Source organism: Aythya marila (genome assembly GCF_965140915.1).
Source record: "Aythya marila genome assembly, chromosome: W".
NCBI lineage: Eukaryota > Metazoa > Chordata > Aves > Anseriformes > Anatidae > Aythya > Aythya marila.
In genome coordinates, this window is record NC_139081.1 from 247118 (window position 1) to 314266 (window position 67149).

A 67149-nucleotide genomic window follows, 5' to 3' on the forward strand; every position below is an offset into this window, starting at 1 on the left:
GCAATACGCAGCATGAAGCCAAATGGCTGACAGGAGAATGATCTCTGTTGTTGTTTGTAGGTAGTGCTTTAATTCACAAAACATTCACAAAGCACAAAAAATATTGTTGCCTGTTGTGAATTAGGAATGCATGAATTCTTGCGTTTAAGGACAAGCTATCTAGCAAGGAAATGGCAGCATCTTAGAGGAAATAAATGCCCAGAGACTGGGCAGTGTTAGAATGGTTCTTTGCAGTCATTCTCGGTGAAGAAAATAAAAAAGGAAATTCATGTGGTAAATTCTAATTTGGCAACAAGTAGAAAGACAAAGCAGAGCTAGTCTCTGGAGAATTAAGAAAAGAAAATGCACCTTTGAGTGACCCAGGAGGACTGAAGCCCCTTAGTTGTTGTTGTTTGTTTGTCTGTTTTTTGTTTGTCACAGAAGATGCTACATTCTTTTCTCTAAAGCACAAATCTACACTTAATTCTGAGACCAGAGTACATTTGACAGTACCTTTGGGAAACAACTTGCCGTTGCTTAGCCTTCCAAAGCTCAGAAGACACTTTTGGGCACCCATTGTTCTCAATGAGTCAAGGGAACCATCTCAGGATCACACTTTTCCACAGATGCTAGGATTCACCCACACTTCTGCTGGTGGCTTTGTTATTTTACTGTCTGAATGGTTTTGATTATCAAAGGTTACACGTGTTTTTGAATCTTTCCATTCTCCAGATGTTTGACTTCAATATTTGTACAGCAGATCTTCTGAAGCTCAGCGGCTAGAAAATTATGCTAATTTTTTTAGTCCACAGAAAAATGTAGCTCTTGACATTCTGTCTGTTTTGCCAGACCTTTTCAAACATCCAGGCATTAGTGCTACCTATATATATATATGTATAATATTTGAGTTACAGCTCTTTGTTTTCAAAGAGATTGTTCATGGGCAAATAACTAGCACCTTGCACCTGAGCTGAAAAATGTAGGTTAATAGAGAAAGCTGCAGAAGTCCATTTGCAGCCACTCAGGGTAAAGCACACACACAAAAAAGCAATAACTGACTGCCTGAGTGAGCTCTTTTTTTGTTGTTTTTTTTCAGCATACATTTGGACTTGCCTCCTTTCTGTTCCTCTCACTCAACAGGCTATTAGAGCAGCCAGTAATGCACGCAGAGCTGTCCAAAAGCAACGGGATGCCACTCACACCAGTCTCTTCTGGTTCACACTCTCTTCTGGCTCCTCTCTGGCTCCTCATCCTTGGAGCACTAAGTTGCCCAGAGCAGTAGCAGCATCGCAGTGCAATTAAGTGGAAAGCCACCTTTGCTATGAAAGAAGCTTCCGCTATATCTGCCCAGGAACAACTCTGAAAGGGAAAAGATGCATACCAGAGAAAGGCTGTATTTCAGAAGGAAGGGATTGAACTGTGAACGTCAACAAGCAGCTTGTGTATGCGCTAAACAAATCTCCCTTGAACCTGTGCTTTGGAAGTAACACTAGCTCGTGTTTATGCTGCAGACAATACTGTTCATCACCTGCTTGGCCAGCCTCAGTTTGATTTTCTTTTGCTATGTCCATAAGCAGGACCATGATTACTTTTACCCATTACCTTTGGTTTGCTGTCAGAGGAGCTACACAAGACCAGGTGTCTCTGTGTTCAGATCTTTTCATCCAACTTTACATACTTGAGCCAAGCCCTGGAGGATTCCACATCAGCCCCAGTGTGTACTTCTCTTCAGCTTCTCAGTACAATCAGTCACTGGTCACTGTACCATTCTCTGAGGCACAAAGCCGAGGTGATGACAGGGGATGGGCTGGACAGGTTGCTGGAATGTAAGCGTGCCTCAGGTGCCTCCATCTGCATAAAAACACATTTCTGACAAAGACAGGGATGCTACCTGCTCCCCTGCGTCAGCATCCAGGAGCCTTCGGTACCCATTGCTGCTGGCGTGTGGTTTATTGGCTTTGTTATCTTTCATTCATTTTCACATGCACAATATCCATGGACACGCTGAAGGGCTGTTTTTCTGTATATGAGAAATGGTACAGTATAATATGACTCCACGTATACATCTTTACTTTCAGAGGTGATTTTGAAGTCATTTCAGATGCCACATCAAGTAGTCTCAGGAAATGCTGCATGTCTTTCCTTTGAAATCCCATTAAAGTTCCTTAAAATTGGACACCTGACAGGCAAGACGTGCAAAATGACCTGTCATTGTTGGAAATGTAGACCTTCATGTTTCGGTTATTAATGGGCCTTTCCGGATTAAGTCTCACTCTTCTGAGAGGGTTTTCTTTCAGTGGCTGAAAATCTAAGTATAGACATTTCCCTGGGGCTTGGTGTAGGTCCTGATTTTCTATTATTTTCAGTGCATGCCTCCGAGGGGCATTCTTATTTTGCCATAGAGTCTTATTTTGGTTTTGTATTGCATTTAAATTTATCTGCCCTTTATCTCAATAAAATTCCTTTCTTTGCTTTTAGAATAAATGCTAGGTGGGCAGCAACTTTTTTTTTTTTTTTTTTTTTTAATTTAAAATATCTCAGCAACAATTCCTTTTTAAATAGTCTTTGAGAACTCCTCTCCTCTCCTCTGTTCTCCTCTGTTCTCCTCTCCTCTGTTCTCCTCTCCTCTGTTCTCCCCTGAACCCCAATGGATTCTTGTGTGCACCTTGCTTTGGAGCCTGCCTGCTTCAGAGCACATACGGCATCTGGCTTGTGTACCTTCTGTCATGAATCTTGCTATCTGTCTCGATAGTTGTCAAGGATCTACTGATAAGCACAGTTTTCAAGCAAAACGTCACTTTGCAAGGTTGTATTTCTAAATGTATAAGTCAACATTTTCATTCTGCTCTGCAACCCATTATCTGGATAGCTAATGTGGTTACAGCTGTGTGGATGTGTTTCAGATTGTTTTGTTTTTGCTGGGTGGGGGGGGAGGCAGAGAATAGCGAGGAATCAAACTATCTGAACATTTGATTGAATTTAGCAGATAATAATACCCTCTTTTCCTTCCCCTTCCTCCAAGAACTAGACAAAAATCAGGAATAACTTGAAAAAATTGTTTAGAATTTTTCAGGTGAAAAGAGTTATTAATTGTTAAAACTACCCAAGAGTAAATAAGGGGGCAGTAACAAAGTTCCAAAACAAAACACAACAAAACAAAAACAAAACAAACAAACAAACAAAAAACAACAACAACAACAACAAAATGAGGTATTTCATCCTTTTCCATTTTCCAGCAGCAATCTCCTGGTGAGCCTGAGATGTGTGCAACGTGTTAGGTTTCATTTTACTGCTGGGGAAGGGGATGGTGCTGAGCTGGCTTATGGGATTTTTTGTTTCTTTTTCTCAAAAAAGAAAGCATTAGCAATAAAGCAGTAGCAGTAAGGATTGATGTTTTTGGGGTGCCGTGTGCCCAGGCACTGATGCTCTGACGTCCCTGCGTGTCAGGGATGTGATGAGAGTGGCCGGTGCAGGCGCTTGCAGCCGCTGCCCAGGCCCCGGGCAGCTGGGTGCGGGGCTGAGGGCAGCTGGAGGCGTGGGGGCACCTCAAAGCCCCTCTGCTGCCGGGGAGATGCGGCTCTGGTGTGCTGTGAGCCGCAGCTGGGGGCTGCTGCAGAGCTGGGAGGCTGACGGCAGCGTTTGTGTGGAGCAAAGTTCGTGGCACTTCTGGGCCGTCACAGTGCATTTTCATTCCTAAATGGTTTTGACTTCTTTGGCGAATCTCATTTGCAGCTCTTAATTTCTTGTCACCACGTCTTGAACTATCAGTGCCTCTTCCATGATCTCTTCTCCCTTCTGTAACTGTTGTAAAACAGTTGGGAAGATCAGCAGTGTTTCAGGCTGATAATGATACCCATTTACTTTGCTATTTGCTTAACCTGTGCTGAAGGACAGAGGCTAAAGCACTGTCCAAGAAAACAGAAAAGAAATTATACGTGTGATGGCTCCTGGAGGCCTCAGTCATAGCAGCACATAAACTGATCTGATCCATGGTAACTGACTTCACTGGAGATGAATTTGGCCTCCGGCCACAGAGCCTGATATTTGATTTTGCCTTGACTTTTATGAGCATTTAGAAAGCACTTGACATTACATGACTGGAGCACAGCATGTGTGGGAAACATCTCGGTGAGGTAAACCATCTAGTGCTGGAGCTGCCTGATGAAGAGACATTTCTCTGCACATAAAGGGCCCTGCTCGTTTTGCTAACAGCAACAGTATGTAAATGTAATGGTCAAGTGGTATTTTGAGCAAGCAGCTCCTCCAGTTGCAGTCTGATTCCATCAAGAACTGCTCTGCATTTTAACTGGGAAAGTGACAGTCACTTAAAGTAGGAAATATCGTTGTCCTTGACCTCAAATATCAATCTGGCTCACAGTGCTGTGGTGGCATTAGCAGGCACACTCGGGGCACTGCTTACAATGCAGCGCGTTCATATCACCACTATCACATTAGAATCTGTGGATACAAAACGGCAGAATTTGAGAATATAAAATAAACAAACTGGATAAAGGCTTCTGTCAAATCACATTACAGGACACATCTGTGAGGGAGACAACATTCAGATTATTTTGCTAATAGTCACTTTACTGTTCCAAATACATTTTTTCCCTTCAGTGAAGGAACCAGCGTGTCAGAAAAGACAACAGTAGTGCCTCCAGTTCATCTTCCAGAGGAATCCAAGTCATTTCCAGCACCCTGCTCTCCCTGGGCCTTTCACGTGCCCTGTCGCAGCAGAGGCAAGTGCGGTGCTTCGCACAGGCAGCGCCTTCACCCTGCTGCAGAGCTCCCTGCGCCGCTGTGGGTGTGCTCACTGTGCCCAGCATCCTCCGCACGTCTCCCTGCCTGCTGGTGGCCTGCAAAGCTCAAAAATTAATACTGATGAAACAGCTTTTGTGTGGCCGCTGTTGTGGAAACCAAACCGTTGTGGAAATGCAACCATTTCAGAGGACGGAGACGCATGGCTTCACGTGCACCCGTGCCCAGCCCCAGCTGCAGCACCCCACTGCGGGTCGGGTGCTGCCCGCTTGCTGTTTGCCGCCTTCTGGCCTCGTTTCTCTTTTCACTCCATTACTCAGTCTTTGCCCTTCTGGGAGCCTGGACGGGTAACCTTTTGGTGATAATCTGAAATTCAAATATGAGGAGTTTGCTCCTGAACTGCCCTAATATTTGAGAAAGGTTTTAAAATAAAATAGGCTTTTCTGTGTCCCATTATTAGCCTGGCAGCTGTGCGTGCATGCCAGGCGCACTGAGAAAGGTAATATTAACAGAATGAAAAGGTCAGAGTTATATAAAAATCCTTTAAAAACTAAATAGGCCTGGCATGCTGGATTCCCTGTGGATAAGCAGCGGTTAAGAACTGAGAGCATCTGGGCCTTCGGCAGCTTGAGTTCTGCGTCTGCAAATATCCCCCAGAGGCAGGAAGCAGCCAAGCCTGGCACCACAGCAGGAGGAGGTCGTGACAGCATCACAGCCTCCAAGAGAAAACTACAGCTAGGATCGGAAGGAGTCTAAAGCCAACCTGCCCAGATCAGAGCGGAGGTTTGTCCAGCTCCAGCCTTGTCTCTGACAAAGCCTAGACCACCGTCTGCCTGGAGGAGGCTCTAAGGACAGGTGCTGCCCAAGTCAGAGAAGCTCTCTTTGCATTTGAAGATCACTGATTGGGTCTTTCTTCCAGAAATTTGTCTAATTACTTTTTGGTGCATATGAACTGTCAAGATCTGCAACATCCTGTTGCAGTTTCCCAGCTTCACTATGCACAGGATGTAGCACTCCTGTAGGAACTCCACGCCTCGTTTAGATGCCACTGCATCTTATGAAGGGAGATGTCATTCCCTGTTCATTATCACTGTGGCTTTGGTAACCTCTGTCACACCTGCTTTGCCCATCCCTTACCCCATTGTGATGTCCCCTGTACAGAAGTCCATCTTGTGTCCATCCCCTCTTCCAGCCCTTCCCTGTGCTGCATGGGTCTGCTCTGTCTTTTGAGTGCTGCTGGGGAATTTAAGCTGTATAAGGCTTGAATTCCCTGGACAGGTGTTCATGGATTTATTCAATGGCACAACTATGTTTTATAATTATGTCTGTATTCCTGTGCTACTAACCTGTTTGCTTTCTTAATCGTTACTGAGTGCCAGGAGGACAACCTCATAGCATTATTAGTCCCTGCTCCAAGTCTTCTCTCCTGATTAGCAACTGCTGGTTCAGGATCTGTCACTTGGTACATAAAGTTGGTCCTGTTTGTTCACTTCTGAATCATGTCACTTTTTTTTTTCCACACTGACTCTCCACTGCCACTTTTTCACCTTTTTCATTACTGTGATATTCTTATGCAATGCTTTGCTTTGCAATCATTCTTCATTTATAAGATCCTACGTAACTTTGTCTCATTAGCAATCTTGTGACTTTGCTATTGCTCCCTTTTTCAGACTGTTTATGAACAGGACAGCCTTCAACCCAGATGCCTCTGGGGACTAATTCACAACTAACCTGCATGGATAGAAGTGTCATTGCTGTGTGATACTTTGGATATAAGCAGGCGTGCCTTGACACTGAAGAGCTTTGTTCTCTTCTTGTGTTTTTATGACTAAGTCAAATCTTGTTTCAGTTGAGCAACTAAGCAGTGCCAACAGTCCAGCCAAACCTTGTTTGAGGCCCAGCAGAAAAATTAAACTTTGTGACTCTGTATGTGTGCAGCTGAAAAGCAGGTTTCCACCTGCATGGAAATCAAAGGCTTCAAAGGCTTAGATCAGCTGGATTAAATTAGTAGATCAGTTACCCCTAGTGTAGAAACTGCTACCAGACCCCACCCCATCTGTCTCCAGGTTGTGTTAGTCCATGTTCTTGCAATGTGAATGAAGAAAACCTACAGGGCAGACATGCAGTAATCTGGTTTCTTGGAAAGGCATAATTATATCAGAATAAGAGATTGAGGATTCCTTCCAAAATGTTTGTATTTCATATAAATACATTTTTGAACCTTGCTAAACTTTTTTTTTTTTTTTTTTTTTTTTTTTTTTTTTTTTTTCCCTGTAGCATTGAGTTCCACACTTTTACTGTTTAACAGAGTTAGAAATACAGCTTTTATTAGTTTTGGCTGTTCTGCTTTTTGCGGGCCATGGTTCCCCTTGTCGCATCCTGAGGTGTCCTCTGCACCGCGCACTGAGCTGTGCTTTCAGCCCGCTCTTTCTCACTGCGCTGCCTCTGTCGGTCTCAGCCCATACCGGTGCTGCACGCAAGCAGGGTGGCTGGGCAGAGAAGCCATCACCAGCTGGAGGCTTCATCGCCTCCTCACACCATTCGCACGCCCGCAGTGCCCATGGTGCCCTGAAGCACGGGGCCCACCGTGGCTGTTATCCAGCACGGGGTGTTGCTTCCAGTGGGGGCTGATTGCCCTGGATGTGGTGGCTCTGGCTGACCCAGTGTCCCACTTCCCATTGCCCATTGTTCTGTCCTGCCTTTCTCACAGCCTTTCTCAAGGGCATTTTGTTGCTGGAAAATTGAACATTTTGATGTCTCAGTGTGGCCCCATGCACAATGTGAAGGGCCAGCTCCACGCTGTGCTATTGTAAACTCACATGCTGTCATTTTCTATCACTTTCCCACTGGTAACTGGATGAGCGTCCCCATGAAGCTGTTTGCATTCAAAACTTCCCCTGATCTTTCTTTTCGCTTAATGTGTACTATATCCTTGCTGGCCTGCTTCTGTGCTGTTGCCCGAAGACCTGCTGGGCACTGCCCACACACCCACGGCCCTGGGAAAGCCTCGTGCCCATTCAAACCTGCAAACCAGGCATCAAAGTGTGTACGTACTATGAACTGCAAGAGCGGGGGAGAGTTTCACTTTTGAAAGCTTTGCTTTTGACCACTGAAGCATGGTTTGGTGGGCCAAAGGGGTGTGAGGTGGAGAATGAGTTTGACCACTGCTCAGCAGAGCCCGCTTGGACAGGGCAGCCCTGGGGCATTGCAGCACCTGGGCCCTGCCCTGTGTCCACGTGCAGCCCCTGGCTCTCACTTTTGCCATGGATCCTGCGATTTCTTTATTGAAATGGACAATGACAACAGCATCACATTTCTTGTGATTCAAAATGTAATGCTCACAGTGTTTTAGGGTGGAGGCTTTTGTTTTGTTTTGTTTTGTTTTTCCTTTTTTTTTTTTTTTTTTTTTCTTTAGCATGCTGTGCTGCATGATGTTACAGTCTGAGGGAAAATGAAGGAACTGGTGAATGGACCAGAGATCCAGAGCTCCCAAAATAGCTTGACAACAACAACATATTTGTGCTGATTTTTCTTAACCAACACAGTTGCTAATGTTAGCATAAAAACAATTCTCTTAACATCTTTCATGAACTCTGTCATGCTCCCTTGGAGTCTCTACTACTGACTCTGAGCCTCGGTTGGAAAATTTTGGGGGCTGAGATAAATGTTCAGGAGGCAGAAGAAGCCAGTGGCTGGACAGGATGGGGACTTCCCAGCCTTGGCAGAGGCACCCCAGAAGCTTTGCTGCCTTTTGAGTGGTGCAGTGTGATAAGCTGAACTTCATCGTTTCTATCTTACCCTTGAGGGAAATACGTGTTTTTCCTACTAAATACCACCAATGCTGTAACAAGTTCATCATAGGAATCAGGAGCACTTGCACCAACACTGTAACGAGACTTTCCCTAGCCCAAAACACACCAGCTTCTCCAGTCCTTGCTCCAATTGTTTGCCAGTGGGTTTGGCCGTTCATCACACAGAGAGCGCTGAGCCAGGACATCACCTTCTTTGGCACTCCACGGCCAGTGGCGTAGGACAGACCTGCCCAAGGGACGGCCTGCAGTGGCCCACTGCTGGGACTGGAGGCACCAGCTCCGGCCATGCCTGCGTGCCTCTGCCAAGGCTGGGCGGTGGGCATATGGCTGCTGCCCTGCTCTGAACCTGAATGGAAGAGGTGGAACAGGCGCACACTGCTGGGCCACAGCTCCAGTTGGTGGTGGATACGTAGGAAGAGGTCCTAGTGAAATTCCTACCTTGCTGAAGAGCAGAAGGGATTGACTGGGAATGCACATAGCAAGTGGGAGGATACAGCCCCACACACACCCCACCACCCTACCCACCCCTGGACAGGCACTGCCCCTGCTGAAATCGGAAATTCCTGCCTTTTTACTAGATTAATTGAGTGAATCAGCCAAATGCTAACCCCCGACCTGACACTAACCCTTTGTTCTGCCTGCCTAAATGCTCCCTGAAGCCTTAATTAGTATTTCCATTCTAATTTGCTTGGAGAGTTGATGCACAATGCTAAGTACCTTTGTGTTCAACCAAAAGAGTGGCTGCAAAACACTGGAAGCTAAATGATCCCTTTCGTACCTCACAGAGAGGCTCTAGGAGGTTTTATTCATTACTGTTAAGTCCTCAGAGGGAAGCAGATGTAGCAAAGAGGTGTACTAATGTCATCATTATAATTGACTGTCAGTGTCACAACATTAATTAAAAACAAACAATTCAGATGTCAGAACTCAAGTAAAAATATGTTTAAATATCTTCTGTATAGTTTACAAGAGTAAATTATTCTCCTAGCCATGCAAAATTAGTTTTTTTTACCATTCCATTTATGCCTCACGTTGCTCTAGGAAGTATTGTTCACTGCCTGGTCTCATGAAATCATCTTCCCTAGGAAGACCTGGCAGGGCTCTGGGGCTCCGTTTGCATGCTGCTGGGGCCTGGCTTCTGCACCCGAGGCTCACTGCAGGGCCGCAGGCCTGAGGGCTGCTTGACCACCCCAGGGGACTGGCTGCAACGAGTTGCCCTCGGCGGGGCCCCCCTGCGTGCTCTGAAAGACGCCTTGCCACTCCTGTCCATCCTGGCGTTCCCATGTTTTCTCTATGGAGAAGTTGTAACTTGGGATTTGCTTCCTTGTCTTGAGGGAAGCACCATAAACTCACAACACACATACACCAGGCCAAGTGACTTCAATTTGAACCCCCAGTGCATGTCATTGCTCGGTTTGCACGCCAGCAGAAGCCTTGGAGGCTAGTCCATGCTTTTCAAAGTACCAACTGGACAACCAAACAGAGAGTACAGAAGAGGGGAAGAGGGCACAAAGTCATTTCCTTTCTTTTCACCCCCTTCCCTTACCATAGCCCTCCAGCAGCTCTCCCCAGGTTCCCAGAGTGCTGTGGCTGCACCTAGCTGATTGCTACTGGTTCCTTGGCATGGAAATGCGGACACCTTCTCTTATGCATTTTCTTCCTTGTGCTGTCCTTGCTGGCTACATAGCGCCATTGTCCCTTAAAATGCTTTCTGTTTGAAAGCCACACACCACAGCAAGGATGGCGGCACTGTCCCCTGCTCTGCAGCAGGGCTCTGCTCAGCCTCTCATCCAGCAGAGAGAGTGAAACCTTCACCCAAGCAGCTGCTGGTAGGGGACAGGGGACCAGCCACACTCCAACTCAGTAAAAACATATTTCATTAATAAGCCACTTTGCTTCCAATGTGCCTGCATTTTGGACACTATTTGGGCACTACTTGCTTTTGCTTTTCCCTCTGTAAGCAAGCGTGACTCCTGAGGGCTGGAGCAAAGATGAGACCAGCATGCACAGGACCGTGACAATCTTGTATTGTGTGGTTTCAACAGCAGAGGAGCCATAACTTTTGAAAAGGGTCAGGCCAAATAAAACATGAAAATTTGCTTTGCCCAAGATCAAGCTAAATACGAAACAGGTTGGTCTTTACCAGGAAATCTCCCCTTGGACAAGATCAACTTCCAGGCAGTAGAGTCACAACAGGAACAGACAGAAACTGTCTTGAGAAGTGTTGGAAATGGGATTGGATTTCCATCTACCCTGGAAAGAGAGAGAAGTACCTAACAGGCCTTTTTCATTACTAATACCTATGAATCTTGATGAATCTTGAATTACTCAGAAGATAGAGACTGAAAATTCCCAGACTCTGTGGGACTAGGTAAGAAATACAGGTGATCAACATCATGAAATTAGTTGTCCTGCTAAACCTTTTATTTCCTTTATTTTTAAATCATTATTATTATTTAGGTCTTTTTTACTGTTTGTTTAAAGAAGCAACATTTCTCTAAGGAACTCCTATCCCCTTATCTAGCTGAGAGGATTTCTGTCTGTCAAAAGGAGACAGTTAGAAGAGTGGACTGCTGGCCTGGAGGAAAAAGCTGTACTTTCCCGGTGTACCCAAGTGGGTAAAAACTCTGACACAGAAGAAACATGCCTAGAGATTATCAAGCAGTTCAAAACCTACCTTCCATTGAACCTTTCACAAGATTACTTAGAGTTAAATCCTTCTTCCACTTAGAAAGGATTGAACAGAGCCCACTGCCAAGAAGCTGAACTCCACTCAACTGCCCAGGCAAAAAGAAATCCCACGTGCCCATTTGGTGCCAATTACAAGGAGCAGGCAGCGTGGGACCTTACACCACACGTCTGACCCAGGAAGAGGCCTGTGACCACTGAATGGTTTCACATAGTCCCCAACAACTTTCAGATGGCTCGAGCACTACTGGCTTGTCAGTGACTTTTGCTTCTCACAGTGACAATGACATAAGTTACTGGTTCACAGCATCCCGTGGAGGTGCAGCACTATGATGTGGTAAAACAAACAGAAGTATTAATAATGGCTGTGAAAATTTAACTTTTATTATCTGTTCACTGTGTACAAAACACCATTCTGCATAGTGATAACTCATTTGTTGTACAGTTGACAGTGCACATCAACAAACAAGTATTAAAGAGGTATACACTTAATGAGAAGGGCAGTGATGGCCAGTGTACATTACACACTAAGATCCTGCATTGCCAGCTGTTTTAGGATGGAGTGCCTCATAACCACTCAATGGGTGAGTCATATAAATGGGATAAGCATTTACCAACGAATCAATTTAAGAATGAGGATGAAGAGACAAAGCAGAATTAACGTATCTGATACACAATTTCCAGAATGATTAAGAAGGTTTACAGAGGTGGCTGAGAAGGATCCGTATTTTTTCAAACACTTCAATCTTTAAAATTGTTAAAATTGTTAAAATTTAATGATAAATAACAGAATCTCACAAATCTTTAGGGGCAAAATGCTCCACATTTATTTACATATGAAATGTGTTTAATACAGTTGTAATGGACATAGTGTATAGTAACATCTGACAGCAGCAAGACTTTTAAGGAACCAAACAATTACTACCATATATCATGCAGCTATCTATATATACATGATTTGTTTTAAAAAAAAGTACAAAAAATTTTATAGGGATACATACAAGGTATAAAATGCAAAAACAAACCAAAAATATAACTCTCACAGAGACCAATATATGAAAGGGACAGTATGGTACCTCTTTGTACTTTGTGAAAGCATAACTAGTGATATTAGATACACTTTTGAAATGGCTGAACTAGCATCGTAAGATCTGTGCTAAAGTTGAAAGCCCCAGTAATACTTACATAGGCTGGTGTGTTAGCTTCTTGACAGTTGTGGCTGTATGTAACACTGAGCACCAGAACATTTGGCATTAGCATACAGAGCTGGGAAACACCAACCCCTGCAGCAAGGGTTAACTATTTTATTTTGATAACCAGAAATTAAGGAAAATACATAATGCTGTGTACTCGCTTCTATATGTTTAATAAATTACATGACAAAAAACATCATAATTATAAACCTATTCCTCTAATTACACCTTATTTATTTAATCCAGAGCAGCCCAGCCCTTTTATAACTATTTTAGCTTTGATCACAAGCACCTGATGGTCTAAAAATTACTTCATGATACATATATAGTTGTGCAATTATACTTTTCAGAAGTACTTTATCATTCTAGGGGGTCTGCACCTGTTTTGGTGTTGACACCTAAAACCAGCACTGCACTTTACACACGCAGTGATAATTTTTTTTCTTTTTCTTTTTTCTTTTTTTTTTCTTTTTTTTTTTTTTATTTTTTTCTTTCCTTTGTAGAGAGAAGGTTTAAAAGCTTCCTTACTCATTTAGAAACACTAGTCCTGTAGAATTTAAAATCTCTCCTTGGCTTGTTTTCTTTCTTCATTTTTTCCCCTCCAAGCACTGCCTTCTGATGCACTCCCATTAGCTAAACTTTCTTTCAGAAGCATTCATTTAAGAAACCCGAGAAACTGCCCCAGCATTAAGAACTCTGTTTTAGAGAAACTTACTACAAAAAACAGAAACAAAACAAAAAACAATTTTCCACTAGATACCAATACAAACACGTAACAAAGAGTATAAAAGTTATTAGTTTAAATATATACAAACTCTTTTCAACTCAAATACTGCTTCAATGGTTTTGAGGGTATAGACAATGAGGTGAAGGGGACATTTTTATGCAGAATATATTGCAACAGCCTGAACAGTACTGTTAACACTATTATACCTTGAACTTTCTGTAACAAAAATGTCATTAGTATTCCAATGTGGAGAGAAATTTCTGTGTCCCAAATAATCTGATCATTTTTCTGCTGAACTCATTCTTTTTGACTTAATGAAGGCCATGCCATGTGTTCTCATGTGAGTATTTAAGGCCGCTTCAGTTTCAAAAGTCTTTGCACACACTTTGCATCTTCTGTCTGATACCGTATTGTCAGATGACTCGTCCTCATGATTGGGCTTGTTTTCTTGCTGATTATCTTCCCCAGACCCATTTTGTTTTGACACTGGCTGAGGCTCCTTCAGCTTATGTACAATGAAGAGATGTCTGGAGAGAGACACGTGAGATGTGTAGCAGAGTCCGCATTCCCTGCATTGGTATGAAGAGCCATCAGATTTATGCTGAGGAATATGTTCATGAAACTGGAGAAGATTTTCTGTTGTAAAGCCACAGACAGCACACTTGTGAACCTTAAAAACATTTATTTTTAGCTTCTTCAGTGGTTGTGTGATTGCACCTCGTGGAGGCCTGAATTCCAGTATAGGTTCTTCCAATTTACGCTTTGGACTAGGAACCTAAAAAAAAGCCATAAACAGCATTTTGTGTAAGCATAAATATGCAGTGACTTCCATGACTGTGACTGCAAACTGCAAAAACTTTCCAGTGGTAGATTCCTGTACAACTTTGAAAAATACGGTATTTGAAATAATACATGCAAATATATGTTGCACATGTTAGAAAAGTAAGGGTTTTCTTTACTATAAATTTCACGTAGATTTTGTCAGCTCTGATAAAGCAACAGTATCTAATGCACTGTGTTAACATGATTAAATACTTGCCAGTGTAACTGCATCCAAGTACACATCAATGTGACTACAGTTGTGCATGGAGTATCAGTCTAAGAACTTTTTAGCACCACCTTCTGAAACTGTATTTTAATTGCACTTAATATTTCATAACTGAAATTTGACAGGATGGATTATCTACTGGCTGTTAGTAGCCAAAAGAACACAATGGCAAAGGATGAACTAATATTGCAAGGTTTTGTTTTTTTTTTAAAACTATTTAAACATATCTTTTTTTTTTTTTTTTAATTCTTGTTGTTACTTTTCTGACATGAATATTTCTTTACAATCCTCTACATCCTACGTAGCTTGGATACACTCCATGATATTTCAGAAGACAATGTATATAGCTGCCACATTTTTAACACTTAAATAAAAAGGCAGTATGTTGGGCTGAAAAAGAGTCATGTAAAAGACAAGAATAAATTTAAAAAAACATGTATGTTTGTGTATCTACTATCAGCTCTGGTTGTGCTATCACATGTGAAATTCTTCATCATACAGCGCCCCTAACACTTAAAAAAATATATATTTATAAAGCTGTTAAACTCTGCACGTAACAAGTCTTTTGACAGTGCTGTCTTCTTATTTTTGCTTTCCTCCTAACGCTCATCATCAGACTGAAAGCAGTTTCACTCTAAAATTTATGTCAAATAAGCTCAAGGCTGGGTACCTGGAATAAGCTCATAATGCTTCTATGCAACCTTTAGCTTTTCTACAGCTATGAGAGGACTTAGTTGCAGAAGTTTTGAAAGGTGCTCATGAAACAAACCACCAAAAGTAGAGTTACATTCTCTATGATTTAGTGATTAAATTAGACTGAAAGTCTTTCAAAAAACATGTTATAGCTTAAGCAGGATAGAATTTGTTGCAGTAACCGTTGAGACATTTTGGGGGCTCTACTTCACAGATCAAAATCTTATGGGATCAAAATATCTGCATCTATTTAAAGATCCTGAATGTATACTCACAAAAAAATCTCACTTTCAGTGAAATCCAAGAAATTACCTTTGTATCTTCTTTCACTTCCCTTTCTTCCATATTGGTCGATTCAGTCATTTCTTTTACATCAGGGTCTTTAATGCCATGCATCAACTGAATATGTTTTTCCAACATCAACCGCTTGGTAAAAGTACGCCTTGAATCTGGGCAGTGTCTATACAAACACAAAGCAGACATGCAGAGATTCAAATATCATGTTTAAAAAAAAAGATGTAATATTCTGAAGAATGAGAACAGAACTAGTAAATAAATCCAGACAACAGGACAATCTATTACAGTGACAATACTTTTCCAATCAATCATATGGGTAAGTATTATAAGAAAAGGAGAACAACTACAAAATAAAACTACAAATGTTTGAGCAACTTGTATTCACAGAAAATGAGAAAGAAGTTCTCTGAAGATAATATCCAAAATGGTAGGAAGCATGGGTCAGAATAAAACTTGTGAGCATATCATCCTTATCATAACATCGAATTTAGCTCCACAGTATGCAAATACAAATATATGTATACATACACATAAAGATAGAGCAGAAAGTTTCTTATTATATGTTTTATCTGATTGACATGGATCTTTTTATTACATTATGTGTTCTCTCTCCAGCCACTTAAATATCACTGAGGACTTTTTGACATTACACACTGTTTTATGCATGAGAAAAATACTACTAATATTGACTTTTGCAGATTAGAAGAGTGGTTTGTATATTTCAGAGACTACTAAACACCAAATTCACCACTGTAAAACTATCAGCCACGGAAACTCTCAGCTCAGTAGAACTCCTGACTTGCTTGCTAAAGCTCCTGAAAAGCTGCATACTTTACGTACATGTGTTCTGAGTAGTTTGTTATGTTTCATGCAGGCAGAACAGCTCAAATAGTTTGGACTGTTTTTAAATATTTACATATTTAATATAGTATTTAATATAATGCAATTAAAATGTATTTAAATAAATGATTCATTTTAATGAACAAGACACTTGCTTTTATACAGTTAAGAAGATAAATTCAATTAACAATGCTTTTGTTGGCTTATAGTCTGTCTCTAGTATGTTTAATAAATAAATAGAACTTACGAGCATGTATAAACCTTCCTAATGCCTTTGTGCTTGATACGATTGTGACGACATAAACTATGGGATGAACTGAAAGATTTGTCACATTGTCGACAAGGGTGTTTCTTCATTTGCTTTAAAAGAAGAAAAATGCATTAACTAAATAAAGCTAAGTAAAAGTAGTGCATGCATTAAATCCTTTAACAATAGGAAAGAAACATACTTACTAGTGTCTGGCACTGCATCTTCAACTATACACCATTCCTACAGCAACACTGTAGGAGTCAGAGGAATTAAAGCTCTTTCAAAACAATGTGACCAGCATGAATTACACATGCACCTACCAAAATTGTAAACTGGTACCACAAACTGTGGGTGAAGTGAAGTTCTTCCATCAAAGAAGCACAGAAAATCAGTGGATTATTTCTGGACCAGTAAAGGTAGCATGGTCAAAGATCTGCTTTCACTATAAAGTAATCTCACCCTTCCCGTCACCAAATTGCTTCTGCAGCTGCTGACAGGGAGAGATTACCAATCACCCACAAGAAAAGAGGCGAAGGGCACATACTAAATAGTGACCATAGCAAAACGTCATGAATACTGATGTGATAATAGGGCTCAAAAAAGTCATGAGGAGAGATGGTCTGATGTCAGCTTGAGGAACATTTACTTGGGGAGTTCTATGGATCTTATATTACTATTAGTTTAGTGTAAGGAGAAAGAAAAGTTAAAAATGATGGAGTGGTCTCCACCCATGTCATTGCAGCTGAACACAGCCACAGGAGCTATAGTATCTGAAGAAATAACATCTCCAAAACTGTCAGCTATAAAAGATCCAAGAACGAATGACATGGTCCTATCCTTTAAATTTACTAGCACATCGTCAATCCTAGAACTCAGTCCAAATGGCCTGTCTTACCAGCCCAAGTAGTTGTAGCAAGGAAACTGAAATATTCCCAAACAAATTAATTAAATGCATTAATCAGTACATTCTGCAGTATGGTTTTGCAGTATGCTTTTGACTGCAGTACTCTGAGAAGAATTTACGGATGCTTAAAGCAGAATGTGAAGGCATATTAAGGATTCAATCAAAAAATAGCCCTGGCCTATACTGTAGAAACTGTAATTAATTGAACAAGCATTATCTATATGGTACTAATATTTTTTTACTTGCCTTCTGTCACTCTGAGGTAGCTTTGATTAGACTGGATGTGATTCCCCAGCTCATTCAGAAGTGACAGTATTATGGGGAGGTGTGTTGCTTTGTGTTGTTTTAAAGAATTGTATCAGTGTAAAATGTAAGTGTATCTGAGCTTGAACCTACTTCTGTTTGCCACTAAAAGCATTGATGAGTTAGTATTTGCACTAATGGGCAAAACGTTTTACATGCTGCTAAAGGGGCTGATTTTGAAAGAAAACTAAACTATGATTGTATGAGTGTTACAGGATCAGGAGTAAGTAATTAGTTCAGTCATACTACAGGGACTGTAACATATTTTATGGAGTTTCTTTATAGACGCTCCGTAGCATAAGTGTCACAAATATACTTGCTAGGCTTGAAACTGATGCAATTAACACTAATTCCTTAGTGACTTCAACAGACAGAAATGCAAAAATGGGCTTCTAAAGCAACAGGAGAAACCAAACAGAGATGTTTGTCCAACTTTCACGCCCTCAAACTGTAAAAGGAGAACCAGGTAAAAGAAAATGTAGTTCTGTGAATCATAATCATTTGTTTTTGTGTGTTTTGTTCCAAGGGTTACTGGAAATGTAGCTATGCAGCCTGAATACGGCATTCTTTACAGCAGGAAGGCAATATCTCTCAGACGTGGCTGAAAGAACAGAGTGGGAGTTACCGAAGGCAAGGATGAGCATGAAAATGGTCTTTCAGTCAGGCTTGGGAGCTATTTGCTTGAAGTTGTCATAAGAAAATTAGAGATGACACTCAGCAGTCTGGCATTTTCAGCCTTTCCATAAAATGTTTAGAAACAGAATAAAACAATTTGCACAACACAGCTTCAGAGATAAGCACTGAAATTTGAAGAGACACAGAAACCTCTGAAAATGTGCTATCATTTATTGTAGCATATCAGCATCCTGAAAACTACAGATTTTTCCACTCTGGATGATTCTTCATCACTTAGACAAAATAAATCTGCTGTCCCTTCCAGCCCTGCTCTCTCTCTTCAGTGCAGCACAGTACTTTAGTTTAATTCCTTGCTTCTCTGTTGAGGGAAGAATCAGGCCATTGCTCCTGGCACACAGCAAAGGCCAGGACTGGACAGCAGGCGACCGCGGTGCTGCAGTATCGGGCTGCACCTTGCCCTGGCCAGTCCCACCCACAGCTACGCAGGGTCCAGCAGAGGACCCCGGCAGAGCGCCCAGCCCGCTGGGGGGTGAGGAACTGCACTGCTCCCGGCACCACCGCTCCTGGCTGTTCATGACACTGGGTTAATGCTGCCCTGCTACTCCTTGCTCCTTTGTCCAGACTCTGTGGAACTGGCCTTTAATTCCTACTCGCCTGGTTTTCCTTCAGTTCCATGCTCTCCTTGCCCTGAATCCTGCCTACAAGCCCAGCTCCCTGGCATCTTTTCCTCCCATGCAGCCCCTGCTCATTTTTGATGTTTGGGTCAGTGTAATCTTCAGCTTTTGTGTCTCCCAGTCTTGGCTCACTTTGACTTTGATAACCGCCTTCTGGTTTCAACCCTTGCTATAGGTGGGTACAACAGTTTTAGTACCATCAGGAGAGCTAATGCAGGCAAGGCAACAGGGGACACAGACACTATTGCAGCAAAACAACAACAACAAAAAACAACAAACCAAACCAATAAAGGAACCGAAATTTACTTTTCCCCTTTTGGTTCTGTGCTTGACAATTAGCACTTTGACCTCACTTCTGTAAATACTCATGCACTTCAGTAACCTCATACAAATCATAAGTGCTACATATACGAATCACTCACTACTTATGTGTTTGCTACAAGCAGTAGCACAGGGTCTGATTCAAACTGAATCAACCCAAAGAATTTCACTGACTTCACTGAGCTTGGTAGCCAAATCCACAATGTGATACTATGTGGAAGAATGAAGTCTGAACTGAAAATGGAAAATTCATCTTAAATAACAAAACTTTTTGCTTTTTTGCTTTACTCTAGCTTGCAGCACTGCAATGTATGAAGATAGACTCCTCAAACTGCACTGTGAAGTTATGTTTTTCACTATTCTTTTCCTTTTTAAGCTAAATTTAAAAAGTCAGTTTTGTTGCTCTCTTCCCTGAAAGCAGTAGCAGAAGAAAGTTGTTCAGTTTCACCACTGTCCACCTGCCAGTCCTTTTAATTTAAGTGGAAACGTTATAGAATGCATCAAGGACATCAGCCTGTCTTTCTGCTGACTTGAGACTACAGCGTTTCCATATTTCACTTTCAGTCAGTTTTAAGTAAGCTATCTCACATCTAGCTGCCTTAAATAAAAAATGCCACCTTGCTCAACTCTGCTGACTTGTTGCCTGAGCCCGTAAGTGTAAGATTAGAGCAATGATTTGATGTTAGAGTGAGTCTAGCTTTAAAATGAAATGCTGTTTGGTGCTCATTGGACCAGCAAATTGAGATTCCATTCCCTAAGTTTAACAGCTAATGAATTTTCAAGACAGAAGGAACTGTGAAATCACAAAGGAAAAAATAATCTGGATCAGATTAGAAGACTTGGATGAAATAGTGGAACATCTTTCATTCTTTCCATCTTCAAGAAATGTTGGTACTGGATGAACAAGCCTACAATTAACTAAGCATGTGTAGATTTTCTCAAAAGAACTATGTAGAAAATGACAAAAACCAAGAAGCAAAAGAGAGAAAGATGACATACATGTAAGAACAGAGGAAAATAATGATGGAACTTAAAGGAATTAATTACAAAACCACAACAATTTGAAAAAAAAAAAAAAAGACAATATTTCAGGTTTAACTCACTTTTTGTAATTAGGTATTATTCATTTACCTTTCCATGTTCTTTCCTCATGTGGGAAATGTAAACATCCCTCTGAGTGAAGAACCTATCACATTCCCAACATGTCCAGCCACGACTAGTGACTTTTTTAGGCTCTCCCTTCTTTATAGGAGAAGGAGATTTCTTCTCTAACTTTTCTGTTCCGTTGACAGATTTTGTGTCCTCTTTGTTGTGACTGGTTGAGTTCTGATTTGTAGGTTTCGTACTGAGAGGCAAATTTATCCCCAGGTTTGGTGGCCCTTCCACACTTTTCAAAGTTCCATGCATTGACTACAATAAAATAAAAATATATATATATATAAGCAAACAACTAACACAGTTTTGTACAATTGTACTGACAAAATGCAGAAGACCTACTGAAACATGAGTCTCCATTTACTTCTTTGTCATACTTCATCAGATCACATTTTTAACTTAAAGAAACAATGATTAAATATAGACAATGTCTAGCACAGGCAGAAACTAGCCAACAACACTGACACCAGCCATAGCTAAAGTAGTAATTTTCATTCAGTGGCTGGATATTTTCACAAAAAATGAGACTATGTAGGTTAAGTATAAATTGCTGTTGAATAAAGAGAAAAAAAGGGCTCAAGAAGTACATTAGGTTAAGTTCAGTTTCTTGCTTTACTTACCTAATGTAGTTTATTGAACATCCTCATTTCAAACTGTGTGTCTAAAGAGAGATTTCCAAGAAGGCAGGGTTTTTACTGACAAGTTTTGACTTGGAGCATCGGTAAATAAGACAAGAAAAGGTAACTCTGGAAAGATCAGGCAATTATGTTTTTTAGGATATATTAATGTTTTATGTTAAGCCTGTGCTAAGCCCCGTCTTACTGCATGCTCAGGTTATAACTGCTTAGGGCTACACACTGCTATCGGTTCTTGGAATCAAAGGTGTGCAGGACTGGCGGGAACAGCTAAGTGCCTTACAAGCTGTTCAGCACCCTGCAGCTCTTAGGTAGTGATCCTTCCTCACTGATGTATTTCTAGCCTTTAAGATTAGGTAATTGATTAGTATGATGGGAAAACTTCTGCAGCTCCCCTGTTTATGGAGCCAGTGTCGCATGGTGGCATGATACCTCAGCCCACAGAGAAGATGACTGTTTCAGGAAGACCTGGACCTCAGCTGTGTGTCTGTTTCATATATGACCATGGACTCAACAGGAATGAATCAGCAGGGTTCTGGGCCAACAAAGATGAGTGCAAACCAGGCTTAACGTATTGTTGAACATGGATCCACTGTCAAGGTCTCTTTCACATCCAAAAGACTTGCCCTTTACATTGACAGCATTCTAATCATCTCATATATTGATCTGCATTATAGCTATTGTGGACAATGTGTCTGGCCACCCTAAACATGCAGGTAACTTCAGAAACAAAAAGCATCTAATATATTCTTGATTTGGACAATGTAAGTATACCAATCTGCTTCTCCAGTGTAACACTATAGTACCAAGTTCTTTGTGAATCGTGTGGCTTTTGGGACTACCTGCATGTTGTACTGCAAATATCAACCTGATCTGTAGAACACGTTCTATTTGAATAGTCGACTGGAAAAGAAAGCCAGTACTTTTAAAAGCTAAGACATTATTAAAAAGCAAAGTGCACAGGATTGACTGACAGCTTCTAAGAATAAATTAAAATTGTGTAGTAAAGGAAAAAGTTTTCTGGGGTATCTCACTGCACTAGGAGATGAAGTACAAGCATTGAGTGCGGGGAAGGAGGGTCCTCTAGTTTCAGGCAACTGGAGATCGATCTGGAGATTCCATCCCATCTTAACTTATCAGCATGTAAGGCATTAGTGCTCAACTTTCTTTATGTCTTTTAAATGTAGTATCTGAAATTCAGTTTCTTAAAAATAATCCCAAAGCATTAAAGCGTAACCTGAAGTCACAGTGACAGTATATACCACCACTAGACTTAAGTGTTATGCCTCCAGTCCAGACCTTCACTATCTGTTATCACTGGCTGTTCCTTTTTTTTTTTTTTTTTTTGTAGCAAGCCATTAGAGGAAAATAAGACATACATTTTGCCAACAAGATACCTTCCCATCTGCAGGAATTACTCTAGGTTATTTTTGTAGCTTTAAATAACCTCCTTCTGAGCCTCTTTCTAACCCTTTCTGTTCTATTTTCATCCAAGTCTTCTCTGCCTTGCTGCTTTATGTCTAGCCATATCAAACAATTATGTTTGTTGCAGCTGGGATGAGCTCTGCCCTTGTTGAGCACTCTTCCTCTCCCTGTGTCCTTTTCTGCTTTTATCTATACCCTGTTACTGTCTTTTTCTTTCCCCCTAGAGTCAAGTCCAATTTACACTTTTCTGCTGTTGTTCCTAATACCATACACACATCCTAAATGTAAAAGCACTAGCAATTCTGAACAAAAGCTGTAATGCTGTTACTGAAAGCCCGTGTTCTAATTCACTAGTTTTGTTCTCAGAATTGTCTGCATCATTTGTAGTGTAACATGCTAAGAATATACTGGACAAAAGTACAAATACTGGCATGGAAAACTACAGCCAAAATCTAAAAAAGTATCCAAAACATAGGTAACTAAGTGTAACTTTATGAGAGATGCTGAGCAACCCTAACATATAAGAATAGCTCCTATCTCTAACTACAGTAACATCATGTCCCAAAGTGGTTTTCAGATCTTAAAGAAATACGTATGTAACATCACTTCCACAAAAATACCTGATTCAAGAAAAACTAATTATGTACATAAGACATACACTCCAATGTATGGAATTTGCCTAACTAGTTAGAAAAGAAGCGATACATGTAGATTGAAGGAATTAGAAAATATGACTTTGCATTGCTGCATTAGAGGACCATTTAAGGTATCTGACATAAGTCTAAAATGATTCTTACTGTTTATATTTATAAACTAGTTCAGAAACAAAGAAAATACATTGTCCTTGCATTTCTGAACATCTTGGGACATTTCCCTATCTCCAACTCATGTTTAAAACTGGCTTTAAAACCAGCTGTTTTTGCAAGAATTCTGATCTTGTTTTCAATGCAACTTTAGTGATTTCTAAGGTTATAAGTACCATAGTTGAGGCTAAAATGCAAAATGATAGTTTTAGCAGGCAAGAAAGATAACTGATTTTTCACTACTCTGTATATAAATTTTACTATTTAAATCACTTCAACAGTTGCCAGGCACCAGATAATGATAATAATGTATAAGAAATTTCAGCACTGCTAACAGACTTGGTGTATTTAAAACAAGGTAACGGAGTACTTAAAGTGTATAGCTAGCAAGTTAGAGCCAGGGGACTGCTGATTCTTAATAACATGATTTGCAAGGATGGCAATAAGTCTTTTCTAGTCAAATTCTTCAAGCAGTTATAAGGATATTGATGAAAAATCCACTTCAGGTTCTTTTTTTTGAAGTGTGCATGTGTTCATGTGCACACACACACACACAGACACCACACACAAAATTTCTACATTTGAGAAACGTACGGGTTCCCCCCAGTTAGTTCTGAATATTAAAGGTTCCATTTTGTGACGTGCTCAGCATTCACAACTACTAACAACGGGAATAATACTTTAAATACTGTAAATAAGGCTCAACAGTTATTAGGATTGGATCAATGTACTCTAATATTATTATTATACATTATTATCTCCTCATTTAATTTTCATAAAATAACATATTGAATGCAATGTACTAAGATATTCCTAGCATATCAAAATAAACAATCACGTAGAAATAGTAAGTGGTTACATCACAGATGCTGAAAACCATATGAAATATAAGACTAACATCTGAAAACAATATTCACAATTTAATCTTTTGGAATTATTAACATCTCTTTCTTCCAGCAGCTTTCTTGTTATTTTGAGCCTTTTTTACAGCATTTTCTCAAAACACATATCGCATGATAAATAGTATCTAAGAATAAAACAAGAGATGCCTACACACCTTGATATGATCCATCATAAGCTGTTTCTGTGCATACAGAAGAGAGCAGTCTGGACACTTGAAAACAGACACCTTCTGGTTTTCAATATGCTGATCAAAGTGGCGATAGAGCAAAGGTTGTAGAGTAAACACAGTGTCACACATAGAGCATTTATATATTATTCTAAAAACAGAAGTACAATAAACAGTGTCAGTCATGTTTATGATCTATCAGCAAGAATCATGATGTTAACTTTTTTCTCAGCAGATACAAGATCTGACACGTTTAAGCAATTATTTTGCACTGCCTGAAAAAAGGTAAAATGAAACTAATTCAGAACATCTTCCAAAATCAAAATAAAGGAGCAGTAGAAAAAGCAGAAAAATAGAAAAAAATGACTAAGCCAGAAAACAATAGCATATGCCAGTTACATATATAACACCAACATCTGCTTACAGTACTCTGAAGTAACAGGTCTTCAGCTCCTGAACCCATGTTGTAACTGAAGGACAAAGAATACACCTGTTTCAGGTTGCAAAGGCAATGTATTTTAAGGGAGTTACTGATTTGATCATAATCAGTACTACACTTCAAGATGCACTTATTTTTGTCAATGTATATGGCTTTCAACCTCTTGAATGACAAATCTAGACTCTGTTAATGTCCTGAAACTGAGACTTCACAGGGTGATATTTCCCTGTTTTGCAATTACAGGCCTTTAAGAATCTGTCTATCACAGCAATGTAGAGATACCACCAAAACCGCAACTTCCTCTCTCAAAGCATATGCATTTTTTAACTTGGAAAATGAATGAAAGGAAATGACATGTGAAAGAAAAGGAATACAGAAATTTGCCATAGATCATCAGATGAGAGATAAATCAAATCCATTATCCATCTGTAGTGGTACTTCAGAGAAACTTCAGATAAGATAAAGGAAACTCAAGCACAAGTGCTGAGTACCAAGACAGGCACTTCCTCTGTGAAAGCAGTCTTCCTAATCCCATCACTTAGAGGTTGATCTCTGTCCTAAAAAATGGATTTCCATTAAAAAACAATCAAACAAACAAAACCCCTGCTTGTTAGCATGCTAAGTTTTCTCATTGCCCACGTAAGTTCCTGTAAGGAAGGTGTTAAAGAGCTTGCCAGGAATAGAAAATGTTTCTTGATATTAATTGGTAAGGAAAAAAAAAGGTTTCTAAAATGCAGTTTCACCTCATATATCTCACATCAATAAAACCTCACTTATCTTACTAACAGTTTAAACTGAGATTATAAGAGACAACTCCTGGGGAAATAAATCAGCAGATTACCACCCTGGCAGACAAACTGAAGTGAATGCAGACTGAAATGGAGAGAACGTGAATCTGCCCAGGCACAGGGCACTAATACAGACACCCACTCGCTATGGGATGCACTGTTTAAGGGAAACAGAAAAGCAAGAGCGTAAAGATTTACTATGCAATAGATCATCTCCCTCAGCACACAGCTGCTGAGTATCTCAGCACGCTAAACCAACATCTTGGTCTTTTCTCATCGGAACAGTTCAAGATAATCTGAAGCAAAAATTTTACTGCCAGCTGCCTTCGCTACACCCAAGAAAAAATGTAATTTCCTCAGAGAAGTACTTGCTACAATTCTGTAGATAATATCTCAGACCACAAGCTGAGAGCAGATACTAACTGCCTGATGATATTTCCTGGTTCTGGGGTACCAAATACTTTTATTCCATCCTTTAAGTCCTGTCTTCTATAATACTGTTTTACATCTTCCTCAACAACTTTGTCCAAAAGTAATGAAATGTCAAAACCTGATCACTAACTAACAAGGCAAACAACCCGAGGCACGAGACTGTATCAAAGCCTTGCCCCTGGGAGGGAGATTGTCACCCTCCTGGTTCCTTGCTCATGGACCACTGATAACAACCACAATTCCAGAATTTTGGTGCCTCTTACTGAGTACTCAATGCCACTGCTAAGTGCTAATGAAAGATGAGTAAAATTACAGTGTTCTGGATTAATGAGATGTAAATAAGGACTGGCAGAATTAAAAATTATTGCCTGTGTATTTCATGACATCTTTATTCGAACAATATCTTGGAAATAAAACGAGGCAAAAGAAAAGTTGGAAAACCTGCTTTATCATCTGTTGTGGAACTAGACAGTCATCCGAGTTGGAACAATTTCAAGTCTGTAGAACATAAATTTGTTATTGCAGGATTATGTAATTCAATCAAATAAACTATGACCTATTGTATCCCTCAGATTCATAATGTACCTAAAGTAACACAAGACTACAGAATGACTGAGGTTGGAAGGGAGTTCTTGAGGTCATTTGGTCCAGCCCTGCCTCAAGCAGGGTCAGCCAGAGCAGCTGCCTAGGACCATGTCCAGTGAGGTTTTGACCATCTCCACAGGTGGAGACTCCACAGTCTCTCTGGGCAATCTGTGCAAGTGTTTGACTTCCAACCTCACTAACCTGTAATTTATTGTGTTCAGATGGAATTTCTAGTGGTTTAATTTCTGCCCATTGCCTCTTGTCCTGTGAGTGGGTGCTGATAAAAGGTGTTCATCTTCCTCTTCATTCCTTCCCATCAGGTGGGCATTGATACACATTGATAAGGTCTCCCTGAGCCTTCTCTTCTCCAGGCTGAACAGTCCCGGCTCTCTCACCTTCTCCTCACATGTGAGATGCACCAGGCCCTGCATCACCTTAGTCGTGCTGTGCTGAACTCACTCCACTATGTCCACGTCTCCCTTCTACCAGGGAGGCCAGATCTGGACCCAGTACTCCAGATGTGTCTCATCAGCACTGAAGAGATAAGAGAAGGATCACCTCCCTTGATTTTCTGCCAGTGCTCTTCCCAGTCCCTTAAAGACCTTAAAGTGCACCTTGAGTAATGCACCACTCACTAACACTTACAGGTGCTACTGGCACCAGAAAGTGAATCTGCTACAAAAAAAAATCACTTATTTGTGAATTCATCATATATAAAAAAAAATCTCTCTCTAAAAACACCAGGAGCTGAATACTTACATTTTCTATGAAAGCTAAATGACATTACTCTGTTTTCACAAAAGCACAGGAACTATCTGGTATAGATTGAACTTTAAAACTCAGGCCTCTGTCTTAATTCAAATCCATACCAAGATACCTAACAGTACGTGTTGTGACTATATCCTCCACCAAGTTTTACTTTGACTCACATTTGAAAGCATGACTTTCAATCCTAAACACATGCAATTGAGTGTGCTGATTTGCTTTAAATTTGAGGTAATTGGTATTTAACATACATCAGCTTAAAGCCCTGCCCAAAGTTTAAAGGCTGTTATGCTTCTTCAGGACATAATTTACAACAGCTTAAGTTCAACAAGATCCTTGAGAAGGACAGCCAGTTGTACTGCCACTGCACAACTACTCCTGCTCCACAGTACACACCAAAATAGGCATGATACGTACACTTCTTCATTTTTCAAAAATCTGGGTAATAAATATTCATATATTATCTTTGAATGAACACATGTATATCACAGAAAAATACTTTCATATTGCGTTAAAGATGTCTAGCATTTTGAAAGCTTTTGCAGAGCATGGTATTTCTCCTTCCTGCACTTTTTTTCCGCAAAAAAAAACACTACTTGTGGGATAATATATTTTGTTCTGAGAGTACAGTATATATTCATAATCTGGCTTCATAAACAAGAATTTCTCCAATATCCAAAAAGAGATCAGCCATGAAAAATACCTTAATGCTGTTTCTATGGACTTCCAATATTTACTGAAAAAACTAAATCACATATAAGCTTAGGTTTCACATCAAAACATCCTAGATATGTTACAGGAGAGAGCTGACAAAGTTGAAAGACATCCATTTCCCTATATTAAGATAATCTAATTTCAACTGTTAGAGAATCACTGCATATAGACTTCGTTTTTCATGCAGCAAATAGTTTACTATATCTGTTCTGAAACAACCATTTTTAATATAATTATAAATCATACAATTCCAGTAAATGCCAGAGGCACACAGCCATTTACCCGCTAAGCCTAATTCCTGTAAACAAAAATTGTGTGAACAAGTAAACAGAGCCTGAGCTGGTCTCGGCCCATTTATGAGGGAGAACTAATAAATCCTTCCCAGCTCCCCTGATTTGTTCACACACACAGCCTGATTTCCCGCAGCACCGCCGTGACCAGGGCCTCTAGAAACCAGGCTCTGTGGTCAGACAGGAGTTCAAAAACATTTGCCTATCAGCATAAGGTTTGAAACTCCCATTTAAAAATCTGGGTTAAATGACCTTCAAACACTACATAAAAGCCTGAAAGCTTCCTGTTTTAAAACACAAAAGGGTACTGTACACTGCTTTTCATTTATTTTAAAACGCTTACTTCGTAACAATAAACAATTGAACTTTCATGGTAATATCTCTAGTATTATAATACTGTATTTATTATCTTCCTTCTTTACAACAAATTGTCAAGCTTTCAGAATGTATGCAGGCCTTGTGCAGCACAGATAGCAGGTAACACAAGACAGGTAAACCAGCAGTGGCACTGGCATATTCATCAAGCAAGAATAAAATTTCTTCTAGTACAATATGGCACACTACAGTAGATAAAAAAGACTTTGAGCTATGAAAACTTGATGTCACTTGACTAAGATATGTGAGAAATATCCTCAGCAAACAATTAATCCAAACAAGAAAATACTTTCCATTTTACATTGCTGCTGAACAGCATAAATACATTAAGTTAATTCTGAGGAAAACCACAGGTCCTGATAGCCTGAAATAGACCTCATTAAATGGTCAGACAGTAATCAATGAGCATCTTGTGCCCTGGTGCTGACACTGTACTACCTACAGGTGCTTGTGAAACAGAAACAAGTAACTCCAAACATTGCAAAGACTGGGAAAACCTTACTAGTCATTCCGCAAGCATGTGAGACAGCATCTTGATTTAAATGGCCAAATTTAAAGAAAACACACCTTCTTATATGGAAAGGAAACTAATGCAAAATACTTAATTCACCAAATTTATGAGGAATTCAACAGATCCAAGCACAACTCAGTAAATCTTCTCTACTTTTCGTATGTGGAGTATCTTACACAATTGGTGATCTTAATCTTTCAGTTTTCTGTAATGGAAATTATGGGAACCTTAAACAAGTTTTAGATTAAATGCTGGTATGTCAAAGTCTGTCACTCAGATATTATCCTGAATTAAAACAAGGTATAATTTATCACTGGTGGAAATGTCTGAATTTAGTATCAGACACAGTAAGTCTGTTGCTATTTTGCTAAAGAAAAAAAAAAACCAACAACAAAACCAACAAACAGATCTCCTTTTAATAGGCTAGAAATAAAAGTGTTATGCCAGATTCTTGTGAAATCTGGTTATTACAATGCAGGATACCTTATTTCTTTCATCTGCTCTATATTTTTTCGACTCTGAAATTTGTTAAAATGTACTTGCGTGGTCCAAGCAGTTCAACGGAACAAAACAGAGTTAAACATTTGAGTATCTACTCTGTTCTGCATTCATACCAGCAGAGGAAGAAGAGAGAAGAAAAAGGCCTGTGATTAGAAGGCATTGGGCTTAAGGCCTATGCAGTTTGAAGTCTGATTTTCATATGTGTCGACACCTGCAGCTCCCCCTGCCTTGAATATTCAACATTTTCACAATGAAGACCCTGAATTATGCTCCTTCTTACTGCCTTCAGTAAACCACTTACTGTGTTTATATACAACCAACCTAGGTGAAGAATGGAAACACTTCTGCCTTAATCCAGAAAAGATTTTGTATCAGAAAAAGTCTTATATAAAAATAGCTCTGTATATATATATTTTTTGAATTTCAGGGCAAGGCTGGAAAAGGTTTAAAGGCTAGCACCTCTCACTTATCAGATGGGGATTGTTGTCCTTTAGACATGACAGTTTTAGTGAAGCTAAAACCTAGCTCACCATTCCCAAACTTACAGCTTTCACGAGGACACATCTAGCAGATAGCAGCCTGACAAGCGAGCAGCTGCCTGATCAGAACCACCTCTGTGGCACCGCAGGAGGCTGCAGCCCATGAGAGCCGCCTAAGGTCTGCCCAGAGACAACTGCAGCTGCATCTAACGCCCCAGCCACAAGTGTGCACCCCAACCCTTGAGGGCTGATGGCACCAGAAGAACCAATTTCCCAAATTCACCTAGACAACTATTTGTAAATACATAACAGAAAAAAATAAAATCACTTTTTTCTGCCTTTTCAACCAGACATTAAGAAAATCACTATAAAAGCACTGGTGAGTCTTAGCAGCTGTTTTTGGAATCACATTACATTTAATTCACAGTAAAAATGCATGTGAGGTAAGGGGATTAGAAATCAAGAAGCAGCACACTAGCAGGCTGAATTGTTTTTATAATTACTGCATCACTTTATTGGAGTGCTGTGTTTAAAGAACTGCTATGGCTATGTTCATGGAAATTTAACCTTTGCCTAATAAATTCCTAGCTAAAACCTCCTGAAAATATTAGAAGAATGACACGTATTACCAAATGGATGACAAACTGTTGATTGTTCAGTACTTGACTTAAGATTGTAAGTACAGGACAGAATGCAATTTCAAAGGTTATTAGAATGCAAGCAAGTACAGTAAAAACAGTAATTTTGCTTACTTTGGTTCGCCTATCTTGATACCCGGGTGTTGTGTATAGGCATGGGAATGTGTGCTGGGAGCAGATTTAAATGCCATGGGACAGATAGGACATTTGTAAAAGACTTCACAATGAGAACCTTGAATATGAGACTTGAGTGCCGCCACATCAGAGTATACAACATTGCAATGCACGCAGCTGCAAAAAGAGTGGAAAAGAGTCAGTTCAGCCTAGCATAAAGCAGTATTGAAAGAAATGGAATCAACACTGATTTTCAAGCAAGTGGAAGAGTTAAGCATATGCATATAACCAGTTAAAACTACATTACACTGTCAATTTAAAAGTACAAACAACAGAATAAGAACCACTATAAGCAGAGATTTGCATATCAAAAAGGAGAAAAAAAAGGATTTTCCCAATTTTAACTTGTAAAATCTAAGAGAGATGAAGTCAGAGCATGTTTTATGATATTACAACAGAATAGACAGAAGAGTCAGACAAATATTCTATTGATTATAAAAAGAACGCTTCAATCCTCTGCAAATTTGTAAAGAGCTTTTATAAAATGCATTTTTTTTTCACATGCAGTGGATTATGTAAGGTACACCACAGTAATTTAGGAGCTACCACCAAAATGAAAAACCAGTAAGCAAAACATTTTCACCACTTCCCTTGTTTAGACTTAATGAAAACATAATGGTAATGATTTTCTGTGCTAGTAATCAAATCAATGCTTGGATTAAAACAAACAAACAAAAAGTAAATTTAAATTCAGAACAACTAAACTGAATCTCTACAATCACGTCAATATATCAGATTGGAATTCTGAAAATATTTTTCAAAAACGTACTTCTGCAATGTCGAAAATTTGTGACCTTTCCGCATCTATTCTAAAACAAAATGATTAAAAAATTGAATTAAAATTAGCACATGAGAATTTCTACCCACAATGGCCCCTTTTATAGTGCCATGCACCTCCAGTCCAGTCTTAGTATATATACCCAGGAAGTCTGCGAATATACTGCAATAAGCAATTAAAACATAACCTGTCAAATCAACAGATTTCTTAGTGATCCGTGTTTTGCAGTAAGAGTTTTAGTTTCAACTTGGAAGGCCCCTGCTTCTGAAATAATAATTCTGGCATCTATCACATTAGCATGATCATTTTTGTATAAACATCAAATGGATATTGGATTTCGATTTTTGGATACTGTTTTAACGTCTTAATGATACCAATAAAGCATTAGATAGTTATAAATTACACTTAACAATCCTGCTTTCCTTTTAAAATGCATCTTCATGGAATTTTATGAAATGTCACCCTTTCTTTCTTAAGCACTTAATTTACATCCCTAATACTAGTAAATAAGTAAATAACTAGTAAATCCTAATAAGTCCATAGCTATCTAGTCTCCACTTGCCGGTACATTTTCTAAAGTAAATGGTCCTCACCTTTTTGGGTTCTGTTAAGCTGTTCTCTGTTTATATAGAGATGAACATTTCTTCATAGCAGTAGAAAGTGTGACCCTCTCATTGCAGTGAATCCTCAATAGCTCTACTCCTATGGCGTCACCTCAATAGAGCTGGGGCGCATCCCCCCTCTCCCCCTCCATCCCATTCTGCCTGGAATTTATTCTCTAGTGATGCAAAATCATAAATGATCCTCAGCATCCACTGTTGCATATTAAAACAACTCCTAAGGCCCAAGCCTTCCTTTCTTCGACTGTAGCATCACCTTTCATGTTCTCAACACACTAGGATGCAATCAAACTTCAGGTTGACACTTTTAGCTTATTTAGTTCAGAAGTTAGCCTAAACCACTGAAACCAAACTGGCCTTACAAGGTCCATTGGGGAGGCAAGACATACCATGCATTTCACCAGCACATGTGTCGTGGTGATAAAGAGATGCTGAGGAGTTAAACTTTCCCAGATGCTGCTTTTCCTTGCCTAAGTATTTTTGGTTTCTTCTCACCAAATAAATTCTGACTTAGTGTGACATGAGATGTTTATGATAAATCTCAGAAAGCTTAGGAACATTATCATGATTCACTGTGAAGGATTTATGAATCTTCTGGTGTTACTGGTGCAGGCCAAGAGTCCCTGAAGATGATACAAAGAGGTACAGACTATTGGGAAGGGCAGTAGAGTGGAGGAAGCAGATGTAAGAAACTTAGGACAAGAAAGACCTAAGGATAGGGAGGAAAGGATAAAAGAAAAGAATCCAAAGAAACATGAAGATTTGAGAGTTGTGTCAGGCCATAGGTTCAGTCTGAAAACTGATTGCCACAGCAGCTGCCTTGATGGAGGAAAAATGCTTTCTTCCCTTTGTGGAAGGACGTCACAGCCATCCTAGTAAATGAACTGTGGTACCATGAAGGGGAAGAAGCTTTCTAGTAGGCAGGACTTTAAATCACCCTTGCCCAGTCAGATAGGATGAAATGGAAATGCTTGAGGACTGCTGAGCAAAGAGCAGCTGTACAGGTTGCTCTTCCGATCTCTCGCTGTGCTGCCTGCCACTCAGAGTCAGTAAAATTCTGACGATAAAACAATTTTCAAGCCTTTCAAAAGTTAACATTTTCATGAAATGCCTCTGATCCCCATTTTCTCAGTGAGTTGCCATTACAAGGAAACGAAAGAATAAAAGGAAAACTGAAGAGTAACAATGAACAACCAGAAGAGCAGGCTGTTTGAATGAGGAAGATAATTTTCAAGCAGTATAAAGAGACAAATCTTGACTTTCCACAGCAAATAGAGCAAAAAGGACTTTAAAAAGTTGTTTTTATTATGCTACCAGACCGGTGCAGTATGCCCATCCACATCTTGATAATAAATTCTCTTGATAATAAATACTGAAAATGACTGTTCTACCAGAAAGAAGAGCCTAAAATTCAATGTCCTGAAAAAACTCAAGAAGTCTGTTATGAACCTGAAATTAAGAAAATACATCTGAATTTTCTAGACCTTAGAAACTGTGAAGTCCTGAATCTGACATTTTATGGTTGAATGAGATTAGCTAATATTCTGATTTAATAACATACAAAAGCGGATGCCCAAAACAAAGCTGAATTTTAATGCAGTATTTATTCCAAAATTTGTAGTACTAATAGCATTGTTTCCATGACAACCTTAAACCCATGAAGCTGTATTCTACAAACAATGTTTATGAAAATGGAAAATTACTTTTGAAAGCATAAATTACATATAAATTGACAAGAAAGTAATCATTATACTGACCGAAAACCAACTCTTCGGGTATAATGCAGGCAGTTCTTAGTAACATGAGTCTGGAAGTGGACAGATCTGCAGATTGCTCCACATTCAGGACACGTGTATGGAGATTTATGCTGATGAATTCTCTGGTGTGATGCAAAACTGCACTGGTTAGGAAGCAGCATCTGGCAGATATTGCATGTCTTCTAAACGATAAACCAAAATAGATGAAACAAAAGGTTTGGTTCAGCTAGACATAATTTCTCGTGTCAAACACTGCAATACAAACAAAAGGTTAAATGTTGTGACTGTGATGTGAATCAAAAGAAGTAGCCAAGGACTAAATTCTGGACTCTGTTGACTAACCTCATGGGACGGAGGGAAGAATATTGGCCACAGGATATACTGGCATTTTGGGCCAGATTCTGACAAAACAAAGCTCTTTCACATACCATTGACCATAGAAGATGCATGTCAGATTATTTAAATTTTATTACGTGCCTCAAAAGATTACCTTAATAGTGCAAGGAGTCTATGTAAAACTTGAGAAACAAACATAGCAGCTTTATCTAAAAGTACCGTGACAAGAAATAAAAAATAAACACAGAAAAAAAAAAAGATATATATATATTATCTTCACTTTCTTTGATACTTGCTCTTGATGAATTTTATTGGCAATATCCTTAATACCAACAAAACAGAGTATTATCAATCAAATAGTCTATAAATAATTTCAAAATATATTTCTCAGGCTAGACCACAGCATCTGCTTTGTAAAATATCAAAATATTGTGCATTTGAGTAAAAACTGCAGATATACTAAATACTTCAGAAGCTTTTCTTTGAAGGGCAATCTTAGTGCAGGAGCTACTTCCTGTACCAATTCTTTTCTAGTATTTTGTTACACAAAAATAATTAAAAACAAACAAACAAACAAAAAAACCACACAACTTCAACTACATGTTGACCATTTGCCAAATCAGAATCACGGAATTCTTTGGGTACTGTGTGTCATTCTTGGGGTGAAATGTAAATGATGCAACTGAGCTGGAAACACGCTTCACTTCTGCTCACAGTTGCTTTCCATTACTGGAGAGAACAAAGAGCAGCACCTGTAAAACCATTTGTGAAAATGTTTCATTTAGAGTATTACATCACAAAGATCTCTAATCAGGTGGTTGACAGTCTCTATGGAGCAATGCTTCTGGTTAAGTTTTATCACAGAAGCTACTGCTTCATTGACTTTAACAGAAACACTGGCTAAAACTCAAGCACAAATAAAAGTCTTTGAAGAACGACTTCATTTTGTACAACTTTGCTTTGTAAGACCTTTTAGATTATTGTTCTCTCTTATGACCTGGAAATTATGAATGTCATCAGTGACTTGTGAAGATTTAAAAGCAAAACTAAGACTTCTTCGTGGTATGGGTATTTTTGAACAAGATATTTACATATTTTTAGAAATGTTATCCGTAAGAGTCTTGCAGATGGAGTAATGTGTACATTTTGCAAGAATATAGAAAAAACAAGATCTCCAAAGTTGTGTTAAAAATGATTTACTAACCTACGTATAAAGAAATCCTCAAATAATTAAGAAATAATCCTTTCCCTCATGATAAAACAGTTTCTTACTGAAAGACAGGGGCTTCACAAAGAGACACCCCCCTTCTTCCAGTTTAGGCCAGTAACCTGTGTCTTTTAAAAAACAGTAGTTTCAGAGCACATAACAGCAGAATCAAAGCTACCATTGCAGAAGAAATACTACAGTGTTACAAATAGGTTTCAAATGAGTTTGCCTTATTACTATTGGCAACTTTGCCAGTACAAAAAATCACCTGTATCCATTTAATCAATGCGAGACAAATACTAACCCCAGTGCCGGAAGCAAAAAGGCTTTACAGTCATACAAACATGACTAAATATAGTCATATTATCCACTCTGAAATGTCAGAGTTTGTCCTCAGTTGACCAAACAACCATGGTCTGAACCACTGACTCATGCCTGTCGACACTGAACAGAACTGGTCTGGGATGTGAATTTTGTATTCAGCTCAGGCTGACGGGCTGCAAACGCCTGACTAACCATAACTCTACTTAAAATGTGCTTGCCACATTTACTTGCCTTCCGCACCATTCCTAAAATTTATCTTCTGTCATATATGTATTAACAAGTAGCAATATAACACTGGAGGGCCTGGAATGTTATTCGATTATGTAAGAAACCAACAAAACAAAACTTCTTACTCCAATCACAGAAACATACTGGGTTTTCACAGCCCTTCCCAAGCATTTTGTCTGCAGCACTGCAAAAGGAAACCTGGTGTTATGCCACGTAAGAGCCATGCAACTTTCCAACCCCAGCTAAGTGTATCCCAGATGGTGATTTTGCAACAAGCAGTCTTCAAGATTCATCTGCAATGCCAGTAATTCAGACTGACGAGAAATGCCAATAATGCTATTTGTTAAGGCTACTGGTTTGCTATGTTGACTTGGAAAATATTTAATTGTAACTGATTAGAGTAGATCAAGAATAATCTACTGCAAAATTCTGAAATTCAGCACTTTTGCTTACCATTTTATTCTGGGCTTAAGGTGGCATTAACTTCCAGTTCTCTCATTCCAACCCATACCAAAATAAAACAGTTTGTGAAAATCATCACCTGCCTGCATTTGAAGTCAAAGTTCCAGAAAAAAAAACGGTTAGAAGAAAAAATGGTGGAGGTGGAAAATAAAGATACACAAGAACTATGAGCATGAAGGTAAATGAACTATGTAGTATCCCCGAGAGCAATACACTTATAGCTAGCTATAAGTAAGACAAACATTAACATGCATTAGTCTGGGTCTGCTACTTCTGTTTCCCCACCAAGTAGGTGAGGGTTACATTCAACCATGAAATCTACCAGTGAGTGGTCTGGTTCCTTTCAATGGGACTACTAACAGAAAAAAGATGCTACAGAAAAGTAAAAACTTTATAGGGAACATTTTTTAATTGCTGTTCAATTGCTGTTCATTTAATTGATGTTTCACTTTATTTTTTATTTTTTAATTATTCTAAAAGAAACATTCTACCTTTATAGCCGGAGTTTAAAAAGAAGTAACAGCTACTTCCTACTTTTACCACAAAGCAGTATGCAATTTCCTTTTCAAGAGTAAGGAGGTAGGCACTAGAAAGAATGATAAGTTGCCAATAATAACTATTTTTTCTATTTTTTTTTTACATCCAAATATTTTTTCCTTCCTTCCTCCTCAAGTGAAAATATCTATTTTATATAACTTTCTTGTCTCCTTCCCCCCATATTAATTGTAGTTTCAGAACAAAAACCCAGTGCCAAGCGCTAAAAGAAGTCAAATAAAGCTCTTTTTCAAGCTTTTAAAGGGGTAACATACTATTTTTTATTAATAAACACCTATACACAGACTTTCTTCAGCAAGCACTACTCTTGCAGTGATGCTCATGCTAACTGAAGAGGGGACAAGAAGCTAACCTGTCAAGAAAGCTGGAGGCATTGCTCTCACTGTAAAGCAACTGTTCAGTGAGGCAGCTTCCATGATGTAGCAGTAGCGCGACATCATTACAGTATGCAATATAGCACAACATAAAAAAAGCACACAATTGAAAACTGCTGCTTGATGTATTAAAAGGACCATAAAAAATATTTAAGTCGTTTTTAAGAGGTAGTTCAATAAACATTTAAACAATGTTGATTGTGTTCTTTTAAAATGGAACAACATGAAAATTGCTTCTTTTCCTTTCTGTTTTGCAGCACAAGGCTTTTATTTTATTTATTTTTTTATTTTTTGAAATCTGGAAAAGCATGGCCTAGTAAGCAGGTACTAATGCCTTATTCATACCTCAGCTCTTAAAAGACAGTGGCTTTCCAACAAGAGATAAAAACACATCGGTAGGTTGTCGGCAATGCTATTTTCCGTATCTTCGTAAGCTTTCCTCCTTAAACAGCAGTATCTGTGTACCCATACTTATCTTTCTGCTTAACTGACGCTACATTTTGATGCTGTGTGAAGATCTCATTGCTTTTCCACAGTAAATTCACCAAGGTAAACAGTATCTAAGAGGACATGCATACAGAGCATACTCAGCAGCAACAGAGCACAAGCACCGATAAGAGGTAGCAAGAAAGGCCAAAGGTGTTTCTACAAACCTGTTTACCTGTCCATACCAAAAAAAGGCCCCCACAAAAAGCAAGTACAATACTTTTTTTTTTTTTTTTTTTAATATTTGTTGTTCTCTATTTTTTCCATTTTGTCCTTGCCTCATCCTCCCAACCTATTTTCTCTGTCTTATTCACTTGGTTGTTTTGGAGGCTTTCTGCTTATGAACTACCATCTTAATTACTCATTTTCATAGTACCAAACACAACAGGGGTTTCCCAAGGACTACTGCATCTTACCATACCACAAATGATAATTAATGGACCTATTAGGAAAAAAAAAAAAAAAAAAAAAAGATAAACTTAACGTGCACCAACAGAGGAGTTGGCTAAAAACAATTACTGTGTATTGCCCAACTTGAGAGCTGGTGCAGAACATGCTCTTGGTCAGCTATTAGAAAATGTTCAAAACTGCAGCAAGATCTAAGGACAGAATATATTCTGCTAACTTCTTTCTGACATAAGGCTTAAATAAACTGACTTTAGGTAGGCCTGTCTGTAGTACATTACAAACACAAACTTGCTCACATTGCATTTCACTGTGAATCCAGGCAATTTCAGCCTAAGTCTGCTAACCAGTTGGTGAAGTAGGAGCTGAGGCAGAGCCACATAATCCATATAATCAAGATTATCTCCACATTCATATCTCTTTGCATCTCTGCTTGTACTGGTGGGAACAGTGTACCTGCTTCATGGCCACATAACAGGTCTTAAGATCAGTGAAGAGATTCCAGCGGGAACCTCTCTGCACTTCTGTTTCTAGCGGACTTCTTCCTAGCTGCAGGATGTAATCCTTTACTCTGCACTTTACTGTGAGAGTCCCAGGAATATTCCCAGGGCATCCCTGACTTAATCAGTCAGAGCCTGTTTGCAGGCTTTCAGTTTTGTTACTGATGCGCAGGAACAAACCGCAACATCAACTGAATGCTTTGAAACATGCCAGAATCCCTTTTAATTGGCACACTCCGATGGAAATTCAGCTATATCATTTAATTAATGATCTTAATTCTTACAGGGTTATAAAATACATGGCACACTGATTAATAGTAACTTTTATTGAATGAGGTGTTTCAGATTAGGCCACACGCAAACCATTTTAGAATTCTTTACTAAAGTAAGTTTAATTCATTAGCAATCATGAGAGGAAAGTAAAACCAATGCAAATATGCAAATGGTCACATAGCAAGTAACGTATGCTAGTGAACACCACTTTCTGTTCAAGAAAGACCTGAAGAACACAGCACGTGTACCCTTTCAGGACAGTGTGCCATTTATTCGCTGGCTAGAGTCCCTGTAGGTAACAGGAATGCCAACCTCACTTATAGTGTTACATGAAAATAACAAAACCCACGGATGGCTCAAGAATGAATCACTTAAAAATATTTCTCAGACTAAAAAGCATGCTGTTAATGAGGGTGCCAATTAAGTGGATTCCATGGGATAATCAAATTTCAAAGCACAAAGATAGTAAAGGCCATTATCAATTGCAGTATTATAATGTTCACCTGTAAAAAAGCTAATGCTAAATTCTAGTTAAAAATAGACAGTGGAAATTTTAGACTTCAATGACCTAAAAAATTCTAAGAAAAGTCTTATTTAAAAATGTTGACGTTCACTATAAAGGTGCGTGCAAGATTTTTTTGTGGTTTTAGTTTGTTTTTCATCATGGAGATTCAGGTAATTAACATCTAAACGAAAGAAAAACATATCCAAAGTCTCCTAGGCTTATAAGTGAAACATTGGAATTTAAACATATGATACTCTACTTGTCCACTTGTGTCTGCAGCCTGCTGGAAATGTGTAGCAAGAGATGTCTCATCTTGGAAAACTTCATTACACTCCAAACACTTTAGACCATGTCTACAGAGTTTTGATGGATCTTCATCTAGTGGCATAGCTGGAATGATGGGAGTACTTGCTGGAGCTGATATTACTGTCCCCGTTATGCCAGACTGTATCTTTGTCACAGTATGCGTGCTGACTCCCACAGGGCTTTGAAGCATAGATGTAGCAGTATTGCTTGAAGGAGATGCTATCATCTGATCTGCTGGGACTGGTTTTAAAATCAGATGGGAACACTGCATTACAACTCCTTTTTCCTTGTGTCCACGAGCATGGGAAAGAAGGCTGCACTTGTTGTAGAAAACTAAATTCTTTGTACAATGATTACACGTCACTTCAATTCGCACGCTCCTCCTGTCATAATGCTGTGTCAGGCTCTTCTCAAGAGCAAACGAGTCGCCACACTCCAAGCACTTGTAACCTCGTGTTGGTAACGTTATTCCGGCATTGGCAGGGGGACTAAGGTTTGGGATGTAAACCGGGACAGGATTGACACTACTCAGCACCTTGTTGAACGCTTCCACTACAGAACTCTGTAGAGATGACACCACCTGGACTCGAGACACCTTTTTAGAAGGCTGTGAGGCTGCTGCAGAAATTATTGCCTGCTTTATTTGCTGCTGAGGTTTCGTTAGCACTTGGCGGAGTTCAGAGGTGGTTTGAGCACCTTGAGGCAGAAGATTAAGGTTGGCAAGATGGACTGTCTTTGGCACAAGTTTAGCACTGGCAAGGCTGGATGCTGGCACCACAACAGTCTGCTGCTGTATAGCATTGGCAGCTTTTATAATGGCGCTACTGGCACTCTGCACTGAAGCAGCAGATATTACAGTGGCTTTCACTGTAGTATTGTTAGCAAGCTTCAAATTAATAACTTGTGAACCTGCTGTTTTAACTGCTGAAACTGGGAGAAAGGCAGTAGCCACAGGTTTGATGGTGACCTGCTTTGGTGCAAGTTCTGCAGATGCAACTGCATTGGTGACAACTGCGGACTGGAGAGGAGCTCTAGGAGGAGAGGAAAGAACAGCAGAAGTTGGAGAGGACAGGAGAGATGTCATGGAAGTTACCATGGAAGCACTCTGCTCTGTCTTTTTACCAGAGTCCAAGTCAACTTCCGGCAACACTCTAGTAACAGTTCTCTTTATCTCCCCAGAGGAAGTCTTGATGGTTTTTATGCGAACTTTAGGAATTGCTGGTGTTGACCCTGCAGGAGAAGATGGAGACCCTTTGCTACTGTTTTCACTTGATACACTCCTGGGACTATCAGGTGGCTTAACAGACGGCTTTTTAGCACCATCAATAAGACTCTGAGATTCGGGTGACTTTTCCATAGCCCGGGGACTTTCGCTCATGTCTTTTGGTAATGGAGAAGACTCTCCTGAATTAGACTGTAAATCCTTACTGGTATCTGTAGCTGCCTTTTTAGCACTCAGTGCTGCAATCGCAGCAATGCACGAAGAAAGCTTTGCTGATGACTTTGCTTTGGACTGTGAAATGCTGGCAAGACTCGTTTCACTTTTTTCTGTGCTCAGTTTTCCATCAAGTACCCTGTTTTCAAGAAGCTTCTCAGAATTGTCTTTTAGCAATTTGTCCTCTGCTTTCCGAGCTTTGAAAGGCTCATAAACACTTAAATTCACAGAGTTTGTCTCTGTCTCTCGTTTAGCTACTTTATTTTTATCTATACTGCTTGAAACAGGGATACCAGATTTAATCAAGTTCTCCCCTCCAAGTGCTTTTAGTTTGTCATATTCCTGCTGAGACACAGATCCTGTCAAGACATTTGCCCTGAAATTTGCACGCATCTCTTCTTTATCTGGAGGGTCATCCACCTCAATTTTTTCATCATCATCAAATTCTTCAGCACTTGAAATTGGGCTAAACTGGTTGAAAGCTGAATCCTTCAATGTACTCTCGGAAGTTGACCCATCATCTTTAAATGACTTGCCTTCATCTTTACTGTAACTATCAAGAGCTGATGATGTTAGAAAGCCATTATGCAAGCCATTGCCTGTGGAATGGTGGCCATCCTTGTCCACTCCTTCAGAAGAATCAATTGTACGTACATTTTTCACAATGACACTCACACCAACATCAGATGATGATGGTGCATGAGAATCTTCATCTGTATGAGCATTTTGTTTTATGTGGCTTTCATGGTCATCATGTCCAGATTCAATAGCTGCTTTTGGGTCAACCATGTCTGGTATGTCAAAGGCTGCAAGAAGGTCGTCAAAATCTGGGGTCTTCATATCCCCCATGGTCATGTATTTGATTGTAAGCAAGTCTGTAAAATAAGCAGAAAATCATCATCTCAGAATTTTACGTTCTAATAGCACACATACGAAATAAGCATATGTTCACATATGCCATGCAAAAAGTTATTTCACCTCTGAAGTAGTATTTTCAGAAATTACACATTACAGAATAGTATCCAGTGCAGAGGTACAGTTGGATTACAATGCCAAGAGCTACAGCAATCCATCACGTTCACAGACTGTAACCTAGTATTTTTATTCTAAGAGCAAATTTTCTCTTCAAGTAGCTTTCTTCCTGCCCACTCTCCTACACTCCCTGCTACCATCTCCCACCCATGCTACGATTACAGCAAGATACCTAGACTTTCAGAAAAATTAGGTATTTGCAATTCCTCCTAAGTCTAGTTTTGACTTGATATTTGCACTATCAACCTCATGAACCTTCTCAAAGTGAGCAAAACAGATGTATTGCTACTAACAGTTCAAGACTAATGCACTGTTTTCTATAAGCTAAATTGCTTTATATGAATTATGGAATATCTGTCTCCCAGTATCCTCAATGCATTTTTTTTTTCTCCAGTAACTCCCACAAAGGATCTGCTATATCTGCATTGCTTTCCAGGTGTCTCATCAACTTTACAGACCTCCCATTCTACAACCTCCAGTGCAATTTATTCCAGTTTTTCACAATTTCACCATTGTATTTCCTACTGAATAACCTGAATCTCTCTTGATGCAACTACGTGTGGTTCTATTCACCTATACTCTTTGCAACAGCACTTTATGCTGAGACCATTACCTCCCTTCAGTCTACTTTTTAGGGTAAACAATACCAGATCCTTAGGGGTTTCTTTTGTTGTTGTTTGTTTTTCCCCTTTACTGATAACAATTTCCAGATCCCATTCTTTCTGTCCAGCACTGGACACTATCACTGTTTTTTCCTTTCCATTCCAAAACCCAACAGATAACTAAAAACTGAAACTTTGCAAATGCTGTGTAAAAGGAAAGCTAACTTTGAGTGTACTTTTCCTTCATAAATCCCACTACGGTATTTGCCTTTTTCCACATATGTTTCAAGAATTTGCAAAGGTGTGCAAAACAAATCACTTACAGAGGTCTAAAAAGATGAATTACAGAAGGGGGAGGGGATGGGGGGGACAGATGACCTCCAGAGGTCCCTTCTAACCTCAATCATTCTGTGATTTTGTGATAAAAGGAATCCTGCACTGGCATAATTTCCTTTTTAATCTGTTCATGTTTTTAAGTCTATTATTGATTTACTTCAAAAAGCTCCATATACAGAACACACACAGGTTTGATACAAAAGTTACTGAGGAACATTCTTTGGTCCAAGCTTTGCAGAAGTTCACACTCCATAAACATAATGGTCCCTTCTAGATTTAAAAGCCATTAAGTTATTCCCTGCAAGACAAAGAGACAAATGAGCATTCCCGAAGTGCAAAGACTTTTATATAATCCATGGATGAAGACTGCAATAATCACTTACTCTACATCAGTGAAGGTATTAACAGAAAAGAACAAGAAATTGAAACCTTTCCAGAATGCCTTCTCTAATTGTCTAACAAAGCACAATAGGGGAAAAACTCCACCCTGCACAGATGTCCCCAAAGAGTAAGTTAGCCTGAATGCACAGTCATGACTGCTTTGTTCTTGGGACTTTAAACTACTCAGCCTAAAACTGGCTTAGGTATCTGTGTACCACTGTGTCATCAGCCCTTACCCAGAGTAGATCCCAGGAGACCAGACACATTTATTACATGACACTGAATTACTCACTAGGAGTAACTTGCAAAGGACAGAACTGACAACCAGAAAGTGGGCCCACTCAAAAGGAGCCCGGCCACAGCACAGCTTCGGAAAGATGCTGTCCTGCTGCCTGCTTCCTCTTTTCAGCTGTCGTAGACATTGGAAGAGGAGCTCTGCCAAGATACTCCTTCAATAGTTAAAATGTAAGAAAAACCACTTTGCTAGTTTGAATACTAAGCTACAGTGAACACCACAGATCAAAACATTTCTGTCTTTGGTGACAGAATCTGGCACGGCAGACAAGGACAAAAGACTATCTAGAGCTGCCAGTCTGATTTTATCCCTTGTTTCCATGTGGATGCATACCTTATCATAAATGAAGCACGAATTAAGAAAACACACTGGATGTACCATAATGAATGTAACCTGAAAGACAAATGTCTAAAATGACCTTTTTTTTCTGCCCCAGTTATGTTTTATTCACAATGCAAATAATCACAACTGTGGTAACATAACCCAGGCACGACAACAATTCAGAGTTAAGTCGCTACCTAGGCTGGTAAAAAAAAATAAAATAGACAGTGGATATTTAGGTAACAGTTCACCTTGACTGAACTGCAACTTTAACACCCTGCTTACAAATTACTGAGCAGAGGTTGCTGGGTTGCAAGGTACTTGTTAACATCTTTATGAATTACTTTACTTCTTTTTATTTATTTAACAAAGAGGAAGAATCACATACACATGTAATGTTAACATTACAAAGAAAAGTTGTTATAAGATTTAAGTGAAGAAGTTTCTAGAGACCACAGCATGCAAATCCACACAAACCCACATTAACAAAGCCTTAATTGACAGTTTTTAATGATTTGATATACTAACTTGCACTCCAACTGTACATCTATCTATGGATGTCTTTTTGCAGTTACTAAACACACTAAAAAGAACCTTAAAATATTCCTTGTCTAAAACTTCCTCCAATTATATGTAATGGAGTTTCATTAACATTTAACAATAGCAATGAATTAAGTAAAGGCCACTCACACAGTATTTTATCCATGTATCTTTAAGAGCAAAACTACGTAACAGAGGAGGAGACGCATTTGTTCTTTACCAAGAAACTTCATTAAGGCTAATTCCAAAATGGGAAAATATCTCAAAAGAATTCAGAGGTCTGAAGCTTTAAGCTGAGATCATACATTTATCCATAGAGAGCACGCTGCATAAAGCTACAACTGTCTTTCAGGCATCCAGACCGATTCCCGCACTCTACCAGAGCACAAGAACGGAGTGGTTTCGTCTGCATAGGGCACCCAGAACTGCTCTTGACCTTGCAGAGGATCTCTGCCATCCTTCAAACCTGTAAAGCAATTTAAATTAAACAAGAAGGGAGAAAAGGCATGGCAAGTCTTGCTAAACAACTAAACAAAGTTGTAACCTTGACATTTTATTAAAATTTTCCTTGTTATTCTAGAGTATCAATTTAAGACTCAGTATATGAACCATGTTCACTTCACAATTGTCAGGACTCAGTAAAAAAAGAGGAAGGTGGCTTCTACAGACATCTTTCAATAACCCTTCCCCTTAAAGATGAAACTTTGCCTTTTATCTCAGATTGAAATTGACTGTCGCCTTGGCTGCCAGACAAGTTGTTGGTCTATTCCTTCTCTGGGCCGACCCGAAGCCTGTAAATACTTCAGAATGGGAAATGAGGCAAGTTCCTGGTTCCCTAGGAAATGGTGATTTTCCAGGAACTGGAATTTCTTTGACAGCTGCTTTCTTTGAGAATTGCTGTGAGCAAAGCTCAACATCTCCCAAGAGACATACAAAGATGAAAAAAAAAACCACCTTGCATCAAAAGGCTGCCATTAAAATTATCTCTTTTATTGCTAATGACTTTCAAGTGCACTTAACAAAGGAAGATCTTCAGAATTAAACAGAGAAGCAGTCTGCAACACGTCTAACCAAGGATAAGCAAAAAGAAAATATTTAAAGAAACAACCTGCAAGACATCCACCTCCTCAAACATCTTTGTCTGAAATACTTTCTATTTTTATTTTCTAAATAACAGAAATGAAATGCACATCAATACATGGGACTACTAACTTGAAGCATATATTACAAAACACACTGGATAGATTATACCATGAATTAAATATCCCTAATCTGGGGTGCACTTATATAAAGAGACAGTTCTTAGATGTTCTCTCTCTGTCCACAGTACCATTTCATTTTCAGATGGTGGTTGCACTTTGTAAACTCCTTTTACTTCCCTTGGACTAACTCCATTTCCTGCCTCTCCTCCCAGCTGTCTGCTGATTGTTACCAGGAGAATGTCACGGAAGGCCTGCCACATTTGCAATGGAATTCGAATTACTTTATGAAAAATAATAATTTTAAAAGGGTCTTTAAAAATTTAAGCATTACTTTCCCGATTATTCAGTGATAAAAGCAAAAAGGAAAAAAAAAAAAAAAAAGGATATGTCCAGCAGGAATTGTACAGCTAGAAAGCCACAGTGCAGCGAGAAACGATGCTTTTGGGTTCTGTTTTTTGACGGTGGGTGACTGGACTCCTGGTAAGACTACCAGTGAGTCTTAAGTCCAGAAGATAAAGGACTCTGAGAGTTGTAAGGATATCCTTGCTTCATGGTTTACATCAGTCTCTCTGGGGATAAAGTCCACTGTTACATGCACATCATTATCTTGATGAAATGTAAGGTCTGAATTAAATGCTGGAGGAGACATAAAGATCATTTTGTTTCCCCGTTCAAAGCATTTGTTCACGATGCTAATTTTTTCTTTCTTTGGAAATGCATCTCCTGAATAAGGGCTTCCTATGAACAGCATGGAGAAAACGGCCCAGGTTTCAGCCAAAGGAAGATACTGCTTTGCTGTTCCACTGTCTTATTCTCCCAGTTAGCCTTTTCACTCATCTGGTAACACATTCCAGTGAAGCACTCGCTTGGTAATTATGTCAAAACAAGAACCCCTCTGTGAGAACGCTCTGCCATCAGTGAGGCAGTAAGCGAGCAGGACAAGAATCTGCTGCCTTACCCATAAGGAATAGTTACATTCTTGTAAACCTTTTGGCGCTGTCGTATCCTACCTGTTAAAATGGAAAACCTAAAGATGCATGCAAGGGTTTTCTAAGGCTGATTCCAGAAAAACGGCAGAACATGTGCAAGACAGAGTACATCTGAAAGCTCCTATTCTACTGTCACAGATTCAAGATACCATTTTGAAATACAGCTTTCTTACAGTGATTGTTTGCAGAGATGTGGGGAAGGCTCAAACATGTGATGACATAAATAGCAACTGAAGAAACATTAGGGCCTAGAAGCAAATAGCTGCTTCTGAAGGATTAAAGGCAGTTTTGTTTTACTACAGGGAATTTTTGTCGCTCCTCCTCAAGCCCTGTACCTGTGCTGGTTCCAGGTGGAGGGATTCTAGCCATATGAGAAAAAACAAACAAACCTACCTTTTCACGCACTCTGCCAAGGAGAAAAAACACAGAAGAAAATACTTTTACTCAGTTACTAAGTATGATCCATCTTACAGTTGGGCTTTAGGACTGCTGCAGATGGGGCACATTATTCTCCACAAGACAGACCAAGCTGTCTTTAAATTACTGCAGAAATTAAAAGGTACTTTTTGGTGTAAAGCTAAGCAACTGCAAGCAGTCAGACTTTTGGGGGAAGTTACCACCGTAATGAAGGCAAAAAACAGAGTGATCTGCCAGCTCCCACATAGATCCAAACTGCGCATAACATTGATTTTGTCTGTCAGGTACGAGAACAATTTAAGCTTTTCAGACCCAGCACTGACAAATGATCCAACTGCCTTTCCAGTACTTACCCAGTGAACACTCTCTTTGCATTAATATTTCTAACAACATATTCTTAATCACAAGCATGGTCTAACATATTCAATTTTTATTCTTTTATTCATCATTAATCTGTAAAAAACTGAACAAGTTTTCCTTCTTGACACACGCTCTTGCCCATCCAACTCTTCATTTCTCAACCACAAATCCAATGGCACCACACAATTGTTTTAACTGCCTGTATCAGCCTTGTCCTTTCTGCTGTATTAAATTCCCAACTTGTGTCTTCAAATCCCACATGACCATCTACACTGGCTGTATGTCTCCATGTTCCTGCTCAAATATGCAACTTAAGTTTCCTTTCAGCAGCAAATCTGTTCACTATTTAAGGAAAAAAAAAAAAAAGAAGTTAATTTTCATCTACCTATGGCACTCATGTTATTGTGACTACATTCCTTTAATTTCCCTAAACACTTCCTACTGTTTTTACTTCTATACAATATACAGTTGTGGACTGTGCTCTCTCTAGGGCAGACACATTTTCTTTTGTACATTCTTTAAAGAAAATTAGCATCCTTTTCAGTACCAAGAAACAACAGCACTGAGAAAGCATTTTTTGGTGTCTAGTACATGGTAATGCCTAGTCTCTATAAGAAGATTTATGGAACAGCAACAGCAAAATATTTATAAATTCCCAGTTAGACGTGGTATTCCAGAACAAATATCTGATAATCTGGTGTAATTATTCTGCTTTCAAATGCAAGTAATGACACCTATATAGCAACAAGTTCACTCTGGAACAAAATGCATACACAGAGAGTAATACCAGCCTCACCTGCACGAAAATATATATTTTTTATTTTTGTATCATTATGCCAAGAAATTTCATCATACAGAGAAGAAGTAAGTGATTCAACCAGACTTACAGTAATATATCCCAACCTTAGGCAAATATTAGCCTGACACACAAATTATAAGCAGCTGATTAGTTATCTTGCATATTAGCAATGATGATTGACTAACACTTCTGACTATTTAGTTTGAAAGCTAAGTATCTAAGGAGAGACAAAAGCAATATGCTAGTTCAACCACCAAAACTTTTCCAGGAAATGAGAACCACATCTCAAATCATGACTCAGTGTGGTTTGAAATACTCAGCAGGCAAGAAGGATATGCAAGAGGCCACTTTAACCACAATCAGCAATGCTGATCATATTCACATAAAATACAGGCTCCTTTTGGTTTATCAAGGATCCCATGACTTGTTAGTATTGAAAAAAATCAGGCAGATTCTTGCTTCCAAAAATAAAACCTTCATGACAGGCAGCTGTTGTACCAGTCCTTAGCTTTTTGACCATCTTTTTGAAGTACTAGTGCGTTTTACAGTCAACATTTATACCAAGCAATCTGATATTTCAACATTATACACAGTAGCTCCCTTAAAAAAGGAAAATCCTACTTGTCTCCACATACAACCTTCAATGAGTAAGACAAGTTTGAATTTGCACTTCTGTTTTTTTAAGAGAACAGTCTACCAATTTTATTACTTCCTCTTCCACCTCTTCAAAAAAGCTTGGGAAGGCAAGTAGTATCGACATATTTCAAGTATTAACTTTTTTTTTTTTTTTTTTTTTAATTTATCAACAGCAACTGTCGATAGTTTCAGAAGGATTTAAAGATTTATTCTTTACTAGCCCCTAGAAGTTTCCAACAGCCATTTCAGAGAAGCACAGAATAACTGAGGTTGAAAGGGACCTCTGGAACTCCAACTTTTCTGCTCAAATCAGAGTCAGCTACAGTAGGATGCTCAAGACATTGTCCAGTCAGGCTGTCAATATTTCTGAAGATGGAGACTCCAAAACCTCTCAGGGCAACATGTTCCAGGGACTGACCACTCTCATCATAAAAGTTTTAAACCAGTAATGAGCATCCAGACCTACCTTGCCCTATTACCCAATCATAACAGTATCTGAACGCATCTTTAGGGTCCTCTATCAAATGGAAGCAAGTTATGGAAGCTTTTTGAAACACTGCCCACAAACTGTTGATCTGGAGCACAATCCCAGCTCCCAGCACTATCACTTAGAATATTTTGGAACTGGCACAAGGTACGATGCTACACAACGCCCAGCCAGTACCTGTGATTTATACATCTGTCTCTGCACCCTTCACAATAAACTGCTCTGCCCCTATAAAATACGACCATTCAAGCACGTGTATCCACTAGTCAAAGGCACAACTTCACTACAGTAAAATGATTAAATGTAGCATTTTGGTTTTCAACAGAAGTTATTTCTACCAACTTAGACAAATGTAGATGTTACCATACATTGCCAAAAGCATACAGACAGAAGCAGATGGCAAAACTCTGTATACATAATGGTTTTTCTTTAGTTTTCTGAAACCATAATTAGCTATACGCAGTCAGGTCCTAACCAAAATAACTTTGGGGAAATGTCCACATTCTCCTCTCTTTTATCCCCAACCTCTGAGCAACTGCAGGCATGTGGTTTCAAGCAAAGACCATCGCTGGCTATGGAAGCCTTGCTTAGCAGCACTGGAGCTAGTTCAGGCTTCTTGATTTTGTTTCTCAAAACTTTGGGCACAATTTGCGAATGTATACAGTGTAACAGGAGGAAGTCAGATTCAGTATTTTAATGGAAAATTCTGAAATTTGAAGTGCAGAAAGAAAATGCTACCACAACAGACGGTACCAGTTCACATTTGATTTGATTTAATTTCATGCAAGTTGTTCAATAAAGACACTTTAAACAAATCTGGATGTCTTAAGGAGGAAAATATTGTCCAGTACTGTATGCAAAAGACGTCAATTTGTAATAACTGCTAAAATACTTAAAAAAGGATTAAAAAAAAAAAAAAAAAAAAAAAGATTCCTCCATTCACTCTACTTTTGTTTGCCTAGTTCTAGACTATCACTGAGGCCTGTTAATCTGCACACAGGCTGCAAGAGCTGTGTTAAACTGGCCAATACTGAAAGCAAACAAGTTGTAAAGCACTGAAGTCAATGTATCACCAAGCATATTCTGTTGGTTTGTACAAAAGTTCAGTTTGGTTACAATTGTTTACAATATTTTTAACTTTTCAATTCTGGAGTGTCTTTCACAAAAAATGTGGAAGTTCAACATCACAGACAGCAGAAATGAAAGCAACCGTAACAAATTACAGTTGGGATAGCAGAACATGAAGTTATGGAAAAATCACACACAAAAAAATCCTGAATTGCACTTGTGCAATTGCACAATGTTCACAGCATATTGCTAAAAACCTGGCATAGACAGACCTACATTGCATGTGTATACACATTGTCTTTTCCCAGTAAACAGAATTATGTGGGAGTCCCCAGAGGCCATGAGGATGATACTTATCTCCACATACAGAATGCAGATGCACTTGCAGCCAGAATGAAGTTTGAAAACTTACACTGCCATTTGTTGTTGATTCGTGCAGGTAGAACTTCTACGAATACAAGATCTCTGCAGAAGAGTCTCTTATTCAGTCTTTAACACGAGGTATGGCAAAGCCTTGTCAAGCCAACAAGTCAAGTATTTATTCTCAAAAGCAGCCTGAGTTGCTTTGAATGTTATCACATTCTTTCAAAACATATCCATTCCTATAACTGGCTATCTAAGAGTGGCTAATTGACTTTGTCCTCTTTTCTACTCTATCCTGTACCTGAATACAGATCCTATTTATCTTACCTTTTAAAATTCTAGTCCTTTTTCCCCCAATAGGTATAATTAAGTAAAGACAGGCTTTAGAGTTTTTATTCACTTTCTTATGCAAAATCCCACTTTTTTTTTTTTTTTTCCACAGCCAAAATAAAATCCCTTGTAATTTACAGCTCCTTGGAAGCCTCATCTTGCAGTCTAACTACTAATTTTTTGAACTTTTTTTTTTTTTCTTTCAAAACGGGTTATCTCAAGTTCTCCTCTTTGAGTAGGACAGTACAGGAAGGGAAAGAGAAGAGCCATCTTCTGAAGTCTAGTCAATGTCTCCTCACACACTGCCACTGAAACACCTCTAGCAGAGTCTGAAGAGAACCACATGCAATGGGTTCAAAGTTCACTATTACCAGCCTCTGGCTGGCAAAAATAAAGGGAGTATTTCAACACGGAGGCAGGTTATCTCTTTTCTCACACCACAGGGAGCCGAACATACCATCTCTATCTACAGCTGTCCAAATAAAAACAACCTACATTTGCAAAGAGATCCTGTTAAAGTTTTGGGCCTTGTAACTTCCTGATTTCTTTTAAAAATAAGATGAATTAATAAAAAGCAGGTAGGTCCTCAAACCATTATTTTTGCACCCCATTTAAAAATGGTTTAGTTTTATAATTCTATATGTGAAGTGGGCTGGTACAGTAATGTGACTAGTGTGGATGTACAACACTAGTGTGAATTCAGAGATTCGCAGTCTGGAATCACAGAATCATCTAGGCTGGAAAAGACCTTCAAGATCATGAACTCCAACCATCAACCTGACCTACTGAGTCCCATCACTAAATCACGTCATTTAATCAACTCTGAACCACGTTCCAAATTACACTTGCTTCCTGTCCATTTCCTTCAATTTTTTAACTGGATGTCAATTTCTGCTTGAGAACTGCATGAAGCAGCTCCAGACGACCCCAGTGAGAGTGCTCCTGCCTGTGCAACACTAGCAACAAACAGGCCCTAAAACGTTAGGGTCAACATTTTTTTTAAAAACAGCCATTCCCAGCAATCTGTGTGCATATTTATATCTTATCACACGTTCATACTTCCAAGAAAAACAAACCTAGTTAATTAATTCAAAAGAGACTTGGAATTTGATAAGTCATTACCCCTGTTCTCAAGATTAAATTCCTGAGACAAGCCTCAACGGAAGATGAGCTCATGATTGCTGAGACAGAGGACCAACCCTCAAACATTAAGCAGCATTTTCTGCTGAGAAGCTGGCCTATGTGCAAAATCAAAATCACACGGTGAAGAGCATTTGCAAACACTTTTAGTCTAAAGAAAAAACAAACAAACAAACAACAACTCACCAAGAATACTGCAGACTCCAGCATCTATTCAGGTTTCTTATCTTAGAGCCTACAAAGTCCCCGCAAATTCAAATCCTTTGCTAAAAATAAAAATTCATAGCACAGATCTTGTTCAAAAATCCAAATAAAACAGATATGTTGAATTTGGTGACCATTCAAGTACTTAAAACTTTACGGACCTTTCTATTCTGGTTGAGGGGAAAAAAAATCTAAAAGGTGCTCTCAGGTTACATGCATTTTAGCTGACACTTGGAAAAAGCATGCATTAAGGGCAGCGACAGATACTATTCCTATCATGCAACAAGAATTCATGTTTGTAAGCATAATTCTGCTACAGATGTCTACAGTCAAATATATATAGAACCTCTGCATACAAATTACAGAAAAAGATGGACACAAATCAGCGCAGTGTTGTTAGGCATTTTGCTCCACCACACAAGCTACTTACTGCCCTATCAAATCTGAGAAACAATACATTGCAGCTGCATTAAAAACCACAAAAACATTAATTTCAAGCTAAACATCGGCATTCTACTTCCACTTTTCTACAGTTAATATCTAAGTATCTTATGTAATCCGCTGCAGTCAGAAACAAAAAAGGTTCTCCTGTATTTGTCACACTCTGATGCAGGCACCCTGCCTATCATCAGCCACCATAAAACTTACCCAATATCCACAATCTCTCAAGGCTTTTAAGACTGTCTACTTTATTCTGCTGAACAGAGGAAAAAAGCATCATTTCACCCTAGACCAGAACATTTTCACCATTTTGCCTCCATATTTATCTTGATTGTAGATTACCAAACCAGCTAACATAGCCAAGGCTGGTCAGATTTTTTTTAAATCACACTGCATAAGAGTCTAGAGCTGCTGATTTCCTGCTATAGGAAGTAACAGCTCTGGCAAAAGAATCCCCAAAGCAAAATGTTTAGTGTTCCAATGTGCAAGCTCTAACAGCCTTTGTTCTTCCCTTTGCTATATTCATTACTGCTTTCTTCTCTCTCCCCCTCTCCCTCTCTCTGAATCCTCCAGCTTTCACTGTAAGATGCAAACGCCAGCTCAAACCTAAGTACACATTTATTTTTTAGATTAAAAATAAATAAATAAATAAATAATCCTATCATTTATCCATTGCTTTGAGTTAAAAGTAGTCATCCCTCAGGAGCTGATGCACTGCCCATCCGGTTTCCCATTCTTATTTCATTACTGCACAATATTATAATTCATGCAACTAATAATCCACTGGAGCTCCATCAGATCTCTAAAATACATCTTTCCACTTGGCTGCTGCAAAATTCTCCCTGGGTTACAACAGTTTAAGAAACACCATGCTTACAATCTATTTTTTATGTTTTTTTTTTTTTTTTTCTATGTCAGATATATTAAGTACATGTTTAACACCGAAGACCTCGATTCAGAAATAAACATCAGGTTACTCACATATGGCCACACAAGCAACCTTTAAATAATTAGACGGCAAAATCTGAATGTGCAATGCTGCAAAGCAGCACAGAACGGTTCACTGCCATGTGGTCCACAATTTATGATTGTCACTCAGAGGCCTATGCTTTATCACCACATTGTGAAAAACGTCTAGCTGGATATAAGATATTCAAATGAAAATACTGTATTTAGCTAAGGTATCGGTAAGACTTTACAAACAATAGCTTTAATCCTATTAAACCTGGAGGTTAATAGTATTTCTTTACTAACACTTAAACCATTGTCTCTTTTACTAATGTGCCAAGTGTGCAATCAGGAGCCAGATTTACTTTTCATATACATGTACCTTTGTACTATTGTTATATTCATACCCAAAACACCGCATCTCACCTTGTGAACCTTGACCTTTGAAAGAATTTTTTAGCCAATGCTCAGTTACTGCCACAGATGCATTACCTCTGCAAATATGAAAGGGTTAAAGGCAGCCCCAATCAATAGGCCTACAAGGAGAAAAAAAAAAGGGAGAAACGAGTATGCCTTACAGCATCTTTGCAATGCTTTTATGCACAATTCTACAACAATATCGTTTCCTTTTGGCCTTTCAGAAAGGCACGGACCCCCCCCCAACGTCTCCTAAAGAAGAAAACCACAAGACAGCACCCTGTAAATAAAACAGCATGCAAAGCAGCATTCTTCAGTCACAAGCACAACTACAATTACAAATCATTCAATCAATTTTATTTAGTTTAGTTTTAAAATAGACTGCATAACCAGTGTCCCACCCTTGCAAAGCAAAAATATTTTAATAAGGGTCATAAATCTCAGCTCTTGCCCATTCCTTAAGCATAAAAAGGCACGAAAAGCCAAAGTAATCTCAGTTACTGCAAATATGTACATTTATATACAGAATCCTTTATGACTACATTAGCCACATACCAGTGCTGTGTGTCTAAAGTGTGCATTCACATACTGTTTTGGGATGGTATCTTTCTGCAAGCTCCTCTGCTTTTGGCTGCCATGAAGGGAGGAAGCTATCCCACTGTAGCAGCTCAGTGACTGCATTGTGTTCAGGAGCTGATCTGCCTCAAACCAGTTCCAGCCGGTTCTGGTCACCCTACATAAAAAGCTATGGCAACCCTCGCTGAGTTGCCAACAAGTCCCTGGAATTGCAGGGGCTCTGCTTTCTGTGGCGGTGGGGCCGACAGCAGCCGGTCCCCCTGCTCCCGCCGTGCCCGAGCCCGTGCCCGGCCGGCCCGCGCAGCCCCTTGCTCCCCAGTGCCGCCCCACGCGCCCCTTCCTCTCCTCCCCCACTTACCTCCCACAACCTGGCTGAAAGCTGTGAGTGTGTGCGTGCCTGTCTGTAGCTAACAAAGAGACCGCAATAAAAATCCTCACAGGATCTCTCTTGCAGCACCAGGCAGGCTCGGCCACAGCACTGGGAGACGGGCTGCTAACCAAGGGCTGCTCCCCCTCCCCGCTCCCCACGGCACACGGGTGGCCGCAGCTCGGCGGCACAGCTGCCCCCTCATGCCCAGGGCTGATGGGGGTCTGCGCCCACCCGCCCCACTGCTCGCTGCATCTGGGGCCGCTCGAGTGGCATTCTCCCTGCTCCGTGCTGCATTAACTACAAAGATTACCCACACGCGCACCTCCCTCCCCTCAAGAAATCCATTTCCGCAGCAGCGAGATGCCTGCAAAACAGTTCCTTTGCCCCCTCCGAGCAGCACCGAGTTGGCTGCTCAGCCGATTTTTTTTCCTTTGCTCTTCAGCTTCTCCTTGAGGCACCGAAACGAAGGCTGCGGACCCACGCCCCAGCACCCCCCGGCTCCCACAGCCGCAGCCGTGGGAGGCCGGGGCCCACCCCGCAAAGATGGCTGCTGGCCGTAGCCCTGCGCTGCGTCCCACGGCTGCACTGGGCCCACACCTCGCCGTGGCACGGCTCCCCACGCTGCCAGCCCCCTTCCAGAGGAGGGCCCTGCGCCTGCCTTGGCCCGGCGCAGCGCTGCTCGTGGCCCGTGCCCCCCGCTTGCTCTGCCACCCGGGGCCTTTCCTCCTGCGAGGCTGACAGCTGCCCCAGGCCCAGGCATTGTTCGCCCCGCTCCTGTTTGGCTACTCACCCTCGCACTGGCACAACCCGTAACTACCTCCTGCTACGTGCCAAGCCCCATCCTCGCCGGGATGTGCCGCGGGATGGCTCTTCGGCGAGGCTTTTTCCTCCAAGGAGCTGCCGCGCCAGGCTACAGCACCTAGCCCCTGCCTCTCTCCAGGCTGCACCTGCAACTGTTAGCAGAGGCCCCGGGCACAACCCGCACCCCCCTTCCCCTGCGGAGAGCGCCGAGAGCCGGCACCTTCCCCGCATCCCTCACCCCACCCCACCCCGGGGACCGCTGCCCTGTTCTGCCGCCGCCTCGGCCCCTCCGCTCCGCACAGGCGGCCCCAGGCGGCCCTCCCTCGGCCCCGCAGCCCGGGCGGGCTGCCCCCGCCTCTGCGGCCTCCGCGGCCGCCGCGGCCCCGGGCACCTCGCACACGGCCCGCGGCCCCCTCCCCTCCCATCCCCTCCCCGCGCCGCCGCCCCCCGCCCCTCGCCGGGCCCGCCGGCTGCACCGACCGACCCCGCGGCGGGGCAGCCCGGGGAGGGGAGGCCGCGGCCCCTCGGGCGGCCGGGCGGGGACGGCGACGGCGACGGGGACGGGGACGGCGGGGGGGGGCGAGGCGCCGGCGGGGCGGCCGCCGGGACAGACGAAGCCGCCGCTCGGGTGGCCGCGGGGCTCCGGCCGCCGCCGTCCTGGCGGCGCCCCGGCGGGCCAGGGCAGGGCCGGGCCGGGCCGAGCCGAGCCGAGCCGGGCAGGCCCCGCGGGCCGCTCCCCGCAGCCTGCCCGCGGCGCGGCGGGGCCTGCGCGCAGGCGGTGCGGGAGCCGGGCCGGGAGGAGGCGACCCCCCCGCATGCAAACTCCGCACCCCATGCAAACACACCTGCTGCGGCCCGCGGCTGCCCCGGCCGGGGGGGCCTCAGGCGGGCATGGCTAGGGTCCGCGCCGCCCCGGCCGCCTGCGGAGGGGCCTGGCCGGGAGACGGCGGAGCATAATGGCAGAGAGGCTCTGCGGGACTGCGGGAAGGCGGGGGTGGGGGTGCCTCGGCTCGCACAGATGGGGGAGACGCTCCCGTGTGATTCCTGTGCTACGGCTCCCTGGAGCGTGCCGGGGGCGGGGAGGGCTGCCGCGGCCCCCGGCGCTCCGCGGGCAGGCTCCGGGCCGGGGCCGGGGCCGGGGCCGGGGCCGAGGCCGGGCGGGAGGCGCGGGGCAGGTCGCGGCCTCCCGCCGCCGGCACGCGCCGAGGCGAGGCGGTCACGGAGCCCGCCCCGGGCGGCGACGGCGACGGCGACGGGGCCGGGGCCGGGGCCGAGCCCTCCCCGCGCTAAGGCCGCGGCCGGGACGGGGCAGGCCCGGGCCCCGCCGTGCCCGCGGGCGGCTCCGGGCGCGCCCGCACCGCCGCAGCCGCCGGCCTGGAGCCGCGGAGTTGGGCCGGGCCGGGCCGGGCCGGGCCGCGGCGCCCTCAGCGGCTGCCAACGGGGCTGCGCTGCCCCCGCGTCCCCGGCCTGCGGCTGGCGCGCGGCCCGGGGCGAAGGAGCGGCGCGGCCCGGCCCGGCCGCTCGGGCCTCGTGCCCGCGGGGCTGCGGAGCGCGCCCTGCCCGGCCGCACGCCGCGGGCGCCCCTCGCACGCCGGCCCCGTGCCCGGCGGAGCGCGCGGCACCTGCGGGCCCCCCGCCTGCTGGCGCCGGGGAGCCATTGGTGCGCGCTGCTGCAGGGAGCGGAGCGCAGCCCGCGGCTCTCCCGTGGCGCGGCTGCTGCGTCTCACGGTAACCAAGATTAACACGAGTTTTCGCAGCCCCTCCTGAAGACGGCCTGTGCTTTTCGGCTGCCATCTCTGTGACAAGCTGCTTTTCGTTTGCTGCAAGGCAGCCTGACGTCACTCCATTGTTGCAATTTTTAATTTAAATGAAATTTTCGTCGAAATGAAATTTCCCCTCTTTCTGTCGTTTTCACAAGTGCGCAGCACGATTCCTGGAATTTAAAGTGTCCCGTGTGAATCGCTTCGTTGGGTGATAGCAATGGCTGTAAGTGCAGGGAATCAGCAACACCCATATCCAGTTTATGATATAAATTGACTTTTTTATAGAGTATATAAATAACAACATATCCTATTTGAAACAATGGTGTTGTATTAAGACCTCTTATAAGGCCGTTGTAACGCAGCAAGTCACCAAGAGCTACCGCACTGTTCCTAAAGCAGCCTCTCATGGGCAGATGCCCTGCCAGAAGCTCTGTGTGCAGGCATTGTTGGCCGGGCCGCTCGCGCCCCAGCAGGTGGGACTTCATCAGATACCAGTTCTAACTTGTTTCCAGTCTTGACCAAATCCCAGCAAACTGCTACATTACCAGCTGTGGCAATTGGCGAGTCCAACAAGTTTGTAGGATTTGAATATCATAAATTGATAAATTATATTAAAAATAAATAGATTTGTGTTCTGCACTAGTTATAATGTTCAGGAAGGGCCACAAAATTCAGCTCGCACAAGCCTAGGGCTCATTCTGCAAGTGACGTGTAGAACCAGGCTGTAATACTTCTAACATTTTTTCCCCCTGATTAACCAATAAACTGATAAAGAGGTGAAAAACACAGTCTGTTTTCTTACACTGGATTTCTGTGGTCTGCTTGCATAATAGTATAAAGAAGAAGGCAGCTGCTACTACTACTTTTATATTAATACCTAAAATGTTAATTGCTTTCACAGTTTATACATGGCATAAAGGTCCCCGTGTGTGCTGTCTTTCAGACAGATCTACTTGTTTTCTTTCCAACCAGGTGTCTTTGACGTCTCCGTGGAAGAAAAAGTGTGGCACCCAAAATATTTAACTCTCAAATAATAAAATTAAGAGAATTTAAAGTATCATTTACAAGCGGTGCCAAGCTGACAGCCCTTCTCCAGTAGCCTTTTTGTTCAAGCAGACAAAATAAGAGAAAACTGCAATGCAAGTGTCCCCACAGTACCGTTTTGTTTTGTGAGGCTTCAGCACTTTTTTCAGCATGTTGACCATGCATCGTAGATCTGAGGGAGACTCCCCAGCTCACCTCAAGAACATGATGCCTCTGCAGGAAAAGCTTTTTCAGTTGGCTGTCGGGGACAGCGGGTGATTTTAGGTTACAGTGGCATTTCCAGAGGTGGTACCTGGAGCCCCTCTGTCCTGCCTCTGCAGCTGGTCTGTACAGGGACATCACCTGGGCAGTCAGAGAGGAGAGGCTCGGTTCCCCACTTTGCGCAGTTCCTACCTTGAAGCTTCCACCCCAAAGTCCTTCCTCTCACTGCCCTTTATTATCCTGCAATGGTGCGGTGCCACAGTCCCTCTGCGGTGGGGAAGGAAGGAGAAGGCCCCCATCACGGCACGGCTCAGAGGAGGGAGAGGGGCTGCGAGAGCCCATGCCATCAGTGGCGAGGGGCTCTGGCTGCAGGCAGCATTGACATCTAGATTAGAGTAAGACTTGATCTTCTGCTTCAGGTGATGAGTGTCTGGAGCAGAGGTCCTGTTCTCTTCCCCCGCAGACACCATACCACAGAATCCTTGGAACCAGTGGTGGAAGAAATTCTATTTTCTCTTGATGCTGCAGTGAATGCTGATGGTGTGTGCAATAACAACTTCTTTATTACCTAACTTTGTAAAAGTTGTAGGGCTCTTGAAATCCATAACTCCAAAACCTGGAGTATTATTTCCACTTTCTGTATTGGAAGCAGTTTTAATTTTATCATATATAAATAGCATGAAGTATAGCTTTTGTACATCACAAATGTAATGGGTCCAAAGATGATTTTGCAGGTGGATTTACACAATAAAGACAAAGTCAATTTGCATTTTTTTTAAATGTCAGAATAAATGATGCCTTTTTCTTGTGCTCTCCCAGCTTTGTTTGTTATTTTAGTCAGTAACAAAACGTTTCCCTCCTGGCTAGTGAAACATTCTTACTTTAACCAAGAAGGGTAGAATATAAACTCCACATTTTCAATCCTAAATCCTAAATCCTAAATTTATTTTCTTTCTAATAGTTCTACAACATTTGGCAAAAACATAATACTATCTGTCACTTGAGTTGTTTCTTTAGGTTTCCAGCTTAAAGTTTTCCTGTAGCATATTATCCCCAAGAGCACAGCAAAAATGTACATTTCTTGTTCTGTGATACATAGATTTTCCTTTTGTCACTGCTTAGAATGCAATGGCACTACTTTTCATTAAGGACTATACTTAAACATTTAGTATTAAAAGCATAAATGTTGCAACTAAACTTTTCTTTTTCAGATGCTCATATTACAATTCTTTACATATTTTCTGGGTAAAGAATTCAATTTCATTCACTGCTTATTAAAACAAGTCTCCTGTTATGTTTTGGACTAAAAGGTCGAGGATTGCTTTTGGGAAGATCAGATTTATTAAAAGAAAGTGATCTCATACAATGTAAGATGAAGGACTTTGGAAAGGAGAAATCTATAGCCAGGCTCAAAATGCATCTTAGCTAATGCTGGAGATAAGTAAAAATTAAAATCTAGGACGATTTTCAATGGAAAATGCCTCTCACTCTAGTGAACAGACAATGCACAACAGAAAGGCACAAACCTGCAGCCACATCTGTAGACTCTGGCACAGGCTCCCTGGGGCAGTGGTGGTGGCACCAAGCTGCCGGAGCTCCAGGAGCATTTGGACAGTGCTCTCAGACACAGGGTCTGGTTTTTGGGCGGTCCTGCATGGAGCCAGGACTTGGGCTTGATGGTCCTTATGGGTCCCTTCTGACTTGGGATATTCTATGATTCTATGACTCTGTTTGGCTAGCTTTGGGCACCGTAAAAGCCAAAATTGCCATGTGCCATGTCTGTCGGGTGCCATGGCACCTGTCTGCCTCGGAGGCTCCTGCACCGATGCAGGGCTGAGGCTCAGTCTCACCTCGCCCTCTCTCCAGGCTCCCGGAGCTACCAGGAGGAGGCCACCGGCCAGCCCCGGGGCTCTTCTGAGTCCTGACCCGGTGCCCAGGCTGCCTCGTGTCTGCTGTCCAGTTCCAGGGCTGAAGTGAGTTTTATTCACAGCAAACATGAGCAGTTTTCCTGCAAATAGATGCGCACTATAGTGTGCAGTCTCAAGCATCTTCTCAGCCAGAAAAAAGGATTTTGCTCAAGATACACACATATCTAAGAACCCCTATTGCACATATACAGTGACCAAAAAACAAAACAAAACAAACAACAACAACAACAAACCCCAACAAAATAACAACAATAAAAAAACAGTCATTTAAGGGTAAAACATTACAGTGAAAGGGGTGGGGGTGCCTGTGTGTGTGCAGGAGCTGGGTGATCCAAGTGATTTGCCAGCAGCACAGGAGAGCACTGCAGAAGGCCAGGCCCAGGTTTTCCCAGCTATCGCCTCACAGACTCAATTCTCCACCTGTGTTACCAGCAAATTACACAACGGGACCACATGCAAATTACAAAATGCAAGACTAATGGATTTTCCCATGAGCACCATGGTTTTTTCCGCTTACTAACACCTTCCAAATGCTGGGCCAGAAACCCCTCAGTCAGCTTTCTCTTCAGGCATTAGCCACCTGCATGATTAACATCCAGTATAACGAAGCTCATCAGCATAGGACATTGAAAAATGTCTGTTTTGTTCCCTTAACGTGCCATATGTATGTTTTTTTTTCCTCCCTTCTCCTGATATTTATTCAAGTATACGAGGATTATTTCTGAATTATTCATCATACAATATCTGATTAGACTGTGGCTGTGCTGGCTCCCACTGCTTAATGAATGAGCCATTAGCCTTTTGCAGATGGTGCTATCAACAGCTATTTGAATGCTGTATGTTCACCTGCATTTACCCAGCCCTGTGAGGAAAAGGCTGGAGCTTAACACAGGGCAAGAGAGAGTGTTACTGTAGCAGTAGTAAAGTGTCAGGTACAGCACTCCCCGGCTCGCCCTCCTTGCTGTTGCCCTGCTAACAGCATGCTCAGGGGACCTGGCCGCTGTCCTGTGGGTCTGGGCAGGCTTAGCAGCGCTGGGTGTGTTCACCCCTGTGTCTAAGCCCTGCAGACTGCAATGCCACCACGGCTATGGCTGTTTCCACACTGCTCTCTACTGTCTTTGTGGACGAGGATGCCACCAGCTGCTTAGGCTGGCTGTGGTTGCTGATTTTGAGCAGCTTGTTATGTTCTTCCTACAACTGAAGCAAAAATAAAAGCAAAAATAAAGGAGGCTTGCTGATTTGCAGCCTGCACAGCCTGTGAGCCTTTCAAGCAACCCCAAACTTTCACTGCTGGTGCCTGCTATCTCCTGCTGGAGGAAGGACATCTGATTCATCACCACCAAAGCCTACAGAAGATGAGTCAAGGTTATACAAATTCCATTTAGCTTGTATAATAACACTACTTGCTGTGCTGAAGACATCCTTTTCTGTTGCCATAAAGATCGCCACTGAACAAAACCCTAGCCACACAGCAACGAGCAGTCTATCACCCAGACTGGGGCTGCAGTGCTTGTGCAGCCTATTTATTGGTGTTCGGGGGGTCTCAGCCCTGGGGCAGCGTGCAGCAGAGGGAACAGGGCTGATGAGGAAACAGAACAGAAACACATTGTCAGAAAAATGTCTTGGGCTTATCAGGATGTGTGAAAAGCCTTCCAAGAGCAGTGATGATGGACACCCAAACCCTATGATGAGTGAAATAAAAAGCAGAAATAACTTTGATCAAAATTTTTGATAAGATATGGGAGAAGTGCATGTGCACTTCACATTAAACTCAGCCTGCACTGATATAAAACTCAACCCAGAATATTTAAAATACTGGCAAACTCATATTTATGATAAACAGCTAATAAAAAACAAATTCAAATAAATCCCCTAGACCTCTTACAAGCTTTTCTCTTTTACACATCCTTTTTCTTTAGGAATCGTTTTAAGGAAACGTTATTTTTACAGATGGTTAGGAGACATAAATTCCTTGAAATGTACTGGCTGTCGAGAGCTCTGTTTAATTTACCACCCATGGCACAAGGTTGGAAAATCATCCCTCCCTAGGAAAGACAGTTACTATTATCACCATTTCCATTTCCCTAATGTTCCAACTCTTGCTACCTCTTCTGTGAGTCTGCTACCTGACAGTACTGAATAACTTGCACACATGGCAGCTGAGCTGACTCCTGTGCCAGGTCTCACGGGAAACACATTGTGAGCAAGCGTAACCCTAGCAATTGCAATGACACCTGCTTTGTCCTGAGTTACGGACACCAGGAGGTTACGAGGAAGACTTACAGCCTCTCTGTAGGGTCACCCTTACACCACTGGTGAGCTCATTGTGGGAAATAATTCATGCGTCTGCACTGTGCACTGTTTAGTGTTTCTGTCACAGTGTGAGGTGGGAGCTGAAGAATGCTCGTGGAGTGCCACAGGGCGATGCCAAGCCCAGTGTGTGTGCAAACAAACAGCAAAATATACGCAGCTGTGGGGCAGCACCTCAGTACCGCCATCTGACTGCTTGCTCACTCGGGTGGCCTCTGGCCAGGGCACTTCCCTTGCCCTCGGTGCTTCCTTGGTTGGTGCCAGCGCCCTGGGACCCTTCTGGCCTGTGGCATGGTGCAGCCCAGCACTCCTGGAAGGATGCGGCTGTTCTTGCATCTCTCATGAGCCTGGGGCCATGGGCACGGCATGGTCGTATTCCTGCCCCTCTGAGCTCCTCATGGGTGCTCCCCAGCCCTGCCCAAGCCTGCCAGTGCACGCATGATGCTGAGCTCATGCAAGCTCAAGCCATCAGCATCCCCATGCGCAGGGACGCACAGTGCACTGCGACACCCTGGCAGTGCTGCACAGCTGCCTGGGCTGCACGCTGACAACATGCGTGTGCAAGCTGCACACACACATAGACACACACACGTATGTATGCACACTTATGTAGCGTGTCTCACGCTGCATGCTCACTAATAGAAACCTAAAATCTTAGGTTTGCTAGCTCTACACTGTACATACCCATTTCAAGGTCTTGAGCCTTCTTCCGAGGAGTTTGCTGGAGCAAAAGGATGGGCCAGGGAGCAACCCTGTCCCCAAACACCGTCCTGTTGAGGGTTTTAGAAGTCCATATCAGAGCTAAATGGTCAGCTACGATTGAAAACAAGGCAAATTTCTTTTTGTAAAAATTTCCAAGGAAAATGAAAAGTCTGTAGCCATCATCTAGAGGGACATTAAGGAAGGTTGCAGGTTTGTACAATTAAACAACAGGAAACCAATAGTATTAATAGCTCTTTGGCTTTCTTCCACCACCATGAGTCCAAGGTCTGCTGCACACATTCCTCTAGCTCAAGCAACACCTGCTGTCTTAGCAGTTAACTCACTGCTGGGCTTTGGCATTACCCGCATGTGCACGCACTGTCCTAGGTAACTTTGCCTGTGTTAGCACGATGAGAGGGAGGGAGGTTGTTCTCTGCCGGAAACGCCTGCTTCCTGCCTGCTGAGTGGCGTGCAGTCCTACAGCAGTCTTAAAAATACCCAATAACCTAAATCACCAAAAATATTGTAAAACACATCTGGGGTAGGGAAACACTTCTGCTTTCATAACATGTCACCTCATAGCATGTCACACCACTAATTTATGTGCCCAGCACTGGAAATGCCCCTCTCTCATTTGACATAAAGGGGGCAGAAGAGGCAGAGGGATCAAGGCCCACAGAAGAGGGAGGGGATGAGCCAGAGGACCCCAAACACAGACCCAGCCCAGAGGTTTTGGTACCCAGGGCAGCCCGTACTCATCACTTTATCAGCCTTCTTTGAGATGGATCAGCAGTCCCTGGTGGCTCTCCCTTCTTTGTGCGGAGTGGCAGGTGGTGAGGCCATTTCAGTTTGTTTCACACAAAAGAAACAAATGCAGGGCAGTTATCTCGCTGGAAGGGGTCCCCAGGTGACAGCACGTTCCCGTGGGATGGCGAGGGGGCCGGCTGCGTGCCCCCAGCCCAGCTGCCTCCCACTCGAATGAGCGTTTTTCCATGCAGCAGGACGGCCGAGCGTTATCCGTCGGTGAGGCATCCCTTGCTGTCACTGGTGACAATACTCGGTCTGACTGCACCTGCTGTGGCCCCGATTAGATTGTGTTTAATGTCAGGCTGTTTGGGGAGATTATGAGCAGTTCGTGGGCATCGGCTCCTCCAGCACGTGCACGCATTGTCTGCGGGCCTAATCCACTGCTTCAGACCTGGAGTATCTTGCCTCTTTGTCCGTTCTCTCAGAAACTGCTGCCTCAGAAGTTATGCTCCCACGCAGCCGCTGCTCCCACCAGCACCTGCCCACAGCCCAGGGCTTCGTTGTGCCTGGGGTCTGGGGGAGCTGCTGCTGTCCCAGCATTGCCTCCTCGTCCCCCTCCAAGGTCCTGGTCCCACAGCAGGACCTCCTTTACACAGCTTCTGAGTGTAATCGACGTTTGCAGAAACACTCCCTCCACAGCACAGCCTCACTAGCCCCACACTGGAAGTTTTGCATCCTCTCACAGAGGAAGGAGCCCGCAGCTCGCCCGGCGGAGGGAGGCGCAGGCTCTGCAGAAGAACGTTGACACCTGGTGGCTACCGCAGCCAACTGCTCAGGTGGCCACTGGGGGCCCGGGGGGCTGCTCCCGGGCTGTGCCACGGGAACTTGAGCAATGGAACAAAATAATTACAGAAAATATCAAAGCTTTACTGGCATTAACCATGTGTTATCCTGCATGTTCACGTGCGAGAGAGGGACAGCAGAAACAGAGCTTCTGTCAGTGAGTCTTCATGGAGCTGTCCTCAGCCTCTGCAGGCACGCTGTCTGTGTTCAACAAGTATGCGTGCAGGTTGGAGCCTCAGGCATCAAGAAACCCACATCTAGGAGTGAATAGCTAATGACTAAAATATCACTGTAGGCTTCCTTCATGACAAAAAGTATCATTTGTTCTTTTTGAGCTACTGTGCTACATTTTCCATGAATAATCTTACCTGCAGTGTTCCTACATCAACCGAAGGAAAACCAAACAGTCTCACGGGCAACAAACTGCATTAGCTAACTGAAGTCCTGAACCTGAGCCCAACTGCACAGGCTGGCCAAGGTCATGCCATTCAATCAGCTTCGCTTTTAGAACAGGGTGGGTGCAATGGTCCCTGTGAGGGCAAAACACATGGATCATACTAGCACATTAAAAGCAAAGAAAAGAGAGTTACATGACTCCTTTGTCCTGTTAGGAATCCACGTGTATCCTCATCCTCCTAGGGACAATGTGAAATTTCAGGATCTGTTTGTAGAAAATCCCTCTGACATGAGAAAGGATTTGAACTTGTTCTTTCATTTGTACCACACCTTTCTCCTCCTTCAAAGGCTCCAAGACAAACTTAACTTGCTTCATCAACAGGCACCCAGGTTGAAGGCTGTTGAATTCCAAAGACAGGCAGAGAATGACCAGCATTAGAAATAGACCAGGTGAAAGGCATTGCTAATGAAGGGATTAGAGCCTTCCAAAAAAATGGGGAGGTAGAGCACGAGCTTCCCAGGATCCCATCACCCTAGATGAGTCCTGCACCTCTGTGTTCAGGTTACATGTGCACAGGAATGCCTGTGCCACGAGACACCCTTGTGGGCCTCCTGGATGCCATCTGCAGGGCCTCAGGTGGAAGAGAAGATTTCCTTCGATGTCCCTAGCAAAATGGCCAGCAAGAGCTGGTGCCAGGTCAGAGCAAC

General features: G+C 41.8%; 1 protein-coding gene across 11 annotated transcripts; it reads right to left on the reverse strand.

The window, feature by feature from the left end:
- Window positions 1–11629: 11629 nt before the first annotated feature.
- On the reverse strand, window positions 11630–59006 carry LOC309889399 (zinc finger protein 532-like). 11 transcript variants are annotated; one of them, XM_082782208.1, is made up of 10 exons: window positions 57353–59006; window positions 39971–42327; window positions 34057–34238; window positions 30842–31018; window positions 24635–24680; window positions 24199–24288; window positions 20255–20533; window positions 16283–16395; window positions 15211–15358; window positions 11630–13932 (listed from the first exon to the last, which is right to left on the reverse strand). In XM_082782208.1, exons 1-10 carry the CDS (start codon window positions 58299–58301, stop codon window positions 13438–13440), a joined length of 4836 nt encoding a protein of 1611 aa, XP_082638334.1. In that variant the 5' UTR covers window positions 58302–59006; the 3' UTR covers window positions 11630–13437. The 11 variants fall into 11 exon arrangements, with proteins under 11 accessions (XP_082638334.1, XP_082638337.1, XP_082638338.1 ...); XM_082782211.1 differs by lacking the exon at window positions 24635–24680 and adding an exon at window positions 54770–54879 and having other exon boundaries at window positions 24199–24361; window positions 57353–57478; XM_082782212.1 differs by lacking the exons at window positions 24635–24680; window positions 57353–59006 and adding exons at window positions 54770–54879; window positions 56497–56608 and having other exon boundaries at window positions 24199–24361.
- Window positions 59007–67149: the final 8143 nt, after the last annotated feature.

Bases quoted from the DNA above. Each gene is read 5' to 3' on its own strand.
- LOC309889399 (XM_082782205.1), bottom strand. From the start codon at position 58,301: ATGGCAGCCGAAAAGCACAGGCCGTCTTCAGGAGGGGCTGCGAAAACT. The intron at 24,362-30,841 runs GTAAGCAAAATT...TTCTGTTTTTAG, and splicing joins ATCAAGATAGGCGAACCAAA to AATAATATATAAATGCTCTA. The intron at 20,534-24,198 runs GTGTGTAGGCAT...ATTTTATTGTAG, and splicing joins TTATGATGGATCATATCAAG to TCAATGCATGGAACTTTGAA.